We start from the raw sequence: 70,889 nt of genomic DNA on the forward strand, positions 1-70,889 counted from the left end.
GCCTCTCGGGATGCCTCTCCCGTCCATGCTGGGGCCCAAGACATTGTTGGTAGTCATGGCCGGAACCTGAGGATTCCTCTCCAGTGCTGACATTGGTCTTGGGGTACTTCGGGAGTCTCCCCCAGGGAGTCAGTCCTCGTCTCGAGAGGGGGCATGCACGTGCGCTTTCCTCCCGAGTTGTAGCAACAGTGTCACGCTTCCTGTAGGGTGGATCAAGGGATCTGTGGCTTTCCCTAGACTCTTTCCCACGAGGCTTTCCATGAGTCTTACCCACAGCGCTTTCCCACGTGCCACCGTGCTGTGCGTCGATCCTCGGCGTGGAAGTCGATGCAGTGCAGGGAAAACAGGTTCCTCTGGAATGGACTGAGACATCTGGGGGACTCTTGGAATGGAGGCAGGACCCTGGAATTCCTCTCGCCTTTCCTGTGGAGAATGCCTCCTCTTGAGATGCGACGGGAACGCAGGGAATTTTTTCCCTAACAAGCAGGGAAGGGATCCCTCATCTCGAGCTACGAGGCGGAAACGGGGCTCCTCTGGATGTGGGCGGGACCCTCGTGCTTCCTCTCGAGTGGAGACGAGTATGTCGGGAAACTTCTTGAGTTGCAGCAGGGCTTTGAAGGACCTTTAATAAGTTCCAGAGGTTAGGTGTGATTAGCCTCGAGAATCCTCAGTGGAAATGGGCCTCATCTAGCCTGGAGGGGAGAACCTCCTGGATTTTCACGAGTTGCGGCAGGTGCTCTCCACTTACGATGGTGACCTATGGGACCCGCTCTGGTGGCCTCAGGAAAGGCCAGTCCCCATGCGAGTTGCTTGCGGGCCTTTTGGGATTCCTCTCCCTTCGATGCCAGGGCCTTAAACCTTGTGTGGAGGCCGGGCCAGAACCTGAGGATTCCTCTCCAGTGCTGACATGGATCTTGGGGTACTTCTCGAGTCTCCCCAGGGGAGTAAGTCCTCGTCTCGGATGGGGGCATGCACGTGCTCTTTCCTCCAGAGCGGTAGCAGCTGTGTCACGCTTCCCAACGCCTGGATCAAGGGATCTTTGGCTTTCCCTCGAGGCTTTTGCACGACGCTTTCCCACAGGGCTGTCCCACGTGCCCCCGTGGTGGGAGTCAATCCTCGGCGTGAAAGTCGACTCATTGCAGGGAAAACAGGTTCCTCTGGTATGGACTGAGACATCTGGGGGACTCTTGGAATGGTAGCACGACCCTGGAGTTCCTCTCGCCTTTCCTGTGGAGAGCGCCTCCTCTTGAGGTGAGAGGGGAATGCCGGGAACTCTTTCCCGACAAAGAGGCGAAATGTCCCTCATCTCGAGCTACGAGGCGGAAACGGGGCTCCTCTGCATATGCCCGGGACCCTCGTGCTTCCTCTAGAGTGGAGACGGGTATGTCAGGCAACTTCTTGAGTAGCAGTAAGGGTGTGAAGGACCTTTTGGAAGTTCCAGAGGTTAGGTGTGATTAGCTTTGAGAAGCCTCAGCGGAAATGGGTCTCATCTCGCCGGGAGGTTAAAACCTCCTTGATTTTCTCGAGTTGCGGCAGGTGCTCTCGATTTACAACGGGGACCTCAGGGACCCGCTCTGGTGGCCTCAGGAAAGGCCAGTCCACATGCGAGTTGCTCGGGGGCCTCTCGGGATTCCTCTCCCTTTGATGACGGGGCCTTTGACCTTGAGTGGTGTCAGGTCCGGAACCTGAGGATTCCTCTCCAGTGCTCACATGGTTCTTGGGTACTTCTGGAGTCTCCCCAGGGGAGTAACTCCTCGTCTCGAATGGGGGCATGCACGTGCGCTTTCCTCCAGAGCTGTAGCAGTAGTGTCACGCTTCCCATCGCCTGGATCAAGGGATCTGTGGCTTTCCCTCGAGGCTTTCCCACGAGGCTTTCCCACGAGGCTTTCCCACAGGGCTGTCCCTCTTGCCACCGTGGTGTGATTCGATCCTCGGCGTGAAAGTCGACGCAGTGCAGGGAAAACAGGTTCCTCTGGAATGGACTGAGAATTCTGGGGGACTCTTGGATTGGTGGCACGACACTGGAGTTCCTCTCGCCTTTCCTGTGGAGAGGGCCTCCTGTTGAGATGGGACGGGAACGCCGGGAATTCTTTCCCGACCAAGCAGCGAAAGGATCCCTCATCTCGAGCTACGAGGCGGAAACGGGGCTCCTCTGGATGTTTGCAGGACACTCGTGCTTCCTCTAGAGTGGAGCCGGGTATGTCAGGGAACTTCTTGAGTTGCAGCAAGGTTGTGAAGCACCCTTTGGAAGTTCCAGAGGTTAGATGTGATTAGCCTAGAGATGCCTCATCAGAAATGGGCCTCATCAAGCCTGGAGGGGAGAACCTCCTGGATTTTCTCGAGTTGCAGCAGGTTCTCCCGTCTTACGACGGTTACCTTAGGGACCCGCTCTGGTGGCCTCAGGTTTGGCCAGTCCCCAATCGATGCTCATGGGCCTCCTGGATTCCTTTCTCGTCAATGCCTGGGCCTAAGACCTTTTGTGGAGTCGGGCCCAGAACCTGAGGATTCCTCTCCAGTGCTGACATGGATCTTGGGGTACTTCTGGAGTCTCCCCAGGGGAGTCAGTCCTCATCTTGAATGGGGGCATGCACGAGCGCTTTCCTCCAGAGCGGTAGCAGCAGTGTCACGCTTCCCATCGCGTGGATCAAGAGATCTGTGGCTTTCCCTCGATGCTTTCCCACGAGGCTTTCCCACAGGGCTGTCCCAGGTGCCATCGTGGTGGGAGTCGATCCTCGCCATGATAGTCGAGGAAGTCAGGGAAAACAGGTTCCTCTGGAATGGACTGAGACACCTGGGGGACTCTGGGATGGTGGCACGACCCTTGAGTTCCTCTCGCCTTCCTGTGGAGAACGCCTCCTCTTGAGATGTGACGGGAACGTCCAGAATTCTTTCCCGACAAAGCAGCGAAAGGATCCCTCATCTCCAGCTAAGAGGCGGAAACGGGGCTCCTCTGGATGTGGGCGGGACCCTCGTGCTTCCTCTCGAGTGGAGACGGGTATGTCGGGGAACTTCTTGAGCTGCAGCAAGGGTGTGAAGGACCTTTTGGAAGTTCCAGAGGTTAGGTGTGATTAGCCTCGTGAAGCCTCAGTGGAAATGGGCCTCATCTCGCCTGGAGGGCAAAACCTCCTGGATTTTCTCGAGTTGTGGCAGGTGCTCTCGACTTAAGACAGGGACCTCAGGGACCCGCTCTGGTGGCCTCGGGACTGGCCAGTCCCCCAGTGAGTTGCTCGCGGGCCTCTGGGATTCTTCTCCCTTCGATGCCAGGGCCTAAGACATTGTGTGGAGTCGGGGCGGGAACCTGAGGATTCCTCTCCAGTGCTGACTTGGTTCTTGGGGTACTTCTGGAGTCTCCTCAGGGGAGTAAGTCCTCGTCTCGAATGGGGGCATGCACCTGCGGTTTCCTCCAGAGCGGTAGCAGCAGTGTCGCGCTTCCCGGCGCGTGGATCAAGGGATCTGTGGCTTTCCCTCCAGGCTTTCCCACGAGGCTTTCCCACGAGGCTTTCCCACAGGGCTGTCCCACGTGCCACCTTGGTGGGAGTCGATCCTCGGCATGAAAGTCGAGGCAGTGCAGGTAACACAGGTTCCTCTGGAATGGACTGAGACATCTGGGGTCTCTGGGAATGGTGACAAGACCCTGGAGTTCCTCTCGCCTTTCCTGTGGAGAGTGCCTCCTTTTGAGATTCGACAGGTACGCCGGGAATTCTTTCCAGACCAAGCAGAGAAAGAATCCCTCATCTCGAGCTACGAGGCGGAAACGGGGCTCCTCTGGATGTGGGCGGGACCGTCGTGCTTCCTTGAGAGTTAGGCCGGGTATGTCGGGGAACTTCTTGAGTTGCAGCAAGGGTGTGAAGGACCTTTGGAAGTTCCACAGGTTAAGTGTGATTAGCCTCGTGACGCCTCAGCGGAAATGGGCCTCATCTAGCCTGAAGGGCAAAACCTCCTGGATTTTCTCGTGTTGCCGCAGGTACTTTCGTCTTACGACGGTGACCTAAGTGACCCACTCTGGTGGCCTCAGGAAAGGCCAGTCCCCATGCGAGTTGCTCGGGCGCCTCTCGGGGTTCCTCTCCCTTCGATGCCGGGGCCTAAGTCCTTGTGTGGAGTCGGGGCCAGAACCTGAGGATTCCTCTGCAGTGCTGACATGGATCTTGGGTTATTTCTGCAGTCTCCCCATGGGAGTAAGTCCTCATCTCGAATGGGGGCATGCACGTGCGCTTTCCTCCAGTGCCGTAGCAGCAGTGTCACGCTTCCCGTCGCGTCAATCAAGGGATCTGTGGCTTTCCCTCGAGGCTTTCCCACAGGGCTGTCCCACGTGCCACCGTGGTGGGAGTCGATCCTCGGCATGAAAGTTGAGGCAGTGAAGGGAAAACAGGTTCCTCTGGAATGGACTGAAAGATATGTGGGACTCTGGGAATGGAGACAAGACCCTGGAGTTCCTCTCGCCTTTCCTCTGGAGAGCGCCTCCTCTTGAGATGCGCCAGGAATGCCCAGAATTCTTTCCCGACCAAGCAGCGAAAGGATCCCTCATCTCGAGCTAAGAGGTGAAAACTGGGCTCCTCTGGATGTGGGCGTGACCCTCGTGCTTCCTCTAGAATGGAGACGGGTTGTCGGGGAACTTCTTGAGTTGCAGCAAGGTTGTGAAGCACCCTTTGGAAGTTCCAGATGTTAGATGTGATTAGCCTCGAGACGCCTCATCGGAAATGGTCCTCATCTAGCCTGGAGGGCAAAATATCCTGGATTTTCTCGAGTTCCGGCAGATGCTGTCATCTTACGACGGTGACGATAGGGCCCGCTCTGGTGGCCTCAGGACTGCTCAGTCCCCATTCGAGTTGCTCGGGGGTCTCCTGGGATTCCTCTCCCTTTGATGCCGGGGACTAAGACCTTCTGTGGAGTAGAGCCCGGAACATGAGGATTCCTCTCCAGTGCTGACATGGAACTTGGGCTACTTCTGGAGCCTCCCCAGGGCAGTAAGTCCTCTTCTCAAGAGGGGGCATGCACTTTCGCTTTCCTCCAAAGCGGGTGCAGCAGTGTCACGCTTCCCATAGCGTCGATCAAGGGATCTGCGCCTTTCTGTCTAGGCTTTCCCACGAGGCTTTCCCACGAGGCTTTCCCACAGGGCTGTCCCACGTGCCGCCTTGGTGGGAGTCGATCCTTGGCATGAAAGTCGAGGCAGTGCAGGGAACACAGGTTCCTCTGGAATGGACTGAGACATCTGGGGGACTCTGGGAATGGTGACAAGACCCTGGAGTTCCTCTCGCCTTTCCTGTGGAGAGCTCCTCCTTTTGAGATTGGACACGGGAATTCTTTCCAGACCAAGCAGAGAAAGGATCCCTCATCTCGAGCTACGAGGCGGAAACGGGGCTCCTCTGGATGTGAGCGGGACCCTCGTGCTTCCTTTAGGGTTAGGGCGGGTATGTCGGGGAACTTCTTGAGTTGCAGCAAGGGTGTGAAGGACCTTTGGAAGTTCCAGAGGTTAGGTGTGATTAGCCTCGTGAGGCCTCAGCGGAAATGGGCCTCATCTAGCCTGAAGGGCAAAACCTCCTGGATTTTCTCGAGTTGCCGCAGGTCCTTTCGTCTTAGGACGGTGACCTAAGGGACCCGCTCTGGTGGCCTCAGGAAAGGACAGTCCCCATGCGAGTTGCTCGGGGGCCTCTCGTGGTCCTCTCCCTTCGATGCCGGGTCCTAAGACCTTGTGTGGAGTCGGGGTCGGAACCTGAGGATTCCTCTCCAGTGCTGACATGGATCTTAGGGTACTTCTGGAGTCTCCCCAGGGGAGTAAGTCCTCGTCTCGAATGGGGGCATGCACGTTCGCTTTCCACCAGAGCGGTAGCAGCAATGTCATGCACCCGTCGCATGGATCAAGGGATCTGTGGCTTTCCCTCGAGGCTTTCCCCCGAGGTTTTGCAACGAGGCTTTCCCACAGGGCTGTCCCACGTGCCACCGTGGTGGGAGTCGAGCCTTGGCGTGAAAGTCGAGGCAGTGCAGGAAAACAGGTTCCTCTGGAATGGACTGAGACATCTGGGGGTCTCTGGGAATGGTGGCACGACGCTGGAGTTCTCGCCTTTTCTGTGGAGAGCACCTCCTCTTGAGATGCGACAGGAATGCCCAGAATTCTTTCCCGAACAAGCAGCCAAAGGATCCCTCATCACGAGCTACGAGGCGGAAACGGGGCTCCTCTGGATGTGGGCGGGGCCCTCTTGCTTCCTCTCGAGTGGAGACGGGTATGTCGGGGAACTTCTTGAGTTGCAGAAAGGGTGTGAAGGACCCTTTGGACTTTCTAGAGGTTAGATGTGATTAACCTCAACGCCTCAGCGGAAATGGGCCTCATCTAGCCTGGAGGGCAGAACCTCCTGGATTTTCTCGAGATGCAGCAGGTGCTCTCGTCTTACCACGGTGACGAAAGGGACCTGCTCTTATCGCCTTAGGACTGGCCAGTCCCCATGCGAGTTACTCGGGAGCCTCTCGGGATTCCTTTCCCGTCGATGCCGGGCCTAAGACCTTGTGTGGAGTAGTGGCCGGAACCTGAGGATTCCTCTAAAGTGCTGACATGGATCATGGGGTGCTTCTGGAGTCTCCCCAGGGGAGTAAGTCCTCATCTCGAAAGGAGGCATGCACGTGCGCTTCCCTGCAGAGCGGTAGCAGCAGTGTCACGATTCCCGTCACGTGCATCAAGGGAACTGTGGCTTTCCCTCGAGGCTTTCCACAGGGCTGTCCCACGTGCCACCGTGGTGGGAGACGATCCTCGGCGTGAAAGTCGAGGCAGTGCAGGGAAAACAGGTTCCTCTGTAATGGACTGAGACATCTGGGGTACTCTGGGAATGGTGGCACGACCCTGGAGTTCCTCTCGCCTTTCCTGTGGAGAGCGCCTCCCCTTGAGATGCGACGGGGACTCACAGAATTCTTTCCGGACCAAGTAGCAAAAGGATCCCTCATCTCCAGCTATGAGGCGAAACGGGGCTCCTCTGGATGTGGGCGGGACCCTCGTGCTTCCTCTAGAGTGGAGACGGGGATGTCCGGGAACTTCTTGAGTTGCAGCAAAGGTGTGAAGGACCTTTTGGAAGTTCCAGAGTTTAGATGTGATTAGCCTTGAGAAGCCTCAGCGGAAATGGGCCTCATCTCGCCTGGAGGGCAAAACCTCCTGGATTTTCTCGAGTTGCGGCAGGTGCTCTCGACTTACGACGGGGACCTCAGGGACTCGCTCTGGTGGCCTCAGGAAAGGCCAGTCTCCATGCGAGTTGCTCGCGGGCCTCTCGGTATTCCTCTCTCGTCGATGCCGGGGCCCAAGACCTTGTGTGGAGTCGGGGCCGGAACCTGAGGATTCCTCTCCAGTGCTGACATGGATCTTGGGGTACTTCTGGAGTCTCCTCAGGGTAGTGAGTCCTCGTCTCGAGAGGGAGCATTCACGTGGGCTTTCCTCCCGAGCTGTAGCAGCAGTGTCACACTTCCCTTCTCGTCGATCATGGGATCTGTGGCTTTCCCTCGAGGATTTCCCATAAGGCTTTCCCACGAGGCTTTCCCACAGGGCTGTCCCACGTGCCACCGTGGTGGGAGTCGATCCTCAGCGTGAAAGTCGAGGCAGTGCAGGGAAAACAGGTTCCTCTGGAATGGATTGAGACATCTGGGGGACTCTCCGAATGGTGGCACGACCCTGGAGTTCCTCTCGCCTTTCCTGTGGAGAGGACCTCCTCTTGAGATGCGACGGGAATGCCAGGAATTCTTTCCCGACCAAGCAGGGAAAGGATCTCTCATCTCGAGGTACGAGGCGGAAACGGGGCTCCTCTGGATGTGGGCGGGACCCTCGTGCTTCCTCTGTAGTGGAGACGGGTATGTCAGGGAACTTCCTGAGTCGCAGCAATGGTTGAAGGACCTTTTGGAAGTTCCAGAGAGTAGGTGTGATTAACCTCGAGAAGCCTCAGCGGAAATGGGCATCATCTCGCCTGGAGGGCAAAACATCCTGGATTGTCTCGAATTGTGGCAGGTGCTCTGGACTTACGACGGGTACTTCAGGGACCCACTCTGGTGGCCTCACGAAAGGCCAGTCCCCATGCCAGTTGATCGGGGGCCTCTCGGGATTCCTCTCCCGTCGATGTCGAGGCCTAAGAATTGTGTGGAGTCGGGGCCGGAAACTTGAGAATTCCTCTCCAGTGCTGACATGGATCTTGGGGTACTTCTGGAGTCTCCCCAGAGGAGTAAGTACTCGTCTCCAATGGGGGCATGCACGTGCGCTTTACTCCAGAGCGGTAGCAGCAGTGTGACGCTTCCCATCGCCTGGATCAAGGGATCTGTGGCTTTCCCTCGAGGCTTTTCCAGGAGGCTTTCCCACAAGGCTTTCCCACAGGGCTGTCCCACGTGCGACCGTGGTGGTAGTCGATCCTCATCCTGAAAGTCGAGGCAGTGCAGGGAAAACAGGTTCCTCTGGAATGGACTGAGACATCAGGGGAACTCTGGGAATGGTGACACGACCCTGGAGTTCCTCTCGCCTTTCCTGTGGAGAGCGCCTCCTCTTGAGATGCGACGGGAACACCGGCAATTCTTTCCAGACCAAGCAGGGAAAGGATCCCTCATCTCAAGCTTCGAGGCGGAAACGGGGCTCTTCTGGATGTGGGCGGGAACCGCTTGCTTCCTCTAGAGTGGAGACGGGGATGTCAGGGAACTTCTTGAGTTGCAGCAGGGGTGTGAAGGACCTTTTGGAAGTTCCAGAGGTTAGGTGTGATTAGCCTCGAGAAGCCTCAGCGGAAATGGGCCTCATCTCGCCTGGAGGCAGAACCTCCTGGATTTTCTCGAGTTGAGGCAGGTGGTTTCGTGATTTCCGGGTGGGGCCCACGTGATTTCCGGGTGGGGCCCACGTGATTTCCGGGTGGGGCCCACGTGATTTCCGGGTGGGGCCCACGTGATTTCCGGGTGGGGCCCACGTGATTTCCCCGTGGGGCCCACGTGATTTCCGGGTGGGGACCACGTGATTTCCGGGTGGGGCCCACGTGATTTCAACGTGGGGCCCACGTGATTTCCCCTGGGGGCCCACGTGTTTTCCGGGTGGGGCCCACGTGATTTCCGGGTTGCGCCCACGTGATTTCTGGGTGGGGCCCACGTGATTTCCGGGTGGGGCCCACGTGATTTCCGGGTGGGTCCCACGTGATTTCCCCGTGGGGCCCACGTGATTTCCGGGTGGGGCCCACGTGATTTCCGGGTGGGGCCCACGTGATTTCCGGGTGGGGCCCACGTGATTTCCCTTGGGGGCCCACGTGATTTCCGGGTGGGGCCCACGTGATTTCCGGGTGGGGCCCACGTGATTTCCGGGTGGGGCCCACGTGATTTCCCCGTGGGGCCCACGTAATTTCCCCGTGGGGCCCACGTGATTTCCGGGTGGGGCCCACGTGATTTCCGGGTGGGGCCCACGTGATTTCCCCGTGGGGCCCACGTGATTTCCCCGTGGGGCCCACGTGATTTCCGGGTGGGGCCCACGTGATTTCAGGGTGGGGCCCACGTGATTTCCCCGTGGGGCCCACGTGATTTCCCCGTTGGGCCCACGTGATTTCCCCGTGGGGCCCACGTAATTTCCGGGTGGGGCCCACGTGATTTCCGGGTGGGGCCCACGTGATTTCCCCGTGGGGCCCACGTGATTTCCGGGTGGGCCCCACGTGATTACCGGGTGGGGCCCACGTGATTTCCGGGTGGGGCCCACATGATTTCCGGGTGGGGCCCACGTGATTTCCGGGTGGGGCCCACGTGATTTCCGGGTGGGGCCCACGTGATTTCCGGGTGGGGCCCACGTGATTTCCGGGTGGGGCCCACATGATTTCCCCGTGGGGCCCACGTGTTTTCCGGGTGAGGCCCACGTGATTTCCGGGTGGGGCCCACGTGATTTCCGGGTGGGGCCCACGTGATTTCCCCGTGGGGCCCACGTGATTTCCGGGTGGGCCCCACGTGATTTCCGGGTGTGGCCCACGTGATTTCCGGGTGGGGCCCACGTGATTTCCGGGTGGGGCCCACGTGATTTCCGGGTGGGGCCCACGTGATTTCCGGGTGGGGCCCACGTGATTTCCCCGTGGGGCCCACGTGATTTCCGGGTGGGGCCCACGTGATTTCCGGGTGGGGCCCACGTGATTTCCGGGTGGGGCCCACGTGATTTCCGGGTGGGTTCCACGTGATTTCCGGGTGGGGCCCACGTGATTTCCGGGTGGGGCCCACGTGATTTCCGGGTGGGGCCCACGTGATTTCCGGGTGGGGCCCACGTGATTTCCGGGTGGGGCCCACGTGATTTCCGGGTGGGGCCCACGTGATTTCCGGGTGGGGCCCACGTGATTTCCGGGTGGGGCCCACGTGATTTCCCCGTGGGGCCCACGTGATTTCCCCGTGGGGCCCACGTGATTTCCCCGTGGGGCCCACGTGATTTCCGGGTGGGGCCCACGTGATTTCCGGGTGGGGCCCACGTGATTTCCGGGTGGGGCCCACGTGATTTCCCCGTGGGGCCCACGTGATTTCCGGGTGGGGCCCACGTGATTTCCCCGTGGGGCCCACGTGATTTCCGGGTGGGGCCCACGTGATTTCCCCGTGGGGCCCACGTGATTTCCGGGTGGGGCCCATGGGATTTCCCCGTGGGGCCCACGTGATTTCCGGGTGGGGCCCACGTGATTTCCCCGTGAGGCCCACGTGATTTCCCCGTGGGGCCCACGTGATTTCCGGGTGGGGCCCACGTGATTTCCGGGTGGGGCCCACGTGATTTCCGGGTGGGGCCCACGTGATTTCCGGGTGGGGCCCACGTGATTTCCGGCTGTGGCCCACGTGATTTCCGGGTGGGGCCCACGTGATTTCCGGGTGGGGCCCACGTGATTTCCGGGTGGGGCCCACGTGATTTCCGGGTGGGTCCCACGGGATTTCCGGGTGGGGCCCACGTGATTTCCGGGTGGGCCCCACTTGATTTCCGGGTGGGGCCCACGTGATTTCCGGGTGGGGCCCACGTGATTTCCGGGTGGGGCCCACGTGATTTCCGGGTGGGGCCCACGTGATTTCCGGGTGGGGCCCACGTGATTTCCCCGTGGGGCCCACGTGATTTCCGGGTGGGGCCCACGTGATTTCCGGGTGGGGCCCACGTGATTTCCGGGTGGGGCCCACGTGATTTCCGGGTGGGGCCCACGTGATTTCCGGGTGGGGCCCACGTGATTTCCCCGTGGGGCCCACGTGATTTCCGGGTGGGGCCCACGTGATTTCCGGGTGGGGCCCACGTGATTTCCGGGTGGGGCCCACGTGATTTCCCCGTGGGGCCAACGTGATTTCCCCGTGGGGCCCCCGTGATTTCCGGGTGGGGCCCACGTGATTTCCGGGTGGGGCCCACGTGATTTACGGGTGGGGCCCACGTGATTTCCGGGTGGGGCCCACGTGATTTCCGGGTTGGCCCCACGTGATTTCCGGGTGGGGCCCACGTGATTTCCGGGTGGGGCCCACGTGATTTCCGGGTGGGGCCCACGTGATTTCCGGGTGGGGCCCACGTGATTTCCGGGTGGGGCCCACGTGATTTCCCCGTGGGGCCCACGTGATTTCCCCGTGGGGCCCACGTGATTTCCGGGTGGGGCCCACGTGATTTCCGGGTGGGGCCCACGTGATTTCCGGGTGGGGCCCACGTGATTTCCGGGTGGGGCCCACGTGATTTCCGGGTGGGGCCCACGTGATTTCCGGGTGGGCCCCACGTGATTTCCGTGTGGGGCCCACGTGATTTCCGGGTGGGGACCACGTGATTTCCCCGTGGGGCCCACGTGATTTCCCCGTGGGGCCCACGTGATTTCCGGGTGGGGCCCACGTGATTTCAGGGTGGGGCCCACGTGATTTCCCCGTGGGGCCCACGTGATTTCCCCGTTGGGCCCACGTGATTTCCCCCTGGGGCCCACGTGATTTCCGGGTGGGGCCCACGTGATTTCCCCGTGGGGCCCACGTGATTTCCGGGTGGGCCCCACGTGATTACCGGGTGGGGCCCACGTGATTTCCGGGTGGGGCCCACGTGATTTCCGGGTGGGGCCCACGTGATTTCCGGGTGGGGCCCACGTGATTTCCGGGTGGGGCCCACGTGATTTCCGGGTGGGGCCCACGTGATTTCCGGGTGGGCCCCACGTGATTTCCGTGTGGGGCCCACGTGATTTCCGGGTGGGGCCCACGTGATTTCCGGGTGGGGCCCACGTGATTTCCGGGTGGGCCCCACGTGATTTCCGGGTGGGGCCCACGTGATTTCCGGGTGGGGCCCACGTGATGTCCGGGTGGGGCCCACGTGATTTCCGGGTGGGGCCCCCGTGATTTCCCCGTGGGGCCCACGTGATTTCCGGCTGAGGCCCACGTGATTTCCGGGTGGGGACCACGTGATTTCCCCGTGGGGCCCACGTAATTTCCCCGTGGGGCCCACGTGATTTCCGGGTGGGGCCCACGTGATTTCCGGGTGGGGCCCACGAGATTTCCCCGTGGGGCCCACGTGATTTCCCCGTGGGGCCCACGTGATTTCCGGGTGGGGCCCACGTGATTTCAGGGTGGGGCCCACGTGATTTCCCCGTGGGGCCCACGTGATTTCCCCGTTGGGCCCACGTGATTTCCCCCTGGGGCCCACGTGATTTCCGGGTGGGGCCCACGTGATTTCCCCGTGGGGCCCACGTGATTTCCGGGTGGGCCCCACGTGATTACCGGGTGGGGCCCACGTGATTTCCGGGTGGGGCCCGCGTGATTTCCGGGTGGGGCCCACGTGATTTCCGGGTGGGGCCCAGGTGATTTCCGGGTGGGGCCCAGGGGATTTCCGGGTGGGGCCCACGTGATTTCCGGGTGGGGCCCACATGATTTCCCCGTGGGGCCCACGTGTTTTCCGGGTGGGGCCCACGTGATTTCCGGGTGGGGCCCACGTGATTTCCGGGTGGGGCCCACGTGATTTCCCCGTGGGGCCCACGTGATTTCCGGGTGGGGCCCACGTGATTTCCGGGTGTGGCCCACGTGATTTCCGGGTGGGTTCCACGTGATTTCCGGGTGGGGCCCACGTGATTTCCGGGTGGGGCCCACGTGATTTCCGGGTGGGGCCCACGTGATTTTCGGGTGGGGCCCACGTGATTTCCGGGTGGGGCCCACGTGATTTCCGGGTGGGGCCCACGTGATTTCCGGGTGGGGCCCACGTGATTTCCGGGTGGGGCCCACGTGATTTCCCCGTGGGGCCCACGTGATTTCCGGGTGGGGCCCACGTGATTTCCGGGTGGGGCCCACGTGATTTCCGGGTGGGGCCCACGTGATTTCCCCGTGGGGCCAACGTGATTTCCCCGTGGGGCCCACGTGATTTCCGGGTGGGGCCCACGTGATTTCCGGGTGGGGCCCACGTGATTTCCGGGTGGGGCCCACGTGATTTCCGGGTGGGGCCCACGTGATTTCCGGGTTGGCCCCACGTGATTTCCGGGTGGGGCCCACGTGATTTCCGGGTGGGGCCCACGTGATTTCCGGGTGGGGCCCACGTGATTTCCGGGTGGGGCCCACGTGATTTCCGGGTGGGGCCCACGTGATTTCCCCGTGGGGCCCACGTGATTTCCCGGTGGGGCCCACGTGATTTCCGGGTGGGGCCCACGTGATTTCCGAGTGGGGCCCACGTGATTTCCGGGTGGGGCCCACGTGATTTCCGGGTGGGGCCCACGTGATTTCCGGGTGGGGCCCACGTGATTTCCGGGTGGGGCCCACGTGATTTCCGGGTGGGGCCCACGTGATTTCCGGGTGGGGCCCACGTGATTTCCCCGTGGGGCCCACGTGATTTCCGGGTGGGGCCCACGTGATTTCCCCGTGAGGCCCACGTGATTTCCCCGTGGGGCCCACGTGATTTCCGGGTGGGGCCCACGTGATTTCCGGGTGGGGCCCACGTGATTTCCGGGTGGGGCCCACGTGATTTCCGGTTGGGGCCCACGTGATTTCCGGGTGGGGCCCACGTGATTTCCGGGTTGGGCCCACGTGATTTCCGGGTGGGGCCCACGTGATTTCCCCGTGGGGCCCACGTGATTTCCGGGTGGGGCCCACGTGATTTCCGGGTGGGGCCCACGTGATTTCCGGGTGGGGCCCACGTGATTTCCGGGTGGGGCCCACGTGATTTCCGGGTGGGGCCCACGTGATTTCCCCGTGGGGCCCACGTGATTTCCGGGTGGGGCCCACGTGATTTCCGGGTGGGGCCCACGTGATTTCCGGGTTGGCCCCACGTGATTTCCGGGTGGGGCCCACGTGATTTCCGGGGGGGCCCACGTGATTTCCGGGTGGGGCCCACGTGATTTCCGGGTGGGGCCCACGTGATTTCCGGGTGGGGCCCACGTGATTTCCGCGTGGGGCCCACGTGATTTCCCCGTGGGGCCCACGTGATTTCCCCGTGGGGCCCACGTGATTTCCGGGTGGGGCCCACGTGATTTCCGGGTGGGGCCCACGTGATTTCCGGGTGGGGCCCACGTGATTTCCGGGTGGGGCCCACGTGATTTCCGGGTGGGGCCCACGTGATTTCCGGGTGGGCCCCACGTGATTTCCGTGTGGGGCCCACGTGATTTCCGGGTGGGGCCCACGTGATTTCCGGGTGGGGCCCACGTGATTTCCGGGTGGGCCCCACGTGATTTCCGGGTGGGGCCCACGTGATTTCCGGGTGGGGCCCACGTGATTTCCGGGTGGGGCCCACGTGATTTCCCCGTGGGGCCCACGTGATTTCCGGCTGGGGCCCACGTGATTTCCGGGTGGGGACCACGTGATTTCCCCGTGGGGCCCACGTAATTTCCCCGTGGGGCCCACGTGATTTCCGGGTGGGGCCCACGTGATTTCCGGGTGGGGCCCACGTGATTTCCCCGTGGGGCCCACGTGATTTCCCCGTGGGGCCCACGTGATTTCCGGGTGGGGCCCACGTGATTTCAGGGTGGGGCCCACGTGATTTCCCCGTGGGGCCCACGTGATTTCCCCGTTGGGCCCACGTGATTTCCCCCTGGGGCCCACGTGATTTCCGGGTGGAGCCCACGTGATTTCCCCGTGGGGCCCACGTGATTTCCGGGTGGGGCCCACGTGATTACCGGGTGGGGCCCACGTGATTTCCGGGTGGGGCCCACGTGATTTCCGGGTGGGGCCCACGTGATTTCCGGGTGGGGCCCACGTGATTTCCGGGTGGGGCCCACGTGATTTCCGGGTGGGGCCCACGTGATTTCCGGGTGGGGCCCACATGATTTCCCCGTGGGGCCCACGTGTTTTCCGGGTGGGGCCCACGTGATTTCCGGGTGGGGCCCACGTGATTTCCGGGTGGGGCCCACGTGATTTCCCCGTGGGGCCCACGTGATTTCCGGGTGGGCCCCACGTGATTTCCGGGTGTGGCCCACGTGATTTCCGGGTGGGGCCCACGTGATTTCCGGGTGGGGCCCACGTGATTTCCGGGTGGGGCCCACGTGATTTCCGGGTGGGGCCCACGTGATTTCCCCGTGGGGCCCACGTGATTTCCGGGTGGGGCCCACGTGATTTCCGGGTGGGGCCCACGTGATTTCCGGGTGGGGCCCACGTGATTTCCGGGTGGGTTCCACGTGATTTCCGGGTGGGGCCCACGTGATTTCCGGGTGGGGCCCACGTGATTTCCGGGTGGGGCCCACGTGATTTCCGGGTGGGGCCCACGTGATTTCCGGGTGGGGCCCACGTGATTTCCCCGTGGGGCCCACGTGATTTCCGGGTGGGGCCCACGTGATTTCCCCGTGGGGCCCACGTGATTTCCCCGTGGGGCCCACGTGATTTCCGGGTGGGGCCCACGTGATTTCCGGGTGGGGCCCACGTGATTTCCGGGTGGGGCCCACGTGATTTCCGGGTGGGGCCCACGTGATTTCCCCGTGGGGCCCACGTGATTTCCGGGTGGGGCCCACGTGATTTCCGGGTGGGGCCCACGTGATTTCCGGGTGGGGCCCACGTGATTTCCGGGTGGGGCCCATGTGATTTCCGGGTGGGGCCCACGTGATTTCCGGGTGGGGCCCACGTGATTTCCGGGTGGGGCCCACGTGATTTCCGGGTGGGGCCCACATGATTTCCCCGTGGGGCCCACGTGTTTTCCGGGTGGGGCCCACGTGATTTCCGGGTGGGGCCCACGTGATTTCCGGGTGGGGCCCACGTGATTTCCGGGTGGGGCCCACGTGATTTCCGGGTGTGCCCCACGTGATTTCCGGGTGTGGCCCACGTGATTTCCGGGTGGGGCCCACGTGATTTCCGGGTGGGGCCCACGTGATTTCCGGGTGGGGCCCACGTGATTTCCGGGTGGGGCCCACGTGATTTCCGGGTGGGGCCCACGTGATTTCCGGGTGGGGCCCACGTGATTTCCGGGTGGGGCCCACGTGATTTCCGGGTGGGGCCCACGTGATTTCCGGGTGGGTTCCACGTGATTTCCGGGTGGGGCCCACGTGAATTCCGGGTGGGGCCCACGTGATTTCCGGGTGGGGCCCACGTGATTTCCGGGTGGGGCCCACGTGATTTCCGGGTGGGGCCCACGTGATTTCCGGGTGGGGCCCACGTGATTTCCGGGTGGGGCCCACGTGATTTCCGGGTGGGGCCCACGTGATTTCCGGGTGGGGCCCACGTGATTTCCCCGTGGGGCCCACGTGATTTCCCCGTGGGGCCCACGTGATTTCCGGGTGGGGCCCACGTGATTTCCGGGTGGGGCCCACGTGATTTCCGGGTGGGGCCCACGTGATTTCCGGGTGGGGCCCACGTGATTTCCCCGTGGGGCCCACGTGATTTCCGGGTGGGGCCCACGTGATTTCCGGGTGGGGCCCACGTGATTTCCGGGTGGGGCCCACGTGATTTCCGGGTGGGGCCCACGTGATTTCCGGGTGGGGCCCACGTGATTTCCCCGTGGGGCCCACGTGATTTCCGGGTGGGGCCCACGTGATTTCCGGGTGGGGCCCACGTGATTTCCGGGTGGGGCCCACGTGATTTCCCCGTGGGGCCAACGTGATTTCCCCGTGGGGCCCACGTGATTTCCGGGTGGGGCCCACGTGATTTCCGGGTGGGGCCCACGTGATTTCCGGGTGGGGCCCATGTGATTTCCGGGTGGGGCCCACGTGATTTCCGGGTTGGCCCCACGTGATTTCCGGGTGGGGCCCACGTGATTTCCGGGTGGGGCCCACGTGATTTCCGGGTGGGGCCCACGTGATTTCCGGGTGGGGCCCACGTGATTTCCGGGTGGGGCCCACGTGATTTCCCCGTGGGGCCCACGTGATTTCCCGGTGGGGCCCACGTGATTTCCGGGTGGGGCCCACGTGATTTCCGGGTGGGGCCCACGTGATTTCCGGGTGGGGCCCACGTGATTTCCGGGTGGGGCCCACGTGATTTCCGGGTGGGGCCCACGTGATTTCCGGGTGGGGCCCACGTGATTTCCGGGTGGGGCCCACGTGATTTCCGGGTGGGGCCCACGTGATTTCCCCGTGGGGCCCACGTGATTTCCGGGTGGGGCCCACGTGATTTCCCCGTGAGGCCCACGTGATTTCCCCGTGGGGCCCACGTGATTTCCGGGTGGGGCCCACGTGATTTCCGGGTGGGGCCCACGTGATTTCCGGGTGGGGCCCACGTGATTTCCGGTTGGGGCCCACGTGATTTCCGGCTGTGGCCCACGTGATTTCCGGGTGGGGTCCACGTGATTTCCGGGTGGGGCCCACGTGATTTCCCCGTGGGGCCCACGTGATTTCCGGGTGGGGCCCACGTGATTTCCGGGTGGGGCCCACGTGATTTCCGGGTGGGGCCCACGTGATTTCCGGGTGGGGCCCACGTGATTTCCCCGTGGGGCCCACGTGATTTCCGGGTGGGGCCCACGTGATTTCCGGGTGGGGCCCACGTGATTTCCGGGTGGGGCCCACGTGATTTCCGGGTGGGGCCCACGTGATTTCCGGGTGGGGCCCACGTGATTTCCGGGTGGGGCCCACGTGATTTCCCCGTGGGGCCCACGTGATTTCCCCGTGGGGCCCACGTGATTTCCGGGTGGGGCCCACGTGATTTCCGGGTGGGGCCCACGTGATTTCCCCGTGGGGCCCACGTGATTTCCCCGTGGGGCCCACGTGATTTCCGGGTGGGGCCCACGTGATTTCAGGGTGGGGCCCACGTGATTTCCCCGTGGGGCCCACGTGATTTCCCCGTTGGGCCCACGTGATTTCCCCGTGGGGCCCACGTAATTTCCGGGTGGGGCCCACGTGATTTCCGGGTGGGGCCCACGTGATTTCCCCGTGGGGCCCACGTGATTTCCGGGTGGGCCCCACGTGATTACCGGGTGGGGCCCACGTGATTTCCGGGTGGGGCCCACATGATTTCCGGGTGGGGCCCACGTGATTTCCGGGTGGGGCCCACGTGATTTCCGGGTGGGGCCCACGTGATTTCCGGGTGGGGCCCACGTGATTTCCGGGTGGGGCCCACATGATTTCCCCGTGGGGCCCACGTGTTTTCCGGGTGGGGCCCACGTGATTTCCGGGTGGGGCCCACGTGATTTCCGGGTGGGGCCCACGTGATTTCCCCGTGGGGCCCACGTGATTTCCGGGTGGGCCCCACGTGATTTCCGGGTGTGGCCCACGTGATTTCCGGGTGGGGCCCACGTGATTTCCGGGTGGGGCCCACGTGATTTCCGGGTGGGGCCCACGTGATTTCCGGGTGGGGCCCACGTGATTTCCCCGTGGGGCCCACGTGATTTCCGGGTGGGGCCCACGTGATTTCCGGGTGGGGCCCACGTGATTTCCGGGTGGGGCCCACGTGATTTCCGGGTGGGTTCCACGTGATTTCCGGGTGGGGCCCACGTGATTTCCGGGTGGGGCCCACGTGATTTCCGGGTGGGGCCCACGTGATTTTCGGGTGGGGCCCACGTGATTTCCGGGTGGGGCCCACGTGATTTCCGGGTGGGGCCCACGTGATTTCCGGGTGGGGCCCACGTGATTTCCGGGTGGGGCCCACGTGATTTCCGGGTGGGGCCCACGTGATTTCCCCGTGGGGCCCACGTGATTTCCCCGTGGGGCCCACGTGATTTCCCCATGGGGCCCACGTGATTTCCGGGTGGGGCCCACGTGATTTCCGGGTGGGGCCCACGTGATTTCCGGGTGGGGCCCACGTGATTTCCGGGTGGGGCCCACGTGATTTCCCCGAGGGGCCCACGTGATTTCCGGGTGGGGCCCACGTGATTTCCGGGTGGGGCCCACGTGATTTCCGGGTGGGGCCCACGTGATTTCCGGGTGGGGCCCACGTGATTTCCGGGTGGGGCCCACGTGATTTCCGGGTGGGGCCCACGTGATTTCCGGGTGGGGCCCACGTGATTTCCCCGTGGGGCCCACGTGATTTCCCCATGGGGCCCACGTGATTTCCGGCTGGGGCCCACGTGATTTCCGGGTGGGGTCCACGTGATTTCCAGGTGGGGCCCACGTGATTTCCCCGTGGGGCCCACGTGATTTCCGGGTGGGGCCCACGTGATTTCCGGGTGGGGCCCACGTGATTTCCGGGTGGGGCCCACGTGATTTCCGGGTGGGGCCCACGTGATTTCCGGATGTGGCCCACGTGTTTTCCGGGTGGGGCCCACGTGATTTCCGGGTGGGGCCCACGTGATTTCCGGGTGGGGCCCACGTGATTTCCGGGTGGGCCCCACGTGATTTCCGGGTGGGGCCCACGTGATTTCCGGGTGGGGCCCACGTGATTTCGGGGTGGGGCCCACGTGATTTCCGGGTGGGGCCCACGTGATTTCCGGCTGGGGCCCACGTGATTTCCGGGTGGGGCCCACGTGATTTCCGGGTGGGGCCCACGTGATTTCCGGGTGGGGCCCACGTGATTTCCGGGTGGGGCCCACGTGATTTCCCCGTGGGGCCCACGTGATTTCCGGGTGGGGCCCACGTGATTTCCGGGTGGGGCCCACGTGATTTCCCCGTGGGGCCCACGTGATTTCCGGGTGGGGCCCACGTGATTTCCGGGTGGGGCCCACGTGATTTCCGGGTGGGGCCCACGTGATTTCCGGGTGGGGCCCACGTGATTTCCCCGTGGGGCCCACGTGATTTCCCCGTGGGGCCCACGTGATTTCCGGGTGGGGCCCACGTGATTTCCGGGTGGGGCCCACGTGATTTCCCGGTGGGGCCCACGTGATTTCCGGGTGGGGCCCACGTGATTTCCGGGTGGGGCCCACGTGATTTCCTGGTGGGCCCCACGTGATTTCCGTGTGGGGCCCACGTGATTTCCGGGTGGGGCCCACGTGATTTCCCCGTGGGGCCCACGTGATTTCCGGGTGGGCCCCACGTGATTTCCGGGTGGGGCCCACGTGATTTCCCCGTGGGGCCCACGTGATTTCCCCATGGGGCCCACGTGATTTCCGGGTGGGGCCCACGTGATTTCCGGGTGGGGCCCACGTGATTTCCGGGTGGGGCCCACGTGATTTCCGGTTGGGCCCCACGTGATTTCCGTGTGGGGCCCACGTGATTTCCGGGTGGGGCCCACGTGATTTCCGGGTGGGGCCCACGTGATTTCCGGGTGGGGCCCACGTGATTTCCGGGTGGGGCCCACGTGATTTCCGGGTGGGGCCCACGTGATTTCCGGGTGGGGCCCACGTGATTTCCGGGTGGGGCCCACGTGATTTCCGGGTGGGGCCCACGTGATTTCCGGGTGGGGCCCACGTGATTTCCGGGTGGGGCCCACGTGATTTCCGGGTGGGCCCCACGTGATTTCCGGGTGGGGCCCACGTGATTTCCGGGTGGGGCCCACGTGATTTCCGGGTGGGGCCCACGTGATTTCCGGGTGGGGCCCACGTGATTTCCGGGTGGGCCCCACGTGATTTCCGGGTGGGGCCCACGTGATTTCCGGGTGGGGCCCACGTGATTTCCCCGTGGGGCCCACGTGATTTCCAGGTGGGGCCCACGTGATTTCCGGGTGGGGCCCACGTGATTTCCCCGTGGGGCCCACGTGATTTCCCCGTGGGGCCCACGTGATTTCCCCGTGGGGCCCACGTGATTTCCGGCTGGGGCCCACGTGATTTCCGGGTGGGGCCCACGTGATTTCCGGGTGGGGCCCACGTGATTTCCGTGTGGGGCCCACGTGATTTCCGGGTGGGGCCCACGTGATTTCCGGGTGGGGCCCACGTGATTTCCGGGTGGGCCCCACGTGATTTCCGGGTGGGGCCCACGTGATTTCCGGGTGGGGCCCACGTGATTTCCGGGTGGGGCCCACGTGATTTCCGGGTGGGGCCCACGTGATTTCCGGGTGGGGCCCACGTGATTTCCCCGTGGGGCCCACGTGATTTCCGGCTGGGGCCCACGTGATTTCCGGGTGGGGACCACGTGATTTCCCCGTGGGGCCCACGTAATTTCCCCGTGGGGCCCACGTGATTTCCGGGTGGGGCCCACGTGATTTCCGGGTGGGGCCCACGTGATTTCCCCGTGGGGCCCACGTGATTTCCCCGTGGGGCCCACGTGATTTCCGGGTGGGGCCCACGTGATTTCAGGGTGGGGCCCACGTGATTTCCCCGTGGGGCCCACGTGATTTCCCCGTTGGGCCCACGTGATTTCCCCCTGGGGCCCACGTGATTTCCGGGTGGGGCCCACGTGATTTCCCCGTGGGGCCCACGTGATTTCCGGGTGGGCCCCACGTGATTACCGGGTGGGGCCCACGTGATTTCCGGGTGGGGCCCACGTGATTTCCGGGTGGGGCCCACGTGATTTCCGGGTGGGGCCCACGTGATTTCCGGGTGGGGCCCACGTGATTTCCGGGTGGGGCCCACGTGATTTCCGGGTGGGGCCCACATGATTTCCCCGTGGGGCCCACGTGTTTTCCGGGTGGGGCCCACGTGATTTCCGGGTGGGGCCCACGTGATTTCCGGGTGGGGCCCACGTGATTTCCCCGTGGGGCCCACGTGATTTCCGGGTGGGCCCCACGTGATTTCCGGGTGTGGCCCACGTGATTTCCGGGTGGGGCCCACGTGATTTCCGGGTGGGGCCCACGTGATTTCCGGGTGGGGCCCACGTGATTTCCGGGTGGGGCCCACGTGATTTCCCCGTGGGGCCCACGTGATTTCCGGGTGGGGCCCACGTGATTTCCGGGTGGGGCCCACGTGATTTCCGGGTGGGGCCCACGTGATTTCCGGGTGGGTTCCACGTGATTTCCGGGTGGGGCCCACGTGATTTCCGGGTGGGGCCCACGTGATTTCCGGGTGGGGCCCACGTGATTTCCGGGTGGGGCCCACGTGATTTCCGGGTGGGGCCCACGTGATTTCCGGGTGGGGCCCACGTGATTTCCGGGTGGGGCCCACGTGATTTCCGGGTGGGGCCCACGTGATTTCCGGGTGGGGCCCACGTGATTTCCCCGTGGGGCCCACGTGATTTCCCCGTGGGGCCCACGTGATTTCCGGGTGGGGCCCACGTGATTTCCGGGTGGGGCCCACGTGATTTCCGGGTGGGGCCCACGTGATTTCCGGGTGGGGCCCACGTGATTTCCGGGTGGGGCCCACGTGATTTCCCCGTGGGGCCCACGTGATTTCCGGGTGGGGCCCACGTGATTTCCGGGTGGGGCCCACGTGATTTCCGGGTGGGGCCCACGTGATTTCCGGGTGGGGCCCACGTGATTTCCGGGTGGGGCCCACGTGATTTCCCCGTGGGGCCCACGTGATTTCCGGGTGGGGCCCACGTGATTTCCGGGTGGGGCCCACGTGATTTCCGGGTGGGGCCCACGTGATTTCCCCGTGGGGCCAACGTGATTTCCCCGTGGGGCCCACGTGATTTCCGGGTGGGGCCCACGTGATTTCCGGGTGGGGCCCACGTGATTTCCGGGTGGGGCCCATGTGATTTCCGGGTGGGGCCCACGTGATTTCCGGGTTGGCCCCACGTGATTTCCGGGTGGGGCCCACGTGATTTCCGGGTGGGGCCCACGTGATTTCCGGGTGGGGCCCACGTGATTTCCGGGTGGGGCCCACGTGATTTCCCCGTGGGGCCCACGTGATTTCCGGGTGGGGCCCACGTGATTTCCCCGTGGGGCCCACGTGATTTCCCCGTGGGGCCCTCGTGATTTCCGGGTGGGGCCCACGTGATTTCCGGGTGGGGCCCACTTGATTTCCGGGTGGGGCCCACGTGATTTCCGGTTGGGGCCCACGTGATTTCCGGCTGTGGCCCACGTGATTTCCGGGTGGGGTCCACGTGATTTCCGGGTGGGGCCCACGTGATTTCCCCGTGGGGCCCACGTGATTTCCGGGTGGGGCCCACGTGATTTCCGGGTGGGGCCCACGTGATTTCCCCGTGGGGCCCACGTGATTTCCGGGTGGGGCCCACGTGATTTCCCCGTGGGGCCCACGTGATTTCCCCGTGGGGCCCACGTGATTTCCGGGTGGGGCCCACGTGATTTCCGGGTGGGGCCCACGTGATTTCCCCGTGGGGCCCACGTGATTTCCGGGTGGGGCCCACGTGATTTCCGGGTGGGGCCCACGTGATTTCCGGGTGGGGCCCACGTGATTTCCGGGTGGGGCCCACGTGATTTCCGGGTGGGGCCCATGTGATTTCCGGGTGGGGCCCACGTGATTTCCGGGTTGGCCCCACGTGATTTCCGGGTGGGGCCCACGTGATTTCCCCGTGGGGCCCACATGATTTCCTGGTGGGGCCCACGTGATTTCCGGGTGGGGCCCACGTGATTTCCGGGTGGGGCCCTCGTGATTTCCCCGTGGGGCCCACGTGATTTCCAGGTGGGGCCCACGTGATTTCCGCGTGGGGCCCACGTGATTTCCCCGTGGGGCCCACGTGATTTCCCCGTGGGGCCCACGTGATTTCCGGGTGGGGCCCACGTGATTTCCGGGTGGGGCCCACGTGATTTCCGGGTGGGGCCCACGTGATTTCCGGGTGGGGCCCACGTGATTTCCGGGTGGGCCCCACGTGATTTCCGTGTGGGGCCCACGTGATTTCCGGGTGGGGCCCACGTGATTTCCGGGTGGGGCCCACGTGATTTCCGGGTGGGCCCCACGTGATTTCCGGGTGGGGCCCACGTGATTTCCGGGTGGGGCCCACGTGATTTCCGGGTGGGGCCCACGTGATTTCCGGGTGGGGCCCACGTGATTTCCCCGTGGGGCCCACGTGATTTCCCCGTGGGGCCCACTTGATTTCCGGCTGGGGCCCACGTGATTTCCGGGTGGAGACCACGTGATTTCCCCGTGGGGCCCACGTGATTTCCCCGTGGGGCCCACGTGATTTCCGGGTGGGGCCCACGTGATTTCCGGGTGGGGCCCACGTGATTTCCCCGTGGGGCCCACGTGATTTCCCCGTGGGGCCCACGTGATTTCCGGGTGGGGCCCACGTGATTTCAGGGTGGGGCCCACGTGATTTCCCCGTGGGGCCCACGTGATTTCCCCGTTGGGCCCACGTAATTTCCCCGTGGGGCCCACGTGATTTCCCCGTGGGGCCCACGTGATTTCCGGGTGGGGCCCACGTGATTTCCCCGTGGGGCCCACGTGATTTCCCCGTGGGGCCCACGTGATTTCCCCGTGGGGCCCACGTGATTTCCGGCTGGGGCCCACGTGATTTCCGGCTGGGGCCCACGTGATTTCCGGGTGGGGCCCACGTGATTTCCGGGTGGGGCCCACGTGATTTCCGGGTGGGCCCCACGTGATTTCCCCGTGGGGCCCACGTGATTTCCGGGTGGGGCCCACGTGATTTCCGGGTGGGCCCCACGTGATTTCCGGGTGGGGCCCACGTGATTTCCGGGTGGGGCCCACGTGATTTCCGGGTGGGGCCCACGTGATTTCCGGGTGGGCCCCACGTGATTTCCGGGTGGGGCCCACGTGATTTCCGGGTGGGGCCCACGTGATTTCCGGGTGGGCCCCACGTGATTTCCGGGTGGGGCCCACGTGATTTCCGGGTGGGGCCCACGTGATTTCCGGGTGGGGCCCACGTGATTTCCGGGTGGGCCCCACGTGATTTCCGGGTGGGGCCCACGTGATTTCCGGGTGGGGCCCACGTGATTTCCGGGTGGGCCCCACGTGATTTCCGGGTGGGGCCCACGTGATTTCCGGGTGGGGCCCACGTGATTTCCCCGTGGGGCCCACGTGATTTCCAGGTGGGGCCCACGTGATTTCCGGGTGGGGCCCACGTGATTTCCCCGTGGGGCCCACGTGATTTCCCCGTGGGGCCCACGTGATTTCCCCGTGGGGCCCACGTGATTTCCGGCTGGGGCCCACGTGATTTCCGGGTGGGGCCCACGTGATTTCCGGGTGGGGCCCACGTGATTTCCGTGTGGGGCCCACGTGATTTCCGGGTGGGGCCCACGTGATTTCCGGGTGGGGCCCACGTGATTTCCGGGTGGGCCCCACGTGATTTCCGGGTGGGGCCCACGTGATTTCCGGGTGGGGCCCACGTGATTTCCGGGTGGGGCCCACGTGATTTCCGGGTGGGGCCCACGTGATTTCCGGGTGGGGCCCACGTGATTTCCCCGTGGGGCCCACGTGATTTCCGGCTGGGGCCCACGTGATTTCCGGGTGGGGACCACGTGATTTCCCCGTGGGGCCCACGTAATATCCCCGTGGGGCCCACGTGATTTCCGGGTGGGGCCCACGTGATTTCCGGGTGGGGCCCACGTGATTTCCCCGTGGGGCCCACGTGATTTCCCCGTGGGGCCCACGTGATTTCCGGGTGGGGCCCACGTGATTTCAGGGTGGGGCCCACGTGATTTCCCCGTGGGGCCCACGTGATTTCCCCGTTGGGCCCACGTGATTTCCCCCTGGGGCCCACGTGATTTCCGGGTGGGGCCCACGTGATTTCCCCGTGGGGCCCACGTGATTTCCGGGTGGGCCCCACGTGATTACCGGGTGGGGCCCACGTGATTTCCGGGTGGGGCCCACGTGATTTCCGGGTGGGGCCCACGTGATTTCCGGGTGGGGCCCACGTGATTTCCGGGTGGGGCCCACGTGATTTCCGGGTGGGGCCCACGTGATTTCCGGGTGGGGCCCACATGATTTCCCCGTGGGGCCCACGTGTTTTCCGGGTGGGGCCCACGTGATTTCCGGGTGGGGCCCACGTGATTTCCGGGTGGGGCCCACGTGATTTCCCCGTGGGGCCCACGTGATTTCCGGGTGGGCCCCACGTGATTTCCGGGTGTGGCCCACGTGATTTCCGGGTGGGGCCCACGTGATTTCCGGGTGGGGCCCACGTGATTTCCGGGTGGGGCCCACGTGATTTCCGGGTGGGGCCCACGTGATTTCCCCGTGGGGCCCACGTGATTTCCGGGTGGGGCCCACGTGATTTCCGGGTGGGGCCCACGTGATTTCCGGGTGGGGCCCACGTGATTTCCGGGTGGGTTCCACGTGATTTCCGGGTGGGGCCCACGTGATTTCCGGGTGGGGCCCACGTGATTTCCGGGTGGGGCCCACGTGATTTCCGGGTGGGGCCCACGTGATTTCCGGGTGGGGCCCACGTGATTTCCGGGTGGGGCCCACGTGATTTCCGGGTGGGGCCCACGTGATTTCCGGGTGGGGCCCACGTGATTTCCGGGTGGGGCCCACGTGATTTCCCCGTGGGGCCCACGTGATTTCCCCGTGGGGCCCACGTGATTTCCGGGTGGGGCCCACGTGATTTCCGGGTGGGGCCCACGTGATTTCCGGGTGGGGCCCACGTGATTTCCGGGTGGGGCCCACGTGATTTCCGGGTGGGGCCCACGTGATTTCCCCGTGGGGCCCACGTGATTTCCGGGTGGGGCCCACGTGATTTCCGGGTGGGGCCCACGTGATTTCCGGGTGGGGCCCACGTGATTTCCGGGTGGGGCCCACGTGATTTCCGGGTGGGGCCCACGTGATTTCCCCGTGGGGCCCACGTGATTTCCGGGTGGGGCCCACGTGATTTCCGGGTGGGGCCCACGTGATTTCCGGGTGGGGCCCACGTGATTTCCCCGTGGGGCCAACGTGATTTCCCCGTGGGGCCCACGTGATTTCCGGGTGGGGCCCACGTGATTTCCGGGTGGGGCCCACGTGATTTCCGGGTGGGGCCCATGTGATTTCCGGGTGGGGCCCACGTGATTTCCGGGTTGGCCCCACGTGATTTCCGGGTGGGGCCCACGTGATTTCCGGGTGGGGCCCACGTGATTTCCAGGTGGGGCCCACGTGATTTCCGGGTGGGGCCCACGTGATTTCCCCGTGGGGCCCACGTGATTTCCGGGTGGGGCCCACGTGATTTCCCCGTGGGGCCCACGTGATTTCCCCGTGGGGCCCACGTGATTTCCGGGTGGGGCCCACGTGATTTCCGGGTGGGGCCCACTTGATTTCCGGGTGGGGCCCACGTGATTTCCGGTTGGGGCCCACGTGATTTCCCCGTGGGGCCCACGTGATTTCCGGGTGGGGCCCACGTGATTTCCGGGTGGGGCCCACGTGATTTCCCCGTGGGGCCCACGTGATTTCCGGGTGGGGCCCACGTGATTTCCCCGTGGGGCCCACGTGATTTCCCCGTGGGGCCCACGTGATTTCCGGGTGGGGCCCACGTGATTTCCGGGTGGGGCCCACGTGATTTCCGGGTGGGGCCCACGTGATTTCCCCGTGGGGCCCACGTGATTTCCGGGTGGGGCCCACGTGATTTCCGGGTGGGGCCCACGTGATTTCCGGGTGGGGCCCACGTGATTTCCCCGTGGGGCCAACGTGATTTCCCCGTGGGGCCCACGTGATTTCCGGGTGGGGCCCACGTGATTTCCGGGTGGGGCCCACGTGATTTCCGGGTGGGGCCCATGTGATTTCCGGGTGGGGCCCACGTGATTTCCGGGTTGGCCCCACGTGATTTCCGGGTGGGGCCCACGTGATTTCCGGGTGGGGCCCACGTGATTTCCGGGTGGGGCCCACGTGATTTCCGGGTGGGGCCCACGTGATTTCCGGGTGGGGCCCACGTGATTTCCCCGTGGGGCCCACGTGATTTCCCGGTGGGGCCCACGTGATTTCCGGGTGGGGCCCACGTGATTTCCGGGTGGGGCCCACGTGATTTCCGGGTGGGGCCCACGTGATTTCCGGGTGGGGCCCACGTGATTTCCGGGTGGGGCCCACGTGATTTCCGGGTGGGGCCCACGTGATTTCCGGGTGGGGCCCACGTGATTTCCGGGTGGGGCCCACGTGATTTCCCCGTGGGGCCCACGTGATTTCCGGGTGGGGCCCACGTGATTTCCCCGTGAGGCCCACGTGATTTCCCCGTGGGGCCCACGTGATTTCCGGGTGGGGCCCACGTGATTTCCGGGTGGGGCCCACGTGATTTCCGGGTGGGGCCCACGTGATTTCCGGTTGGGGCCCACGTGATTTCCGGCTGTGGCCCACGTGATTTCCGGGTGGGGTCCACGTGATTTCCGGGTGGGGCCCACGTGATTTCCCCGTGGGGCCCACGTGATTTCCGGGTGGGGCCCACGTGATTTCCGGGTGGGGCCCACGTGATTTCCGGGTGGGGCCCACGTGATTTCCGGGTGGGGCCCACGTGATTTCCCCGTGGGGCCCACGTGATTTCCGGGTGGGGCCCACGTGATTTCCGGGTGGGGCCCACGTGATTTCCGGGTGGGGCCCACGTGATTTCCGGGTGGGGCCCACGTGATTTCCGGGTGGGGCCCACGTGATTTCCGGGTGGGGCCCACGTGATTTCCCCGTGGGGCCCACGTGATTTCCCCGTGGGGCCCACGTGATTTCCGGGTGGGGCCCACGTGATTTCCGGGTGGGGCCCACGTGATTTCCCCGTGGGGCCCACGTGATTTCCCCGTGGGGCCCACGTGATTTCCGGGTGGGGCCCACGTGATTTCCGGGTGGGGCCCACTTGATTTCCGGGTGGGGCCCACGTGATTTCCGGTTGGGGCCCACGTGATTTCCGGCTGTGGCCCACGTGATTTCCGGGTGGGGTCCACGTGATTTCCGGGTGGGGCCCACGTGATTTCCCCGTGGGGCCCACGTGATTTCCGGGTGGGGCCCACGTGATTTCCGGGTGGGGCCCACGTGATTTCCCCGTGGGGCCCACGTGATTTCCGGGTGGGGCCCACGTGATTTCCCCGTGGGGCCCACGTGATTTCCCCGTGGGGCCCACGTGATTTCCGGGTGGGGCCCACGTGATTTCCGGGTGGGGCCCATGTGATTTCCCCGTGGGGCCCACGTGATTTCCGGGTGGGGCCCACGTGATTTCCGGGTGGGGCCCACGTGATTTCCGGGTGGGGCCCACGTGATTTCCGGGTGGGGCCCACGTGATTTCCGGGTGGGGCCCATGTGATTTCCGGGTGGGGCCCACGTGATTTCCGGGTTGGCCCCACGTGATTTCCGGGTGGGGCCCACGTGATTTCCGGGTGGGGCCCACGTGATTTCCGGGTGGGGCCCACGTGATTTCCCCGTGGGGCCCACATGATTTCCGGGTGGGGCCCACGTGATTTCCGGGTGGGGCCCACGTGATTTCCGGGTGGGGCCCACGTGATTTCCCCGTGGGGCCCACGTGATTTCCAGGTGGGGCCCACGTGATTTCCGCGTGGGGCCCACGTGATTTCCCCGTGGGGCCCACGTGATTTCCCCGTGGGGCCCACGTGATTTCCGGGTGGGGCCCACGTGATTTCCGGGTGGGGCCCACGTGATTTCCGGGTGGGGCCCACGTGATTTCCGGGTGGGGCCCACGTGATTTCCGGGTGGGCCCCACGTGATTTCCGTGTGGGGCCCACGTGATTTCCGGGTGGGGCCCACGTGATTTCCGGGTGGGGCCCACGTGATTTCCGGGTGGGCCCCACGTGATTTCCGGGTGGGGCCCACGTGATTTCCGGGTGGGGCCCACGTGATTTCCGGGTGGGGCCCACGTGATTTCCGGGTGGGGCCCACGTGATTTCCCCGTGGGGCCCACGTGATTTCCCCGTGGGGCCCACTTGATTTCCGGCTGGGGCCCACGTGATTTCCGGGTGGTGACCACGTGATTTCCCCGTGGGGCCCACGTGATTTCCCCGTGGGGCCCACGTGATTTCCGGGTGGGGCCCACGTGATTTCCGGGTGGGGCCCACGTGATTTCCCCGTGGGGCCCACGTGATTTCCCCGTGGGGCCCACGTGATTTCCGGGTGGGGCCCACGTGATTTCAGGGTGGGGCCCACGTGATTTCCCCGTGGGGCCCACGTGATTTCCCCGTTGGGCCCAGGTGATTTCCCCGTGGGGCCCACGTGATTTCCCCGTGGGGCCCACGTGATTTCCGGGTGGGGCCCACGTGATTTCCCCGTGGGGCCCACGTGATTTCCCCGTGGGGCCCACGTGATTTCCCCGTGGGGCCCACGTGATTTCCGGCTGGGGCCCACGTGATTTCCGGCTGGGGCCCACGTGATTTCCGGGTGGGGCCCACGTGATTTCCGGGTGGGGCCCACGTGATTTCCGGGTGGGCCCCACGTGATTTCCCCGTGGGGCCCACGTGATTTCCGGGTGGGGCCCACGTGATTTCCGGGTGGGGCCCACGTGATTTCCGGGTGGGGCCCACGAGATTTCCCCGTGGGGCCCACGTGATTTCCGGGTGGGGCCCACGTGATTTCCGGGTGGGGCCCACGTGATTTCCGGGTGGGGCCCACGTGATTTCCGGGTGGGGCCCACGTGATTTCCGGGTGGGGCCCACGTGATTTCCGGGTGGGGCCCACGTGATTTCCGGGTGGGGCCCACGTGATTTCCGGGTGGGGCCCACGTGATTTCCGGGTGGGCCCCACGTGATTTCCGGGTGGGGCCCACGTGATTTCCGGGTGGGGCCCACGTGATTTCCGGGTGGGGCCCACGTGATTTCCGGGTGGGCCCCACGTGATTTCCGGGTGGGGCCCACGTGATTTCCGGGTGGGGCCCACGTGATTTCCGGGTGGGCCCCACGTGATTTCCGGGTGGGGCCCACGTGATTTCCGGGTGGGGCCCACGTGATTTCCGGGTGGGGCCCACGTGATTTCCGGGTGGGCCCCACGTGATTTCCGGGTGGGGCCCACGTGATTTCCGGGTGGGGCCCACGTGATTTCCGGGTGGGCCCCACGTGATTTCCGGGTGGGGCCCACGTGATTTCCGGGTGGGGCCCACGTGATTTCCGGGTGGGGCCCACGTGATTTCCGGGTGGGGCCCACGTGATTTCCGGGTGGGGCCCACGTGATTTCCCCGTGGGGCCCACGTGATTTCCGGGTGGGGCCCACGTGATTTCCGGGTGGGGCCCACGTGATTTCCGGGTGGGGCCCACGTGATTTCCGGGTGGGGCCCACGTGATTTCCGGGTGGGGCCCACGTGATTTCCCCGTGGGGCCCACGTGATTTCCGGGTGGGGCCCACGTGATTTCCGGGTGGGGCCCACGTGATTTCCGGGTGGGGCCCACGTGATTTCCCCGTGGGGCCAACGTGATTTCCCCGTGGGGCCCACGTGATTTCCGGGTGGGGCCCACGTGATTTCCGGGTGCGGCCCACGTGATTTCCGGGTGGGGCCCATGTGATTTCCGGGTGGGGCCCACGTGATTTCCGGGTTGGCCCCACGTGATTTCCGGGTGGGGCCCACGTGATTTCCGGGTGGGGCCCACGTGATTTCCGGGTGGGGCCCACGTGATTTCCGGGTGGGGCCCACGTGATTTCCGGGTGGGGCCCACGTGATTTCCCCGTGGGGCCCACGTGATTTCCGGGTGGGGCCCACGTGATTTCCGGGTGGGGCCCACGTGATTTCCGGGTGGGGCCCACGTGATTTCCGGGTGGGGCCCACGTGATTTCCGGGTGGGGCCCACGTGATTTCCGGGTGGGGCCCACGTGATTTCCGGGTGGGGCCCACGTGATTTCCGGGTGGGGCCCACGTGATTTCCCCGTGGGGCCCACGTGATTTCCGGGTGGGGCCCACGTGATTTCCCCGTGAGGCCCACGTGATTTCCCCGTGGGGCCCACGTGATTTCCGGGTGGGGCCCACGTGATTTCCGGGTGGGGCCCACGTGATTTCCGGGTGGGGCCCACGTGATTTCCGGTTGGGGCCCACGTGATTTCCGGCTGTGGCCCACGTGATTTCCGGGTGGGGTCCACGTGATTTCCGGGTGGGGCCCACGTGATTTCCCCGTGGGGCCCACGTGATTTCCGGGTGGGGCCCACGTGATTTCCGGGTGGGGCCCACGTGATTTCCGGGTGGGGCCCACGTGATTTCCGGGTGGGGCCCACGTGAATTCCCCATGGGGCCCACGTGATTTCCGGGTGGGGCCCACGTGATTTCCGGGTGGGGCCCACGTGATTTCCGGGTGGGGCCCACGTGATTTTCGGGTGGGGCCCACGTGATTTCCGGGTGGGGCCCACGTGATTTCCGGCTGTGGCCCACGTGATTTCCGGGTGGGGCCCACGTGATTTCCGGGTGGGGCCCACGTGATTTCCCCGTGGGGCCCACGTGATTTCCGGGTGGGGCCCACGTGATTTCCGGGTGGGGCCCACGTGATTTCCGGGTGGGGCCCACGTGATTTCCGGGTGGGGCCCACGTGATTTCCCCGTGGGGCCCACGTGATTTCCGGGTGGGGCCCACGTGATTTCCGGGTGGGGCCCACGTGATTTCCGGGTGGGGCCCACGTGATTTCCGGGTGGGGCCCACGTGATTTCCGGGTGGGGCCCACGTGATTTCCGGGTGGGGCCCACGTGATTTCCGGGTGGGGCCCACGTGATTTCCGGGTGGGGCCCACGTGATTTCCCCGAGGGGCCCACGTGATTTCCGGGTGGGGCCCACGTGATTTCCGGGTGGGGCCCACGTGATTTCCGGGTGGGGCCCACGTGATTTCCGGGTGGGGCCCACGTGATTTCCGGGTGGGGCCCACGTGATTTCCGGGTGGGGCCCACGTGATTTTCGGGTGGGGCCCACGTGATTTCCCCGTGGGGCCCACGTGATTTCCCCATGGGGCCCACGTGATTTCCGGCTGGGGCCCACGTGATTTCCGGGTGGGGTCCACGTGATTTCCAGGTGGGGCCCACGTGATTTCCCCGTGGGGCCCACGTGATTTCCGGGTGGGGCCCACGTGATTTCCGGGTGGGGCCCACGTGATTTCCGGGTGGGGCCCACGTGATTTCCGGGTGGGGCCCACGTGATTTCCGGATGTGGCCCACGTGTTTTCCGGGTGGGGCCCACGTGATTTCCGGGTGGGGCCCACGTGATTTCCGGGTGGGGCCCACGTGATTTCCGGGTGGGCCCCACGTGATTTCCGGGTGGGGCCCACGTGATTTCCGGGTGGGGCCCACGTGATTTCGGGGTGGGGCCCACGTGATTTCCGGGTGGGGCCCACGTGATTTCCGGCTGGGGCCCACGTGATTTCCGGGTGGGGCCCACGTGATTTCCGGGTGGGGCCCACGTGATTTCCGGGTGGGGCCCACGTGATTTCCCCGTGGGGCCCACGTGATTTCCGGGTGGGGCCCACGTGTTTTCCGGGTGGGGCCCACGTGATTTCCCCGTGGGGCCCACGTGATTTCCGGGTGGGGCCCACGTGATTTCCGGGTGGGGCCCACGTGATTTCCGGGTGGGGCCCACGTGATTTCCGGGTGGGGCCCACGTGATTTCCCCGTGGGGCCCACGTGATTTCCCCGTGGGGCCCACGTGATTTCCGGGTGGGGCCCACGTGATTTCCGGGTGGGGCCCACGTGATTTCCCGGTGGGGCCCACGTGATTTCCGGGTGGGGCCCACATGATTTCCGGGTGTGGCCCACGTGATTTCCTGGTGGGCCCCACGTGATTTCCGTGTGGGGCCCACGTGATTTCCGGGTGGGGCCCACGTGATTTCCCCGTGGGGCCCACGTGATTTCCGGGTGGGCCCCACGTGATTTCCGGGTGGGGCCCACGTGATTTCCCCGTGGGGCCCACGTGATTTCCCCATGGGGCCCACGTGATTTCCGGGTGGGGCCCACGTGATTTCCGGGTGGGGCCCACGTGATTTCCGGGTGGGGCCCACGTGATTTCCGGTTGGGCCCCACGTGATTTCCGGGTGGGGCCCACGTGATTTCCGGGTGGGGCCCACGTGATATCCGGGTGGGGCCCACGTGATTTCCGGGTGGGGCCCACGTGATTTCCGGGTGGGGCCCACGTGATTTCCGGGTGGGGCCCACGTGATTTCCGGGTGGGGCCCACGTGATTTCCGGGTGGGGCCCACGTGATTTCCGGGTGGGGCCCACGTGATTTCCGGGTGGGGCCCACGTGATTTCCGGGTGGGGCCCACGTGATTTCCGGGTGGGGCCCACGTGATTTCCGGGTGGGGCCCACGTGATTTCCGGGTGGGGCCCACGTGATTTCCGGGTGGGGCCCACGTGATTTCCGGGTGGGGCCCACGTGATTTCCGGGTGGGGCCCACGTGATTTCCGGGTGGGGCCCACGTGATTTCCGGGTGGGGCCCACGTGATTTCCGGGTGGGGCCCACGTGATTTCCCCGTGGGGCCCACGTGATTTCCCCGTGGGGCCCACGTGATTTCCGGGTGGGGCCCACGTGATTTCCGGGTGGGGCCCACGTGATTTCCGGGTGGGGCCCACGTGATTTCCGGGTGGGGCCCACGTGATTTCCCCGTGGGGCCCACGTGATTTCCGGGTGGGGCCCACGTGATTTCCGGGTGGGGCCCACGTGATTTCCGGGTGGGGCCCACGTGATTTCCGCGTGGGGCCCACGTGATTTCCGGGTGGGGCCCACGTGATTTCCGGGTGGGGCCCACGTGATTTCCGGGTGGGGCCCACGTGATTTCCGGGTGGGGCCCACGTGATTTCCGGGTGGGGCCCACGTGATTTCCTCGTGGGGCCCACGTGATTTCCGGCTGGGGCCCACGTGATTTCCGGGTGGGGACCACGTGATTTCCCCGTGGGGCCCACGTGATTTCCCCGTGGGGCCCACGTGATTTCCGGGTGGGGCCCACGTGATTTCCGGGTGGGGCCCACGTGATTTCCCCGTGGGGCCCACGTGATTTCCCTGTGGGTCCCACGTGATTTCCGGGTGGGGCCCACGTGATTTCAGGGTGGGGCCCACGTGATTTCCCCGTGGGGCCCACGTGATTTCCCCGTTGGGCCCACGTGATTTCCCCGTGGGGCCCACGTGATTTCCGGGTGGGGCCCACGTGATTTCCGGGTGGGGCCCACGTGATTTCCCCGTGGGGCCCACGTGATTTCCGGGTGGGCCCCACGTGATTACCGGGTGGGGCCCACGTGATTTCCGGGTGGGGCCCACGTGATTTCTGGGTGGGGCCCACGTGAATTCCCCTTGGGGCCCACGTGATTTCCGGGTGGGCCCCACGTGATTTCCGGGTGTGGCCCACGTGATTTCCGGGTGGGGCCCACGTGATTTCCGGGTGGGGCCCACGTGATTTCCCCGTGGGGCCCACGTGATTTCCGGGTGGGGCCCACGTGATTTCCGGGTGGGGCCCACGTGATTTCCGGGTGGGGCCCACGTGATTTCCGGTTGGGGCCCACGTGATTTCCGGCTGTGGCCCACGTGATTTCCGGGTGGGGTCCACGTGATTTCCGGGTGGGGCCCACGTGATTTCCCCGTGGGGCCCACGTGATTTCCGGGTGGGGCCCACGTGATTTCCGGGTGGGGCCCACGTGATTTCCGGGTGGGGCCCACGTGATTTCCGGGTGGGGCCCACGTGATTTCCGGGTGGGGCCCACGTGATTTCCGGGTGGGGCCCACGTGATTTCCGGGTGGGGCCCACGTGATTTCCGGGTGGGGCCCACGTGATTTCCGGGTGGGGCCCACGTGATTTCCGGGTGGGGCCCACGTGATTTCCGGGTGGGGCCCACGTGATTTCCCCGAGGGGCCCACGTGATTTCCGGGTGGGGCCCACGTGATTTCCGGGTGGGGCCCACGTGATTTCCGGGTGGGGCCCACGTGATTTCCGGGTGGGGCCCACGTGATTTCCGGGTGGGGCCCACGTGATTTCCGGGTGGGGCCCACGTGATTTCCGGGTGGGGCCCACGTGATTTCCGGGTGGGGCCCACGTGATTTCCGGGTGGGGCCCAAGTGATTTCCGGGTGGGGCCCACGTGATTTCCGGGTGGGGCCCACGTGATTTCCCCGTGGGGCCCACGTGATTTCCCCATGGGGCCCACGTGATTTCCGGCTGGGGCCCACGTGATTTCCGGGTGGGGTCCACGTGATTTCCAGGTGGGGCCCACGTGATTTCCCCGTGGGGCCCACGTGATTTCCGGGTGGGGCCCACGTGATTTCCGGGTGGGGCCCACGTGATTTCCGGGTGGGGCCCACGTGATTTCCGGGTGGGGCCCACGTGATTTCCGGATGTGGCCCACGTGTTTTCCGGGTGGGGCCCACGTGATTTCCGGGTGGGGCCCACGTGATTTCCGGGTGGGGCCCACGTGATTTCCGGGTGGGCCCCACGTGATTTCCGGGTGGGGCCCACGTGATTTCCGGGTGGGGCCCACGTGATTTCCGGGTGGGGCCCACGTGATTTCCGGCTGGGGCCCACGTGATTTCCGGGTGGGGCCCACGTGATTTCCGGGTGGGGCCCACGTGATTTCCGGGTGGGGCCCACGTGATTTCCGGGTGGGTCCCACGTGATTTCCCGGTGGGGCCCACGTGATTTCCGGGTGGGGCCCACGTGATTTCCGGGTGGGGCCCACGTGATTTCCGGGTGGGGCCCACGTGATTTCCGGGTGGGGCCCACGTGATTTCCGGCTGGGGCCCACGTGATTTCCGGGTGGGGCCCACGTGATTTCCGGGTGGGGCCCACGTGATTTCCGGGTGGGGCCCACGTGATTTCCGGGTGGGGCCCACGTGATTTCCGGGTGGGGCCCACGTGATTTCCGGGTGGGGCCCACGTGATTTCCGGGTGGGGCCCACGTGATTTCCCCGTGGGGCCCACGTGATTTCCGGGTGGGGCCCACGTGATTTCCGGGTGGGGCCCACGTGATTTCCGGCTGGGGCCCACGTGATTTCCGGGTGGTGCCCACGTGATTTCCCCGTGGGGCCCACGTGATTTCCCCGTGGGGCCCACGTGATTTCCGGGTGGGCCCCACGTGATTTCCGGGTGGGGCCCACGTGATTTCCCCATGGGGCCCACGTGATTTCCCCATGGGGCCCACTTGATTTCCGGGTGGGGCCCACGTGATTTCCGGGTGGGGCCCACGTGATTTCCGGGTGGGGCCCACGTGATTTCCGGTTGGGCCCCACGTGATTTCCGTGTGGGGCCCACGTGATTTCCGGGTGGGGCCCACGTGATTTCCGGGTGGGGCCCACGTGATTTCCGGGTGGGGCCCACGTGATTTCCGGGTGGGGCCCACGTGATTTCCGGGTGGGGCCCACGTGATTTCCGGGTGGGGCCCACGTGATTTCCGGGTGGGGCCCACGTGATTTCCCCGTGGGGCCCACGTGATTTCCCCGTGGGGCCCACGTGATTTCCGGCTGGGGCCCACGTGATTTCCGGGTGGGGCCCACGTGATTTCCGGGTGGGGCCCACGTGATTTCCGGGTGGGGCCCACGTGATTTCCGGGTGGGGCCCACGTGATTTCCGGGTGGGGCCCACGTGATTTCCGGGTGGGGCCCACGTGATTTCCGGGTGGGGCCCACGTGATTTCCGGGTGGGCCCCACGTGATTTCCGTGTGGGGCCCACGTGATTTCCGGGTGGGGCCCACGTGATTTCCGGGTGGGGCCCACGTGATTTCCGGGTGGGGCCCACGTGATTTCCGGGTGGGGCCCACGTGATTTCCGGGTGGGGCCCACGTGATTTCCCCGTGGGGCCCACGTGATTTCCCCGTGGGGCCCACGTGATTTCCCCGTGGGGCCCACGTGATTTCCGGATGGGGCCCACGTGATTTCCGGGTGGGGCCCACGTGATTTCCGGGTGGGGCCCACGTGATTTCCGGGTGGGCCCCACGTGATTTCCGGGTGGGGCCCACGTGATTTCCGGGTGGGGCCCACGTGATTTCCGGGTGGGGCCCACGTGATTTCCGGGTGGGGCCCACGTGATTTCCGGGTGGGGCCCACGTGATTTCCCCGTGGGGCCCACGTGATTTCCGGCTGGGGCCCACGTGATTTCCGGGTGGGGACCACGTGATTTCCCCGTGGGGCCCACGTAATTTCCCCGTGGGGCCCACGTGATTTCCGGGTGGGGCCCACGTGATTTCCGGGTGGGGCCCACGTGATTTCCCCGTGGGGCCCACGTGATTTCCCCGTGGGGCCCACGTGATTTCCGGGTGGGGCCCACGTGATTTCAGGGTGGGGCCCACGTGATTTCCCCGTGGGGCCCACGTGATTTCCCCGTTGGGCCCACGTGATTCCCCCGTGGGGCCCACGTGATTTCCGGGTGGGGCCCACGTGATTTCCGGGTGGGGCCCACGTGATTTCCCCGTGGGGCCCACGTGATTTCCGGGTGGGCCCCACGTGATTACCGGGTGGGGCCCACGTGATTTCCGGGTGGGGCCCACGTGATTTCCGGGTGGGGCCCACGTGATTTCCGGGTGGGGCCCACGTGATTTCCGGGTGGGGCCCACGTGATTTCCGGGTGGGGCCCACGTGATTTCCGGGTGGGGCCCACGTGATTTCCGGGTGGGGCCCACGTGATTTCCCCGTGGGGCCCACGTGATTTCCCCGTGGGGCCCACGTGATTTCCGGGTGGGGCCCACGTGATTTCCGGGTGGGGCCCACGTGATTTCCGGGTGGGGCCCACGTGATTTCCGGGTGGGGCCCACGTGATTTCCGGGTGGGGCCCACGTGATTTCCGGGTGGGCCCCACGTGATTTCCGTGTGGGGCCCACGTGATTTCCGGGTGGGGCCCACGTGATTTCCGGGTGGGGCCCACGTGATTTCCGGGTGGGGCCCACGTGATTTCCGGGTGGGGCCCACGTGATTTCCGGGTGGGGCCCACGTGATTTCCCCGTGGGGCCCACGTGATTTCCCCGTGGGGCCCACGTGATTTCCGGCTGGGGCCCACGTGATTTCCGGGTGGGGCCCACGTGATTTCCGGGTGGGGCCCACGTGATTTCCGGGTGGGGCCCACGTGATTTCCGGGTGGGGCCCACGTGATTTCCGGGTGGGGCCCACGTGATTTCCGGGTGGGGCCCACGTGATTTCCGGGTGGGGCCCACGTGATTTCCGGGTGGGGCCCACGTGATTTCCGGGTGGGGCCCACGTGATTTCCCCGTGGGGCCCACGTGATTTCCCCGTGGGGCCCACGTGATTTCCGGGTGGGGCCCACGTGATTTCCGGGTGGGGCCCACGTGATTTCCGGGTGGGGCCCACGTGATTTCCGGGTGGGGCCCACGTGATTTCCGGGTGGGGCCCACGTGATTTCCGGGTGGGCCCCACGTGATTTCCGTGTGGGGCCCACGTGATTTCCGGGTGGGGCCCACGTGATTTCCGGGTGGGCCCCACGTGATTTCCGGGTGGGGCCCACGTGATTTCCGGGTGGGGCCCACGTGATTTCCGGGTGGGGCCCACGTGATTTCCGGGTGGGGCCAACGTGATTTCCGGGTGGGGCCCACGTGATTTCCCCGTGGGGCCCACGTGATTTCCGGCTGGGGCCCACGTGATTTCCGGGTGGGGCCCACGTGATTTCCGGGTGGGGCCCACGTGATTTCCGGGTGGGGCCCACGTGATTTCCGGGTGGGGCCCACGTGATTTCCGGGTGGGGCCCACGTGATTTCCCCGTGGGGCCCACGTGATTTCCGGGTGGGGCCCACGTGATTTCCCCGTGGGGCCCACGTGATTTCCGGGTGGGGCCCACGTGATTTCCGGGTGGGGCCCACGTGATTTCCGGGTGGGGCCCACGTGATTTCCGGGTGGGTTCCACGTGATTTCCGGGTGGGGCCCACGTGATTTCCGGGTGGGGCCCACGTGATTTCCGGGTGGGGCCCACGTGATTTTCGGGTGGGGCCCACGTGTTTTCCGGGTGGGGCCCACGTGATTTCCGGGTGGGGCCCACGTGATTTCCGATTGGGGCCCACGTGATTTCCCCGTGGGGCCCACGTGATTTCCGGGTGGGCCCACGTGATTTCCGGGTGTGGCCCACGTGATTTCCGGGTGGGGCCCACGTGATTTCCGGGTGGGGCCCACGTGATTTCCGGGTGGGGCCCACGTGATTTCCGGGTGGGGCCCACGTGATTTCCCCGTGGGGCCCACGTGATTTCCGGGTGGGGCCCACGTGATTTCCGGGTGGGGCCCACGTGATTTCCGGGTGGGGCCCACGTGATTTCCGGGTGGGTTCCACGTGATTTCCGGGTGGGGCCCACGTGATTTCCGGGTGGGGCCCACGTGATTTCCGGGTGGGGCCCACGTGATTTTCGGGTGGGGCCCACGTGATTTCCGGGTGGGGCCCACGTGATTTCCGGGTGGGGCCCACGTGATTTCCGGGTGGGGCCCACGTGATTTCCGGGTGGGGCCCACGTGATTTCCGGGTGGGGCCCACGTGATTTCCCCGTGGGGCCCACGTGATTTCCCCGTGGGGCCCACGTGATTTCCGGGTGGGGCCCACGTGATTTCCCCGTGGGGCCCACGTGATTTCCGGGTGGGGCCCACGTGATTTCCCCGTGGGGCCCACGTGATTTCCGGGTGGGGCCCATGGGATTTCCCCGTGGGGCCCACGTGATTTCCGGGTGGGGCCCACGTGATTTCCCCGTGAGGCCCACGTGATTTCCCCGTGGGGCCCACGTGATTTCCGGGTGGGGCCCACGTGATTTCCGGGTGGGGCCCACGTGATTTCCGGGTGGGGCCCACGTGATTTCCGGGTGGGGCCCACGTGATTTCCGGCTGTGGCCCACGTGATTTCCGGGTGGGGCCCACGTGATTTCCGGGTGGGGCCCACGTGATTTCCGGGTGGGGCCCACGTGATTTCCGGGTGGGTCCCCCGGGATTTCCGGGTGGGGCCCACGTGATTTCCGGGTGGGCCCCACTTGATTTCCGGGTGGGGCCCACGTGATTTCCGGGTGGGGCCCACGTGATTTCCGGGTGGGGCCCACGTGATTTCCGGGTGGGGCCCACGTGATTTCCGGGTGGGGCCCACGTGATTTCCGCGTGGGGCCCACGTGATTTCCGGGTGGGGCCCACGTGATTTCCGGGTGGGGCCCACGTGATTTCCGGGTGGGGCCCACGTGATTTCCGGGTGGGGCCCACGTGATTTCCGGGTGGGGCCCACGTGATTTCCCCGTGGGGCCCACGTGATTTCCGGGTGGGGCCCACGTGATTTCCGGGTGGGGCCCACGTGATTTCCGGGTGGGGCCCAGGTGATTTCCCCGTGGGGCCAACGTGATTTCCCCGTGGGGCCCACGTGATTTCCGGGTGGGGCCCACGTGATTTCCGGGTGGGGCCCACGTGATTTCCGGGTGGGGCCCACGTGATTTCCCCGTGGGGCCCACGTGATTTCCGGGTGGGGCCCACGTGATTTCCGGGTGGGGCCCACGTGATTTCCGGGTGGGGCCCACGTGATTTCCGGGTGGGTTCCACGTGATTTCCGGGTGGGGCCCACGTGATTTCCGGGTGGGGCCCACGTGATTTCCGGGTGGGGCCCACGTGATTTTCGGGTGGGGCCCACGTGATTTCCGGGTGGGGCCCACGTGATTTCCGGGTGGGGCCCACGTGATTTCCGGGTGGGGCCCACGTGATTTCCGGGTGGGGCCCACGTGATTTCCGGGTGGGGCCCACGTGATTTCCCCGTGGGGCCCACGTGATTTCCGGGTGGGGCCCACGTGATTTCCCCGTGGGGCCCACGTGATTTCCGGGTGGGGCCCACGTGATTTCCCCGTGGGGCCCACGTGATTTCCGGGTGGGGCCCATGGGATTTCCCCGTGGGGCCCACGTGATTTCCGGGTGGGGCCCACGTGATTTCCCCGTGAGGCCCACGTGATTTCCCCGTGGGGCCCACGTGATTTCCGGGTGGGGCCCACGTGATTTCCGGGTGGGGCCCACGTGATTTCCGGGTGGGGCCCACGTGATTTCCGGGTGGGGCCCACGTGATTTCCGGCTGTGGCCCACGTGATTTCCGGGTGGGGCCCCCGTGATTTCCGGGTGGGGCCCACGTGATTTCCGGGTGGGGCCCACGTGATTTCCGGGTGGGTCCCACGGGATTTCCGGGTGGGGCCCACGTGATTTCCGGGTGGGGCCCACTTGATTTCCGGGTGGGGCCCACGTGATTTCCGGGTGGGGCCCACGTGATTTCCGGGTGGGGCCCACGGGATTTCCGGGTGGGGCCCACGTGATTTCCGGGTGGGGCCCACGTGATTTCCGCGTGGGGCCCACGTGATTTCCGGGTTGGGCCCACGTGATTTCCGGGTGGGGCCCACGTGATTTCCGGGTGGGGCCCACGTGATTTCCGGGTGGGGCCCACGTGATTTCCGGGTGGGGCCCACGTGATTTCCCCGTGGGGCCCACGTGATTTCCGGGTGGGGCCCACGTGATTTCCGGGTGGGGCCCACGTGATTTCCGGGTGGGGCCCAGGTGATTTCCCCGTGGGGCCAACGTGATTTCCCCGTGGGGCCCACGTGATTTCCGGGTGGGGCCCACGTGATTTCCGGGTGGGGCCCACGTGATTTACGGGTGGGGCCCACGTGATTTCCGGGTGGGGCCCACGTGATTTCCGGGTTGGCCCCACGTGATTTCCGGGTGGGGCCCACGTGATTTCCGGGTGGGGCCCACGTGATTTCCGGGTGGGGCCCACGTGATTTCCGGGTGGGGCCCACGTGATTTCCGGGTGGGGCCCACGTGATTTCCGCGTGGGGCCCACGTGATTTCCCCGTGGGGCCCACGTGATTTCCCCGTGGGGCCCACGTGATTTCCCCGTGGGGCCCACGTGATTTCCGGGTGGGGCCCACGTGATTTCCGGGTGGGGCCCACGTGATTTCCCCGTGGGGCCCACGTGATTTCCCCGTGGGGCCCACGTGATTTCCGGGTGGGGCCCACGTGATTTCAGGGTGGGGCCCACGTGATTTCCCCGTGGGGCCCACGTGATTTCCCCGTTGGGCCCACGTGATTTCCCCCTGGGGCCCACGTGATTTCCGGGTGGGGCCCACGTGATTTCCCCGTGGGGCCCACGTGATTTCCCCGTGGGGCCCACGTAATTTCCCCGTGGGGCCCACGTGATTTCCGGGTGGGGCCCACGTGATTTCCGGGTGGGGCCCACGTGATTTCCCCGTGGGGCCCACGTGATTTCCCCGTGGGGCCCACGTGATTTCCGGGTGGGGCCCACGTGATTTCAGGGTGGGGCCCACGTGATTTCCCCGTGGGGCCCACGTGATTTCCCCGTTGGGCCCACGTGATTTCCCCCTGGGGCCCACGTGATTTCCGGGTGGGGCCCACGTGATTTCCCCGTGGGGCCCACGTGATTTCCGGGTGGGCCCCACGTGATTACCGGGTGGGGCCCACGTGATTTCCGGGTGGGGCCCACGTGAGGTCCGGGTGGGGCCCACGTGATTTCCGGGTGGGGCCCACGTGATTTCCGGGTGGGGCCCACGTGATTTCCGGGTGGGGCCCACGTGATTTCCGGGTGGGGCCCACATGATTTCCCCGTGGGGCCCACGTGTTTTCCGGGTGGGGCCCACGTGATTTCCGGGTGGGGCCCACGTGATTTCCGGGTGGGGCCCACGTGATTTCCCCGTGGGGCCCACGTGATTTCCGGGTGGGCCCCACGTGATTTCCGGGTGTGGCCCACGTGACTTCCGGGTGGGGCCCACGTGATTTCCGGGTGGGGCCCACGTGATTTCCGGGTGGGGCCCACGTGATTTCCGGGTGGGGCCCACGTGATTTCCGGGTGGGGCCCACGTGATTTCCGGGTGGGGCCCACGTGATTTCCGGGTGGGTTCCACGTGATTTCCGGGTGGGGCCCACGTGATTTCCGGGTGGGGCCCACGTGATTTCCGGGTGGGGCCCACGTGATTTTCGGGTGGGGCCCACGTGATTTCCGGGTGGGGCCCACGTGATTTCCGGGTGGGGCCCACGTGATTTCCGGGTGGGGCCCACGTGATTTCCGGGTGGGGCCCACGTGATTTCCGGGTGGGGCCCACGTGATTTCCCCGTGGGGCCCACGTGATTTCCCCGTGGGGCCCACGTGATTTCCCCGTGGGGCCCACGTGATTTCCGGGTGGGGCCCACGTGATTTCCGGGTGGGGCCCACGTGATTTCCGGGTGGGGCCCACGTGATTTCCGGGTGGGGCCCACGTGATTTCCGGGTGGGGCCCACGTGATTTCCGGGTTGGCCCCACGTGATTTCCGGGTGGGGCCCACGTGATTTCCGGGTGGGGCCCACGTGATTTCCGGGTGGGGCCCACGTGATTTCCGGGTGGGGCCCACGTGATTTCCGGGTGGGGCCCACGTGATTTCCGCGTGGGGCCCACGTGATTTCCCCGTGGGGCCCACGTGATTTCCCCGTGGGGCCCACGTGATTTCCGGGTGGGGCCCACGTGATTTCCGGGTGGGGCCCACGTGATTTCCCCGTTGGGCCCACGTGATTTCCCCCTGGGGCCCACGTGATTTCCGGGTGGGGCCCACGTGATTTCCGGGTGGGCCCCACGTGATTTCCGTGTGGGGCCCACGTGATTTCCGGGTGGGGCCCACGTGATTTCCGGGTGGGGCCCACGTGATTTCCGGGTGGGCCCCACGTGATTTCCGGGTGGGGCCCACGTGATTTCCGGGTGGGGCCCACGTGATTTCCGGGTGGGGCCCACGTGATTTCCGGGTGGGGCCCACGTGATTTCCGGGTGGGGCCCACGTGATTTCCCCGTGGGGCCCACGTGATTTCCGGCTGGGGCCCACGTGATTTCCGGGTGGGGACCACGTGATTTCCCCGTGGGGCCCACGTAATTTCCCCGTGGGGCCCACGTGATTTCCGGGTGGGGCCCACGTGATTTCCGGGTGGGGCCCACGTGATTTCCCCGTGGGGCCCACGTGATTTCCCCGTGGGGCCCACGTGATTTCCGGGTGGGGCCCACGTGATTTCAGGGTGGGGCCCACGTGATTTCCCCATGGGGCCCACGTGATTTCCCCGTTGGGCCCACGTGATTTCCCCCTGGGGCCCACGTGATTTCCGGGTGGGGCCCACGTGATTTCCCCGTGGGGCCCACGTGATTTCCGGGTGGGCCCCACGTGATTACCGGGTGGGGCCCACGTGATTTCCGGGTGGGGCCCACGTGATTTCCGGGTGGGGCCCACGTGATTTCCGGGTGGGGCCCACGTGATATCCGGGTGGGGCCCACGGGATTTCCGGGTGGGGCCCACGTGATTTCCGGGTGGGGCCCACATGATTTCCCCGTGGGGCCCACGTGTTTTCCGGGTGGGGCCCACGTGATTTCCGGGTGGGGCCCACGTGATTTCCGGGTGGGGCCCACGTGATTTCCCCGTGGGGCCCACGTGATTTCCGGGTGGGGCCCACGTGATTTCCGGGTGGGGCCCACGTGATTTCCCCGTGGGGCCAAGGTGATTTCCCCGTGGGGCCCACGTGATTTCCGGGTGGGGCCCACGTGATTTCCGGGTGGGGCCCACGTGATTTCCGGGTGGGGCCCACGTGATTTCCGGGTGGGGCCCACGTGATTTCCGGGTTGGCCCCACGTGATTTCCGGGTGGGGCCCACGTGATTTCCGGGTGGGGCCCACGTGATTTCCGGGTGGGGCCCACGTGATTTCCGGATGGGGCCCACGTGATTTCCGGGTGGGGCCCACGTGATTTCCCCGTGGGGCCCACGTGATTTCCCGGTGGGGCCCACGTGATTTCCGGGTGGGGCCCACGTGATTTCCGAGTGGGGCCCACGTGATTTCCGGGTGGGGCCCACGTGATTTCCGGGTGGGGCCCACGTGATTTCCGGGTGGGGCCCACGTGATTTCCGGGTGGGGCCCACGTGATTTCCGGGTGGGGCCCACGTGATTTCCGGGTGGGGCCCACGTGATTTCCCCGTGGGGCCCACGTGATTTCCGGGTGGGGCCCACGTGATTTCCCCGTGAGGCCCACGTGATTTCCCCGTGGGGCCCACGTGATTTCCGGGTGGGGCCCACGTGATTTCCGGGTGGGGCCCACGTGATTTCCGGGTGGGGCCCACGTGATTTCCGGTTGGGGCCCACGTGATTTCCGGGTGGGGCCCACGTGATTTCCGGGTGGGGCCCACGTGATTTCCGGGTGGGGCCCACGTGATTTCCCCGTGGGGCCCGCGTGATTTCCGGGTGGGGCCCACGTGATTTCCGGGTGGGGCCCACGTGATTTCCGGGTGGGGCCCACGTGATTTCCGGGTGGGGCCCACGTGATTTCCGGGTGGGGCCCACGTGATTTCCCCGTGGGGCCCACGTGATTTCCGGGTGGGGCCCACGTGATTTCCGGGTGGGGCCCACGTGATTTCCGGGTGGGGCCCACGTGATTTCCCCGTGGGGCCAACGTGATTTCCCCGTGGGGCCCACGTGATTTCCGGGTGGGGCCCACGTGATTTCCGGGTGGGGCCCACGTGATTTACGGGTGGGGCCCACGTGATTTCCGGGTGGGGCCCACGTGATTTCCGGGTTGGCCCCACGTGATTTCCGGGTGGGGCCCACGTGATTTCCGGGGGGGCCCACGTGATTTCCGGGTGGGGCCCACGTGCTTTCCGGGTGGGGCCCACGTGATTTCCGGGTGGGGCCCACGTGATTTCCGCGTGGGGCCCACGTGATTTCCCCGTGGGGCCCACGTGATTTCCCCGTGGGGCCCACGTGATTTCTGGGTGGGGCCCACGTGATTTCCGGGTGGGGCCCACGTGATTTCCGGGTGGGGCCCACGTGATTTCCGGGTGGGGCCCACGTGATTTCCGGGTGGGCCCCACGTGATTTCCGTGTGGGGCCCACGTGATTTCCGGGTGGGGCCCACGTGATTTCCGGGTGGGGCCCACGTGATTTCCGGGTGGGCCCCACGTGATTTCCGGGTTTGGCCCACGTGATTTCCGGGTGGGGCCCACGTGATTTCCGGGTGGGGCCCACGTGATTTCCCCGTGGGGCCCACGTGATTTCCGGCTGGGGCCCACGTGATTTCCGGGTGGGGACCACGTGATTTCCCCGTGGGGCCCACGTAATTTCCCCGTGGGGCCCACGTGATTTCCGGGTGGGGCCCACGTGATTTCCGGGTGGGGCCCACGTGATTTCCCCGTGGGGCCCACGTGATTTCCGGGTGGGGCCCACGTGATTTCCCCGTGAGGCCCACGTGATTTCCCCGTGGGGCCCACGTGATTTCCGGGTGGGGCCCACGTGATTTCCGGGTGGGCCCCACGTGATTTCCGTGTGGGGCCCACGTGATTTCCGGGTGGGGCCCACGTGATTTCCGGGTGGGGCCCACGTAATTTCCCCGTGGGGCCCACGTGATTTCCGGGTGGGGCCCACGTGATTTCCGGGTGGGGCCCACGTGATTTCCCCGTGGGGCCCACGTGATTTCCGGGTGGGGCCCACGTGATTTCCGGGTGGGGCCCACGTGATTTCCGGGTGGGGCCCACGTGATTTCCCCGTGGGGCCCACGTGATTTCCGGGTGGGCCCCACGTGATTACCGGGTGGGGCCCACGTGATTTCCGGGTGGGGCCCACATGATTTCCGGGTGGGGCCCACGTGATTTCCGGGTGGGGCCCACGTGATTTCCGGGTGGGGCCCACGTGATTTCCGGGTGGGGCCCACGTGATTTCCGGGTGGGGCCCACATGATTTCCCCGTGGGGCCCACGTGTTTTCCGGGTGGGGCCCACGTGATTTCCGGGTGGGGCCCACGTGATTTCCGATTGGGGCCCACGTGATTTCCCCGTGGGGCCCACGTGATTTCCGGGTGGGCCCCACGTGATTTCCGGGTGTGGCCCACGTGATTTCCGGGTGGGGCCCACGTGATTTCCGGGTGGGGCCCACGTGATTTCCGGGTGGGGCCCACGTGATTTCCGGGTGGGGCCCACGTGATTTCCCCGTGGGGCCCACGTGATTTCCGGGTGGGGCCCACGTGATTTCCGGGTGGGGCCCACGTGATTTCCGGGTGGGGCCCACGTGATTTCCGGGTGGGTTCCACGTGATTTCCGGGTGGGGCCCACGTGATTTCCGGGTGGGGCCCACGTGATTTCCGGGTGGGGCCCACGTGATTTCCGGGTGGGGCCCACGTGATTTCCGGGTGGGGCCCACGTGATTTCCGGGTGGGGCCCACGTGATTTCCGGGTGGGGCCCACGTGATTTCCGGGTGGGGCCCACGTGATTTCCGGGTGGGGCCCACGTGATTTCCCCGTGGGGCCCACGTGATTTCCCGTGGGGCCCACGTGATTTCCGGGTGGGGCCCACGTGATTTCCGGGTGGGGCCCACGTGATTTCCGGGTGGGGCCCACGTGATTTCCGGGTGGGGCCCACGTGATTTCCCCGTGGGGCCCACGTGATTTCCGGGTGGGGCCCACGTGATTTCCCCGTGGGGCCCACGTGATTTCCGGGTGGGGCCCACGTGATTTCCCCGTGGGGCCCACGTGATTTCCGGGTGGGGCCCATGGGATTTCCCCGTGGGGCCCACGTGATTTCCGGGTGGGGCCCACGTGATTTCCCCGTGAGGCCCACGTGATTTCCCCGTGGGGCCCACGTGATTTCCGGGTGGGGCCCACGTGATTTCCGGGTGGGGCCCACGTGATTTCCGGGTGGGGCCCACGTGATTTCCGGGTGGGGCCCACGTGATTTCCGGCTGTGGCCCACGTGATTTCCGGGTGGGGCCCACGTGATTTCCTGGTGGGGCCCACGTGATTTCCGGGTGGGTCCCACGGGATTTCCGGGTGGGGCCCACGTGATTTCCGGGTGGGGCCCACTTGATTTCCGGGTGGGGCCCACGTGATTTCCGGGTGGGGCCCACGTGATTTCCGGGTGGGGCCCACGTGATTTCCGGGTGGGGCCCACGTGATTTCCGGGTGGGGCCCACGTGATTTCCCCGTGGGGCCCACGTGATTTCCGGGTGGGGCCCACGTGATTTCCGGGTGGGGCCCACGTGATTTCCGGGTGGGGCCCACGTGATTTCCGGGTGGGGCCCACGTGATTTCCGGGTGGGGCCCACGTGATTTCCCCGTGGGGCCCACGTGATTTCCGGGTGGGGCCCACGTGATTTCCGGGTGGGGCCCACGTGATTTCCGGGTGGGGCCCAGGTGATTTCCCCGTGGGGCCAACGTGATTTCCCCGTGGGGCCCACGTGATTTCCGGGTGGGGCCCACGTGATTTCCGGGTGGGGCCCACGTGATTTACGGGTGGGGCCCACGTGATTTCCGGGTGGGGCCCACGTGATTTCCGGGTTGGCCCCACGTGATTTCCGGGTGGGGCCCACGTGATTTCCGGGTGGGGACCACGTGATTTCCGGGTGGTGCCCACGTGATTTGGGGGTGGGGCCCACGTGATTTCCGGGTGGGGCCCACGTGATTTCCGCGTGGGGCCCACGTGATTTCCCCGTGGGGCCCACGTGATTTCCCCGTGGGGCCCACGTGATTTCCGGGTGGGGCCCACGTGATTTCCGGGTGGGGCCCACGTGATTTCCGGGTGGGGCCCACGTGATTTCCGGGTGGGGCCCACGTGATTTCCGGGTGGGGCCCACGTGATTTCCGGGTGGGCCCCACGTGATTTCCGTGTGGGGCCCACGTGATTTCCGGGTGGGGACCACGTGATTTCCCCGTGGGGCCCACGTAATTTCCCCGTGGGGCCCACGTGATTTCCGGGTGGGGCCCACGTGATTTCCGGGTGGGGCCCACGTGATTTCCCCGTGGGGCCCACGTGATTTCCCCGTGGGGCCCACGTGATTTCCGGGTGGGGCCCACGTGATTTCAGGGTGGGGCCCACGTGATTTCCCCGTGGGGCCCACGTGATTTCCCCGTTGGGCCCACGTGATTTCCCCCTGGGGCCCACGTGATTTCCGGGTGGGGCCCACGTGATTTCCCCGTGGGGCCCACGTGATTTCCGGGTGGGCCCCACGTGATTACCGGGTGGGGCCCACGTGATTTCCGGGTGGGGCCCACGTGATTTCCGGGTGGGGCCCACGTGATTTCCGGGTGGGGCCCACGTGATTTCCGGGTGGGGCCCACGTGATTTCCGGGTGGGGCCCACGTGATTTCCGGGTGGGGCCCACGTGATTTCCGGGTGGGGCCCACGTGATTTCCGGGTGGGGCCCACGTGATTTCCGGGTGGGGCCCACGTGATTTCCCCGTGGGGCCCACGTGATTTCCGGCTGGGGCCCACGTGATTTCCGGGTGGGGACCACGTGATTTCCCCGTGGGGCCCACGTAATTTCCCCGTGGGGCCCACGTGATTTCCGGGTGGGGCCCACGTGATTTCCGGGTGGGGCCCACGTGATTTCCCCGTGGGGCCCACGTGATTTCCCCGTGGGGCCCACGTGATTTCCGGGTGGGGCCCACGTGATTTCAGGGTGGGGCCCACGTGATTTCCCCGTGGGGCCCACGTGATTTCCCCGTTGGGCCCACGTGATTTCCCCCTGGGGCCCACGTGATTTCCGGGTGGGGCCCACGTGATTTCCCCGTGGGGCCCACGTGATTTCCGGGTGGGCCCCACGTGATTACCGGGTGGGGCCCACGTGATTTCCGGGTGGGGCCCACGTGATTTCCGGGTGGGGCCCACGTGATTTCCGGGTGGGGCCCACGTGATTTCCGGGTGGGGCCCACGGGATTTCCGGGTGGGGCCCACGTGATTTCCGGGTGGGGCCCACATGATTTCCCCGTGGGGCCCACGTGTTTTCCGGGTGGGGCCCACGTGATTTCCGGGTGGGGCCCACGTGATTTCCGGGTGGGGCCCACGTGATTTCCCCGTGGGGCCCACGTGATTTCCGGGTGGGGCCCACGTGATTTCCGGGTGTGGCCCACGTGATTTCCGGGTGGGTTCCACGTGATTTCCGGGTGGGGCCCACGTGATTTCCGGGTGGGGCCCACGTGATTTCCGGGTGGGGCCCACGTGATTTTCGGGTGGGGCCCACGTGATTTCCGGGTGGGGCCCACGTGATTTCCGGGTGGGGCCCACGTGATTTCCGGGTGGGGCCCACGTGATTTCCGGGTGGGGCCCTCGTGATTTCCGGGTGGGGCCCACGTGATTTCCGGGTGGGGCCCACGTGATTTCCTGGTGGGGCCCACGTGATTTCCCCGTGGGGCCAACGTGATTTCCGGGTGGGGCCCACGTGATTTCCGGGTGGGGCCCACGTGATTTCCGGGTGGGGCCCACGTGATTTCCGGGTGGGGCCCATGTGATTTCCGGGTGGGGCCCACGTGATTTCCGGGTTGGCCCCACGTGATTTCCGGGTGGGGCCCACGTGATTTCCGGGTGGGGCCCACGTGATTTCCGGGTGGGGCCCACGTGATTTCCGGGTGGGGCCCACGTGATTTCCGGGTGGGGCCCACGTGATTTCCCCGTGGGGCCCACGTGATTTCCCGGTGGGGCCCACGTGATTTCCGGGTGGGGCCCACGTGATTTCCGAGTGGGGCCCACGTGATTTCCGGGTGGGGCCCACGTGATTTCCGGGTGGGGCCCACGTGATTTCCGGGTGGGGCCCACGTGATTTCCGGGTGGGGCCCACGTGATTTCCGGGTGGGGCCCACGTGATTTCCGGGTGGGGCCCACGTGATTTCCCCGTGGGGCCCACGTGATTTCCGGGTGGGGCCCACGTGATTTCCCCGTGAGGCCCACGTGATTTCCCCGTGGGGCCCACGTGATTTCCGGGTGGGGCCCACGTGATTTCCGGGTGGGGCCCACGTGATTTCCGGGTGGGGCCCACGTGATTTCCGGTTGGGGCCCACGTGATTTCCGGGTGGGGCCCACGTGATTTCCGGGTGGGGCCCACGTGATTTCCGGGTGGGGCCCACGTGATTTCCCCGTGGGGCCCACGTGATTTCCGGGTGGGGCCCACGTGATTTCCGGGTGGGGCCCACGTGATTTCCGGGTGGGGTCCACGTGATTTCCGGGTGGGGCCCACGTGATTTCCGGGTGGGGCCCACGTGATTTCCCCGTGGGGCCCACGTGATTTCCGGGTGGGGCCCACGTGATTTCCGGGTGGGGCCCACGTGATTTCCGGGTGGGGCCCACGTGATTTCCCCGTGGGGCCAACGTGATTTCCCCGTGGGGCCCACGTGATTTCCGGGTGGGGCCCACGTGATTTCCGGGTGGGGCCCACGTGATTTACGGGTGGGGCCCACGTGATTTCCGGGTGGGGCCCACGTGATTTCCGGGTTGGCCCCACGTGATTTCCGGGTGGGGCCCACGTGATTTCCGGGGGGGCCCACGTGATTTCCGGGTGGGGCCCACGTGCTTTCCGGGTGGGGCCCACGTGATTTCCGGGTGGGGCCCACGTGATTTCCGCGTGGGGCCCACGTGATTTCCCCGTGGGGCCCACGTGATTTCCCCGTGGGGCCCACGTGATTTCCGGGTGGGGCCCACGTGATTTCCGGGTGGGGCCCACGTGATTTCCGGGTGGGGCCCACGTGATTTCCGGGTGGGGCCCACGTGATTTCCGGGTGGGGCCCACGTGATTTCCGGGTGGGCCCCACGTGATTTCCGTGTGGGGCCCACGTGATTTCCGGGTGGGGCCCACGTGATTTCCGGGTGGGGCCCACGTGATTTCCGGGTGGGCCCCACGTGATTTCCGGGTGGGGCCCACGTGATTTCCGGGTGGGGCCCACGTGATTTCCGGGTGGGGCCCAAGTGATTTCCCCGTGGGGCCCACGTGATTTCCGGCTGGGGCCCACGTGATTTCCGGGTGGGGACCACGTGATTTCCCCGTGGGGCCCACGTAATTTCCCCGTGGGGCCCACGTGATTTCCGGGTGGGGCCCACGTGATTTCCGGGTGGGGCCCACGTGATTTCCCCGTGGGGCCCACGTGATTTCCCCGTGGGGCCCACGTGATTTCCGGGTGGGGCCCACGTGATTTCAGGGTGGGGCCCACGTGATTTCCCCGTGGGGCCCACGTGATTTCCCCGTTGGGCCCACGTGATTTCCCCCTGGGGCCCACGTGATTTCCGGGTGGGGCCCACGTGATTTCCCCGTGGGGCCCACGTGATTTCCGGGTGGGCCCCACGTGATTACCGGGTGGGGCCCACGTGATTTCCGGGTGGGGCCCACGTGATTTCCGGGTGGGGCCCACGTGATTTCCGGGTGGGGCCCACGTGATTTCCGGGTGGGGCCCACGTGATTTCCGGGTGGGGCCCACATGATTTCCCCGTGGGGCCCACGTGTTTTCCGGGTGGGGCCCACGTGATTTCCGGGTGGGGCCCACGTGATTTCCGGGTGGGGCCCACGTGATTTCCCCGTGGGGCCCACGTGATTTCCGGGTGGGCCCCACGTGATTTCCGGGTGTGGCCCACGTGATTTCCGGGTGGGGCCCACGTGATTTCCGGGTGGGGCCCACGTGATTTCCGGGTGGGGCCCACGTGATTTCCGGGTGGGGCCCACGTGATTTCCCCGTGGGGCCCACGTGATTTCCGGGTGGGGCCCACGTGATTTCCGGGTGGGGCCCACGTGATTTCCGGGTGGGGCCCACGTGATTTCCGGGTGGGGCCCACGTGATTTCCGGGTGGGTTCCACGTGATTTCCGGGTGGGGCCCACGTGATTTCCGGGTGGGGCCCACGTGATTTCCGGGTGGGGCCCACGTGATTTCCGGGTGGGGCCCACGTGATTTCCGGGTGGGGCCCACGTGATTTCCGGGTGGGGCCCACGTGATTTCCCCGTGGGGCCCACGTGATTTCCCCGTGGGGCCCACGTGATTTCCGGGTGGGGCCCACGTGATTTCCGGGTGGGGCCCACGTGATTTCCGGGTGGGGCCCACGTGATTTCCGGGTGGGGCCCACGTGATTTCCCCGTGGGGCCCACGTGATTTCCGGGTGGGGCCCACGTGATTTCCGGGTGGGGCCCACGTGATTTCCGGGTGGGGCCCACGTGATTTCCGGGTGGGGCCCACGTGATTTCCGGGTGGGGCCCACGTGATTTCCGGGTGGGGCCCACGTGATTTCCGGGTGGGGCCCACGTGATTTCCGGGTGGGGCCCACGTGATTTCCCCGTGGGGCCCACGTGTTTTCCGGGTGGGGCCCACGTGATTTCCGGGTGGGGCCCACGTGATTTCCGGGTGGGGCCCACGTGATTTCCGGGTGGGGCCCACGTGATTTCCGGGTGGGCCCCACGTGATTTCCGGGTGTGGCCCACGTGATTTCCGGGTGGGGCCCACGTGATTTCCGGGTGGGGCCCACGTGATTTCCGGGTGGGGCCCACGTGATTTCCGGGTGGGGCCCACGTGATTTCCGGGTGGGGCCCACGTGATTTCCGGGTGGGGCCCACGTGATTTCCGGGTGGGGCCCACGTGATTTCCGGGTGGGGCCCACGTGATTTCCGGGTGGGTTCCACGTGATTTCCGGGTGGGGCCCACGTGATTTCCGGGTGGGGCCCACGTGATTTCCGGGTGGGGCCCACGTGATTTCCGGGTGGGGCCCACGTGATTTCCGGGTGGGGCCCACGTGATTTCCGGGTGGGGCCCACGTGATTTCCGGGTGGGGCCCACGTGATTTCCGGGTGGGGCCCACGTGATTTCCCCGTGGGGCCCACGTGATTTCCCCGTGGGGCCCACGTGATTTCCGGGTGGGGCCCACGTGATTTCCGGGTGGGGCCCACGTGATTTCCGGGTGGGGCCCACGTGATTTCCGGGTGGGGCCCACGTGATTTCCCCGTGGGGCCCACGTGATTTCCGGGTGGGGCCCACGTGATTTCCGGGTGGGGCCCACGTGATTTCCGGGTGGGGCCCACGTGATTTCCGGGTGGGGCCCACGTGATTTCCGGGTGGGGCCCACGTGATTTCCCCGTGGGGCCCACGTGATTTCCGGGTGGGGCCCACGTGATTTCCGGGTGGGGCCCACGTGATTTCCGGGTGGGGCCCACGTGATTTCCCCGTGGGGCCAACGTGATTTCCCCGTGGGGCCCACGTGATTTCCGGGTGGGGCCCACGTGATTTCCGGGTGGGGCCCACGTGATTTCCGGGTGGGGCCCATGTGATTTCCGGGTGGGGCCCACGTGATTTCCGGGTTGGCCCCACGTGATTTCCGGGTGGGGCCCACGTGATTTCCGGGTGGGGCCCACGTGATTTCCGGGTGGGGCCCACGTGATTTCCGGGTGGGGCCCACGTGATTTCCGGGTGGGGCCCACGTGATTTCCCCGTGGGGCCCACGTGATTTCCCGGTGGGGCCCACGTGATTTCCGGGTGGGGCCCACGTGATTTCCGGGTGGGGCCCACGTGATTTCCGGGTGGGGCCCACGTGATTTCCGGGTGGGGCCCACGTGATTTCCGGGTGGGGCCCACGTGATTTCCGGGTGGGGCCCACGTGATTTCCGGGTGGGGCCCACGTGATTTCCGGGTGGGGCCCACGTGATTTCCCCGTGGGGCCCACGTGATTTCCGGGTGGGGCCCACGTGATTTCCCCGTGAGGCCCACGTGATTTCCCCGTGGGGCCCACGTGATTTCCGGGTGGGGCCCACGTGATTTCCGGGTGGGGCCCACGTGATTTCCGGGTGGGGCCCACGTGATTTCCGGTTGGGGCCCACGTGATTTCCGGCTGTGGCCCACGTGATTTCCGGGTGGGGTCCACGTGATTTCCGGGTGGGGCCCACGTGATTTCCCCGTGGGGCCCACGTGATTTCCGGGTGGGGCCCACGTGATTTCCGGGTGGGGCCCACGTGATTTCCGGGTGGGGCCCACGTGATTTCCGGGTGGGGCCCACGTGATTTCCCCGTGGGGCCCACGTGATTTCCGGGTGGGGCCCACGTGATTTCCGGGTGGGGCCCACGTGATTTCCGGGTGGGGCCCACGTGATTTCCGGGTGGGGCCCACGTGATTTCCGGGTGGGGCCCACGTGATTTCCGGGTGGGGCCCACGTGATTTCCCCGTGGGGCCCACGTGATTTCCCCGTGGGGCCCACGTGATTTCCGGGTGGGGCCCACGTGATTTCCGGGTGGGGCCCACGTGATTTCCCCGTGGGGCCCACGTGATTTCCCCGTGGGGCCCACGTGATTTCCGGGTGGGGCCCACGTGATTTCAGGGTGGGGCCCACGTGATTTCCCCGTGGGGCCCACGTGATTTCCCCGTTGGGCCCACGTGATTTCCCCGTGGGGCCCACGTAATTTCCGGGTGGGGCCCACGTGATTTCCGGGTGGGGCCCACGTGATTTCCCCGTGGGGCCCACGTGATTTCCGGGTGGGCCCCACGTGATTACCGGGTGGGGCCCACGTGATTTCCGGGTGGGGCCCACATGATTTCCGGGTGGGGCCCACGTGATTTCCGGGTGGGGCCCACGTGATTTCCGGGTGGGGCCCACGTGATTTCCGGGTGGGGCCCACGTGATTTCCGGGTGGGGCCCACATGATTTCCCCGTGGGGCCCACGTGTTTTCCGGGTGGGGCCCACGTGATTTCCGGGTGGGGCCCACGTGATTTCCGGGTGGGGCCCACGTGATTTCCCCGTGGGGCCCACGTGATTTCCGGGTGGGCCCCACGTGATTTCCGGGTGTGGCCCACGTGATTTCCGGGTGGGGCCCACGTGATTTCCGGGTGGGGCCCACGTGATTTCCGGGTGGGGCCCACGTGATTTCCGGGTGGGGCCCACGTGATTTCCCCGTGGGGCCCACGTGATTTCCGGGTGGGGCCCACGTGATTTCCGGGTGGGGCCCACGTGATTTCCGGGTGGGGCCCACGTGATTTCCGGGTGGGGCCCACGTGATTTCCGGGTGGGGCCCACGTGATTTCCGGGTGGGTTCCACGTGATATCCGGGTGGGGCCCACGTGATTTCCGGGTGGGGCCCACGTGATTTCCGGGTGGGGCCCACGTGATTTCCGGGTGGGGCCCACGTGATTTCCGGGTGGGGCCCACGTGATTTCCGGGTGGGGCCCACGTGATTTCCGGGTGGGGCCCACGTGATTTCCGGGTGGGGCCCACGTGATTTCCGGGTGGGGCCCACGTGATTTCCGGGTGGGGCCCACGTGATTTCCCCTTGGGGCCCACGTGATTTCCCCATGGGGCCCACGTGATTTCCGGGTGGGGCCCACGTGATTTCCGGGTGGGGCCCACGTGATTTCCGGGTGGGGCCCACGTGATTTCCGGGTGGGGCCCACGTGATTTCCCCGAGGGGCCCACGTGATTTCCGGGTGGGGCCCACGTGATTTCCGGGTGGGGCCCACGTGATTTCCGGGTGGGGCCCACGTGATTTCCGGGTGGGGCCCACGTGATTTCCGGGTGGGGCCCACGTGATTTCCGGGTGGGGCCCACGTGATTTCCGGGTGGGGCCCACGTGATTTCCCCGTGGGGCCCACGTGATTTCCCCATGGGGCCCACGTGATTTCCGGCTGGGGCCCACGTGATTTCCGGGTGGGGTCCACGTGATTTCCAGGTGGGGCCCACGTGATTTCCCCGTGGGGCCCACGTGATTTCCGGGTGGGGCCCACGTGATTTCCGGGTGGGGCCCACGTGATTTCCGGGTGGGGCCCACGTGATTTCCGGGTGGGGCCCACGTGATTTCCGGATGTGGCCCACGTGTTTTCCGGGTGGGGCCCACGTGATTTCCGGGTGGGGCCCACGTGATTTCCGGGTGGGGCCCACGTGATTTCCGGGTGGGCCCCACGTGATTTCCGGGTGGGGCCCACGTGATTTCCGGGTGGGGCCCACGTGATTTCGGGGTGGGGCCCACGTGATTTCCGGGTGGGGCCCACGTGATTTCCGGCTGGGGCCCACGTGATTTCCGGGTGGGGCCCACGTGATTTCCGGGTGGGGCCCACGTGATTTCCGGGTGGGGCCCACGTGATTTCCGGGTGGGGCCCACGTGATTTCCCCGTGGGGCCCACGTGATTTCCGGGTGGGGCCCACGTGATTTCCGGGTGGGGCCCACGTGATTTCCCCGTGGGGCCCACGTGATTTCCGGGTGGGGCCCACGTGATTTCCGGGTGGGGCCCACGTGATTTCCGGGTGGGGCCCACGTGATTTCCGGGTGGGGCCCACGTGATTTCCGGGTGGGGCCCACGTGATTTCCGGGTGGGGCCCACGTGATTTCCCGGTGGGGCCCACGTGATTTCCGGGTGGGGCCCACGTGATTTCCGGGTGGGGCCCACGTGATTTGCTGGTGGGCCCCACGTGATTTCCGTGTGGGGCCCACGTGATTTCCGGGTGGGGCCCACGTGATTTCCCCGTGGGGCCCACGTGATTTCCGGGTGGGCCCCACGTGATTTCCGGGTGGGGCCCACGTGATTTCCCCGTGGGGCCCACGTGATTTCCCCATGGGGCCCACGTGATTTCCGGGTGGGGCCCACGTGATTTCCGGGTGGGGCCCACGTGATTTCCGGGTGGGGCCCACGTGATTTCCGGTTGGGCCCCACGTGATTTCCGTGTGGGGCCCACGTGATTTCCGGGTGGGGCCCACGTGATTTCCGGGTGGGGCCCACGTGATTTCCGGGTGGGGCCCACGTGATTTCCGGGTGGGGCCCACGTGATTTCCGGGTGGGGCCCACGTGATTTCCGGGTGGGGCCCACGTGATTTCCGGGTGGGGCCCACGTGATTTCCGGGTGGGGCCCACGTGATTTCCGGGTGGGGCCCACGTGATTTCCGGGTGGGGCCCACGTGATTTCCGGGTGGGCCCCACGTGATTTCCGGGTGGGGCCCACGTGATTTCCGGGTGGGGCCCACGTGATTTCCGGGTGGGGCCCACGTGATTTCCGGGTGGGGCCCACGTGATTTCCGGGTGGGCCCCACGTGATTTCCGGGTGGGGCCCACGTGATTTCCGGGTGGGGCCCACGTGATTTCCCCGTGGGGCCCACGTGATTTCCAGGTGGGGCCCACGTGATTTCCGGGTGGGGCCCACGTGATTTCCCCGTGGGGCCCACGTGATTTCCCCGTGGGGCCCACGTGATTTCCCCGTGGGGCCCACGTGATTTCCGGCTGGGGCCCACGTGATTTCCGGGTGGGGCCCACGTGATTTCCGGGTGGGGCCCACGTGATTTCCGTGTGGGGCCCACGTGATTTCCGGGTGGGGCCCACGTGATTTCCGGGTGGGGCCCACGTGATTTCCGGGTGGGCCCCACGTGATTTCCGGGTGGGGCCCACGTGATTTCCGGGTGGGGCCCACGTGATTTCCGGGTGGGGCCCACGTGATTTCCGGGTGGGGCCCACGTGATTTCCGGGTGGGGCCCACGTGATTTCCCCGTGGGGCCCACGTGATTTCCGGCTGGGGCCCACGTGATTTCCGGGTGGGGACCACGTGATTTCCCCGTGGGGCCCACGTAATTTCCCCGTGGGGCCCACGTGATTTCCGGGTGGGGCCCACGTGATTTCCGGGTGGGGCCCACGTGATTTCCCCGTGGGGCCCACGTGATTTCCCCGTGGGGCCCACGTGATTTCCGGGTGGGGCCCACGTGATTTCAGGGTGGGGCCCACGTGATTTCCCCGTGGGGCCCACGTGATTTCCCCGTTGGGCCCACGTGATTTCCCCCTGGGGCCCACGTGATTTCCGGGTGGGGCCCACGTGATTTCCCCGTGGGGCCCACGTGATTTCCGGGTGGGCCCCACGTGATTACCGGGTGGGGCCCACGTGATTTCCGGGTGGGGCCCACGTGATTTCCGGGTGGGGCCCACGTGATTTCCGGGTGGGGCCCACGTGATTTCCGGGTGGGGCCCACGTGATTTCCGGGTGGGGCCCACGTGATTTCCGGGTGGGGCCCACATGATTTCCCCGTGGGGCCCACGTGTTTTCCGGGTGGGGCCCACGTGATTTCCGGGTGGGGCCCACGTGATTTCCGGGTGGGGCCCACGTGATTTCCCCGTGGGGCCCACGTGATTTCCGGGTGGGCCCCACGTGATTTCCGGGTGTGGCCCACGTGATTTCCGGGTGGGGCCCACGTGATTTCCGGGTGGGGCCCACGTGATTTCCGGGTGGGGCCCACGTGATTTCCGGGTGGGGCCCACGTGATTTCCCCGTGGGGCCCACGTGATTTCCGGGTGGGGCCCACGTGATTTCCGGGTGGGGCCCACGTGATTTCCGGGTGGGGCCCACGTGATTTCCGGGTGGGTTCCACGTGATTTCCGGGTGGGGCCCACGTGATTTCCCCGTGGGGCCCACGTGATTTCCGGGTGGGCCCCACGTGATTACCGGGTGGGGCCCACGTGATTTCCGGGTGGGGCCCACGTGATTTCCGGGTGGGGCCCACGTGATTTCCGGGTGGGGCCCACGTGATTTCCCCGTGGGGCCCACGTGATTTCCCCGTGGGGCCCACGTGATTTCAGGGTGGGGCCCACGTGATTTCCCCGTGGGGCCCACGTGATTTCCCCGTTGGGCCCACGTGATTTCCCCCTGGGGCCCACGTGATTTCCGCGTGGGGCCCACGTGATTTCCCCGTGGGGCCCACGTGATTTCCGCGTGGGGCCCACGTGATTTCCGGGTGGGGCCCACGTGATTTCCGGGTGGGGCCCACGTGATTTCCCCGTTGGGCCCACGTGATTTCCCCCTGGGGCCCACGTGATTTCCGCGTGGGGCCCACGTGATTTCCGGGTGGGCCCCACGTGATTTCCGTGTGGGGCCCACGTGATTTCCGGGTGGGGCCCACGTGATTTCCGGGTGGGGCCCACGTGATTTCCGGGTGGGCCCCACGTGATTTCCGGGTGGGGCCCACGTGATTTCCGGGTGGGGCCCACGTGATTTCCGGGTGGGGCCCACGTGATTTCCGGGTGGGGCCCACGTGATTTCCGGGTGGGGCCCACGTGATTTCCCCGTGGGGCCCACGTGATTTCCGGCTGGGGCCCACGTGATTTCCGGGTGGGGACCACGTGATTTCCCCGTGGGGCCCACGTAATTTCCCCGTGGGGCCCACGTGATTTCCGGGTGGGGCCCACGTGATTTCCGGGTGGGGCCCACGTGATTTCCCCGTGGGGCCCACGTGATTTCCCCGTGGGGCCCACGTGATTTCCGGGTGGGGCCCACGTGATTTCAGGGTGGGGCCCACGTGATTTCCCCATGGGGCCCACGTGATTTCCCCGTTGGGCCCACGTGATTTCCCCCTGGGGCCCACGTGATTTCCGGGTGGGGCCCACGTGATTTCCCCGTGGGGCCCACGTGATTTCCGGGTGGGCCCCACGTGATTACCGGGTGGGGCCCACGGGATTTCCGGGTGGGGGCCACGTGATTTCCGGGTGGTGCCCACGTGATTTCCGGGTGGGGCCCACGTGATATCCGGGTGGGGCCCACGGGATTTCCGGGTGGGGCCCACGTGATTTCCGGGTGGGGCCCACATGATTTCCCCGTGGGGCCCACGTGTTTTCCGGGTGGGGCCCACGTGATTTCCGGGTGGGGCCCACGTGATTTCCGGGTGGGGCCCACGTGATTTCCGGGTGGGGCCCACGTGATTTCCGGGTGGGGCCCACGTGATTTCCGGGTGGGGCCCACGTGATTTCCCCGTGGGGCCAACGTGATTTCCCCGTGGGGCCCACGTGATTTCCGGGTGGGGCCCACGTGATTTCCGGGTGGGGCCCACGTGATTTCCGGGTGGGGCCCACGTGATTTCCGGGTGGGGCCCACGTGATTTCCGGGTTGGCCCCACGTGATTTCCGGGTGGGGCCCACGTGATTTCCGGGTGGGGCCCACGTGATTTCCGGGTGGGGCCCACGTGATTTCCGGGTGGGGCCCACGTGATTTCCGGGTGGGGCCCACGTGATTTCCCCGTGGGGCCCACGTGATTTCCCGGTGGGGCCCACGTGATTTCCGGGTGGGGCCCACGTGATTTCCGAGTGGGGCCCACGTGATTTCCGGGTGGGGCCCACGTGATTTCCGGGTGGGGCCCACGTGATTTCCGGGTGGGGCCCACGTGATTTCCGGGTGGGGCCCACGTGATTTCCGGGTGGGGCCCACGTGATTTCCGGGTGGGGCCCACGTGATTTCCCCGTGGGGCCCACGTGATTTCCGGGTGGGGCCCACGTGATTTCCCCGTGAGGCCCACGTGATTTCCCCGTGGGGCCCACGTGATTTCCGGGTGGGGCCCACGTGATTTCCGGGTGGGGCCCACGTGATTTCCGGGTGGGGCCCACGTGATTTCCGGTTGGGGCCCACGTGATTTCCGGGTGGGGCCCACGTGATTTCCGGGTGGGGCCCACGTGATTTCCGGGTGGGGCCCACGTGATTTCCCCGTGGGGCCCACGTGATTTCCGGGTGGGGCCCACGTGATTTCCGGGTGGGGCCCACGTGATTTCCGGGTGGGGCCCACGTGATTTCCGGGTGGGGCCCACGTGATTTCCGGGTGGGGCCCACGTGATTTCCCCGTGGGGCCCACGTGATTTCCGGGTGGGGCCCACGTGATTTCCGGGTGGGGCCCACGTGATTTCCGGGTGGGGCCCACGTGATTTCCCCGTGGGGCCAACGTGATTTCCCCGTGGGGCCCACGTGATTTCCGGGTGGGGCCCACGTGATTTCCGGGTGGGGCCCACGTGATTTACGGGTGGGGCCCACGTGATTTCCGGGTGGGGCCCACGTGATTTCCGGGTTGGCCCCACGTGATTTCCGGGTGGGGCCCACGTGATTTCCGGGGGGGCCCACGTGATTTCCGGGTGGGGCCCACGTGATTTCCGGGTGGGGCCCACGTGATTTCCGGGTGGGGCCCACGTGATTTCCGCGTGGGGCCCACGTGATTTCCCCGTGGGGCCCACGTGATTTCCCCGTGGGGCCCACGTGATTTCCGGGTGGGGCCCACGTGATTTCCGGGTGGGGCCCACGTGATTTCCGGGTGGGGCCCACGTGATTTCCGGGTGGGGCCCACGTGATTTCCGGGTGGGGCCCACGTGATTTCCGGGTGGGCCCCACGTGATTTCCGTGTGGGGCCCACGTGATTTCCGGGTGGGGCCCACGTGATTTCCGGGTGGGGCCCACGTGATTTCCGGGTGGGCCCCACGTGATTTCCGGGTTTGGCCCACGTGATTTCCGGGTGGGGCCCACGTGATTTCCGGGTGGGGCCCACGTGATTTCCCCGTGGGGCCCACGTGATTTCCGGCTGGGGCCCACGTGATTTCCGGGTGGGGACCACGTGATTTCCCCGTGGGGCCCACGTAATTTCCCCGTGGGGCCCACGTGATTTCCGGGTGGGGCCCACGTGATTTCCGGGTGGGGCCCACGTGATTTCCCCGTGGGGCCCACGTGATTTCCGGGTGGGGCCCACGTGATTTCCCCGTGAGGCCCACGTGATTTCCCCGTGGGGCCCACGTGATTTCCGGGTGGGGCCCACGTGATTTCCGGGTGGGCCCCACGTGATTTCCGTGTGGGGCCCACGTGATTTCCGGGTGGGGCCCACGTGATTTCCGGGTGGGGCCCACGTAATTTCCCCGTGGGGCCCACGTGATTTCCGGGTGGGGCCCACGTGATTTCCGGGTGGGGCCCACGTGATTTCCCCGTGGGGCCCACGTGATTTCCGGGTGGGGCCCACGTGATTTCCGGGTGGTGCCAACGTGATTTCCGGGTGGGGCCCACGTGATTTCCCCGTGGGGCCCACGTGATTTCCGGCTGGGGCCCACGTGATTTCCGGGTGGGGACCACGTGATTTCCCCGTGGGGCCCACGTAATTTCCCCGTGGGGCCCACGTGATTTCCGGGTGGGGCCCACGTGATTTCCGGGTGGGGCCCACGTGATTTCCCCGTGGGGCCCACGTGATTTCCCCGTGGGGCCCACGTGATTTCCGGGTGGGGCCCACGTGATTTCAGGGTGGGGCCCACGTGATTTCCCCGTGGGGCCCACGTGATTTCCCCGTTGGGCCCACGTGATTTCCCCGTGGGGCCCACGTAATTTCCGGGTGGGGCCCACGTGATTTCCGGGTGGGGCCCACGTGATTTCCCCGTGGGGCCCACGTGATTTCCGGGTGGGCCCCACGTGATTACCGGGTGGGGCCCACGTGATTTCCGGGTGGGGCCCACATGATTTCCGGGTGGGGCCCACGTGATTTCCGGGTGGGGCCCACGTGATTTCCGGGTGGGGCCCACGTGATTTCCGGGTGGGGCCCACGTGATTTCCGGGTGGGGCCCACATGATTTCCCCGTGGGGCCCACGTGTTTTCCGGGTGGGGCCCACGTGATTTCCGGGTGGGGCCCACGTGATTTCCGATTGGGGCCCACGTGATTTCCCCGTGGGGCCCACGTGATTTCCGGGTGGGCCCCACGTGATTTCCGGGTGTGGCCCACGTGATTTCCGGGTGGGGCCCACGTGATTTCCGGGTGGGGCCCACGTGATTTCCGGGTGGGGCCCACGTGATTTCCGGGTGGGGCCCACGTGATTTCCCCGTGGGGCCCACGTGATTTCCGGGTGGGGCCCACGTGATTTCCCCGTGGGGCCCACGTGATTTCCGGGTGGGGCCCACGTGATTTCCGGGTGGGTTCCACGTGATTTCCGGGTGGGGCCCACGTGATTTCCGGGTGGGGCCCACGTGATTTCCGGGTGGGGCCCACGTGATTTTCGGGTGGGGCCCACGTGATTTCCGGGTGGGGCCCACGTGATTTCCGGGTGGGGCCCACGTGATTTCCGGGTGGGGCCCACGTGATTTCCGGGTGGGGCCCACGTGATTTCCGGGTGGGGCCCACGTGATTTCCCCGTGGGGCCCACGTGATTTCCCGTGGGGCCCACGTGATTTCCGGGTGGGGCCCACGTGATTTCCGGGTGGGGCCCACGTGATTTCCGGGTGGGGCCCACGTGATTTCCGGGTGGGGCCCACGTGATTTCCCCGTGGGGCCCACGTGATTTCCGGGTGGGGCCCACGTGATTTCCCCGTGGGGCCCACGTGATTTCCGGGTGGGGCCCACGTGATTTCCCCGTGGGGCCCACGTGATTTCCGGGTGGGGCCCATGGGATTTCCCCGTGGGGCCCACGTGATTTCCGGGTGGGGCCCACGTGATTTCCCCGTGAGGCCCACGTGATTTCCCCGTGGGGCCCACGTGATTTCCGGGTGGGGCCCACGTGATTTCCGGGTGGGGCCCACGTGATTTCCGGGTGGGGCCCACGTGATTTCCGGGTGGGGCCCACGTGATTTCCGGCTGTGGCCCACGTGATTTCCGGGTGGGGCCCACGTGATTTCCTGGTGGGGCCCACGTGATTTCCGGGTGGGGCCCACGTGATTTCCGGGTGGGTCCCACGGGATTTCCGGGTGGGGCCCACGTGATTTCCGGGTGGGCCCCACTTGATTTCCGGGTGGGGCCCACGTGATTTCCGGGTGGGGCCCACGTGATTTCCGGGTGGGGCCCACGTGATTTCCGGGTGGGGCCCACGTGATTTCCGGGTGGGGCCCACGTGATTTCCCCGTGGGGCCCACGTGATTTCCGGGTGGGGCCCACGTGATTTCCGGGTGGGGCCCACGTGATTTCCGGGTGGGGCCCACGTGATTTCCGGGTGGGGCCCACGTGATTTCCGGGTGGGGCCCACGTGATTTCCCCGTGGGGCCCACGTGATTTCCGGGTGGGGCCCACGTGATTTCCGGGTGGGGCCCACGTGATTTCCGGGTGGGGCCCAGGTGATTTCCCCGTGGGGCCAACGTGATTTCCCCGTGGGGCCCACGTGATTTCCGGGTGGGGCCCACGTGATTTCCGGGTGGGGCCCACGTGATTTACGGGTGGGGCCCACGTGATTTCCGGGTGGGGCCCACGTGATTTCCGGGTTGGCCCCACGTGATTTCCGGGTGGGGCCCACGTGATTTCCGGGTGGGGCCCACGTGATTTCCGGGTGGGGCCCACGTGATTTCCGGGTGGGGCCCACGTGATTTCCGGGTGGGGCCCACGTGATTTCCGCGTGGGGCCCACGTGATTTCCCCGTGGGGCCCACGTGATTTCCCCGTGGGGCCCACGTGATTTCCGGGTGGGGCCCACGTGATTTCCGGGTGGGGCCCACGTGATTTCCGGGTGGGGCCCACGTGATTTCCGGGTGGGGCCCACGTGATTTCCGGGTGGGGCCCACGTGATTTCCGGGTGGGCCCCACGTGATTTCCGTGTGGGGCCCACGTGATTTCCGGGTGGGGACCACGTGATTTCCCCGTGGGGCCCACGTAATTTCCCCGTGGGGCCCACGTGATTTCCGGGTGGGGCCCACGTGATTTCCGGGTGGGGCCCACGTGATTTCCCCGTGGGGCCCACGTGATTTCCCCGTGGGGCCCACGTGATTTCCGGGTGGGGCCCACGTGATTTCAGGGTGGGGCCCACGTGATTTCCCCGTGGGGCCCACGTGATTTCCCCGTTGGGCCCACGTGATTTCCCCCTGGGGCCCACGTGATTTCCGGGTGGGGCCCACGTGATTTCCCCGTGGGGCCCACGTGATTTCCGGGTGGGCCCCACGTGATTACCGGGTGGGGCCCACGTGATTTCCGGGTGGGGCCCACGTGATTTCCGGGTGGGGCCCACGTGATTTCCGGGTGGGGCCCACGTGATTTCCGGGTGGGGCCCACGTGATTTCCGGGTGGGGCCCACGTGATTTCCGGGTGGGGCCCACATGATTTCCCCGTGCGGCCCACGTGTTTTCCGGGTGGGGCCCACGTGATTTCCGGGTGGGGCCCACGTGATTTCCGGGTGGGGCCCACGTGATTTCCCCGTGGGGCCCACGTGATTTCCGGGTGGGCCCCACGTGATTTCCGGGTGTGGCCCACGTGACTTCCGGGTGGGGCCCACGTGATTTCCGGGTGGGGCCCACGTGATTTCCGGGTGGGGCCCACGTGATTTCCGGGTGGGGCCCACGTGATTTCCGGGTGGGGCCCACGTGATTTCCGGGTGGGGCCCACGTGATTTCCGGGTGGGTTCCACGTGATTTCCGGGTGGGGCCCACGTGATTTCCGGGTGGGGCCCACGTGATTTCCGGGTGGGGCCCACGTGATTTTCGGGTGGGGCCCACGTGATTTCCGGGTGGGGCCCACGTGATTTCCGGGTGGGGCCCACGTGATTTCCGGGTGGGGCCCACGTGATTTCCGGGTGGGGCCCACGTGATTTCCGGGTGGGGCCCACGTGATTTCCCCGTGGGGCCCACGTGATTTCCCCGTGGGGCCCACGTGATTTCCCCGTGGGGCCCACGTGATTTCCGGGTGGGGCCCACGTGATTTCCGGGTGGGGCCCACGTGATTTCCGGGTGGGGCCCACGTGATTTCCGGGTGGGGCCCACGTGATTTCCGGGTGGGGCCCACGTGATTTCCGGGTTGGCCCCACGTGATTTCCGGGTGGGGCCCACGTGATTTCCGGGTGGGGCCCACGTGATTTCCGGGTGGGGCCCACGTGATTTCCGGGTGGGGCCCACGTGATTTCCGGGTGGGGCCCACGTGATTTCCGCGTGGGGCCCACGTGATTTCCCCGTGGGGCCCACGTGATTTCCCCGTGGGGCCCACGTGATTTCCGGGTGGGGCCCACGTGATTTCCGGGTGGGGCCCACGTGATTTCCGGGTGGGGCCCACGTGATTTCCGGGTGGGGCCCACGTGATTTCCGGGTGGGGCCCACGTGATTTCCGGGTGGGCCCCACGTGATTTCCGTGTGGGGCCCACGTGATTTCCGGGTGGGGCCCACGTGATTTCCGGGTGGGGCCCACGTGATTTCCGGGTGGGCCCCACGTGATTTCCGGGTGGGGCCCACGTGATTTCCGGGTGGGGCCCACGTGATTTCCGGGTGGGGCCCACGTGATTTCCGGGTGGGGCCCACGTGATTTCCCCGTGGGGCCCACGTGATTTCCGGCTGGGGCCACGTGATTTCCGGGTGGGGACCACGTGATTTCCCCGTGGGGCCCACGTAATTTCCCCGTGGGGCCCACGTGATTTCCGGGTGGGGCCCACGTGATTTCCGGGTGGGGCCCACGTGATTTCCCCGTGGGGCCCACGTGATTTCCCCGTGGGGCCCACGTGATTTCCGGGTGGGGCCCACGTGATTTCAGGGTGGGGCCCACGTGATTTCCCCGTGGGGCCCACGTGATTTCCCCGTTGGGCCCACGTGATTTCCCCCTGGGGCCCACGTGATTTCCGGGTGGGGCCCACGTGATTTCCCCGTGGGGCCCACGTGATTTCCGGGTGGGCCCCACGTGATTACCGGGTGGGGCCCACGTGATTTCCGGGTGGGGCCCACGTGATTTCCGGGTGGGGCCCACGTGATTTCCGGGTGGGGCCCACGTGATTTCCGGGTGGGGCCCACGGGATTTCCGGGTGGGGCCCACGTGATTTCCGGGTGGGGCCCACATGATTTCCCCGTGGGGCCCACGTGTTTTCCGGGTGGGGCCCACGTGATTTCCGGGTGGGGCCCACGTGATTTCCGGGTGGGGCCCACGTGATTTCCCCGTGGGGCCCACGTGATTTCCGGGTGGGGCCCACGTGATTTCCGGGTGTGGCCCACGTGATTTCCGGGTGGGTTCCACGTGATTTCCGGGTGGGGCCCACGTGATTTCCGGGTGGGGCCCACGTGATTTCCGGGTGGGGCCCACGTGATTTTCGGGTGGGGCCCACGTGATTTCCGGGTGGGGCCCACGTGATTTCCGGGTGGGGCCCACGTGATTTCCGGGTGGGGCCCACGTGATTTCCGGGTGGGGCCCACGTGATTTCCCCGTGGGGCCCACGTGATTTCCGGGTGGGGCCCACGTGATTTCCGGGTGGGGCCCACGTGATTTCCGGGTGGGGCCCACGTGATTTCCCCGTGGGGCCAACGTGATTTCCCCGTGGGGCCCACGTGATTTCCGGGTGGGGCCCACGTGATTTCCGGGTGGGGCCCACGTGATTTCCGGGTGGGGCCCATGTGATTTCCGGGTGGGGCCCACGTGATTTCCGGGTTGGCCCCACGTGATTTCCGGGTGGGGCCCACGTGATTTCCGGGTGGGGCCCACGTGATTTCCGGGTGGGGCCCACGTGATTTCCGGGTGGGGCCCACGTGATTTCCGGGTGGGGCCCACGTGATTTCCCCGTGGGGCCCACGTGATTTCCCGGTGGGGCCCACGTGATTTCCGGGTGGGGCCCACGTGATTTCCGAGTGGGGCCCACGTGATTTCCGGGTGGGGCCCACGTGATTTCCGGGTGGGGCCCACGTGATTTCCGGGTGGGGCCCACGTGATTTCCGGGTGGGGCCCACGTGATTTCCGGGTGGGGCCCACGTGATTTCCGGGTGGGGCCCACGTGATTTCCCCGTGGGGCCCACGTGATTTCCGGGTGGGGCCCACGTGATTTCCCCGTGAGGCCCACGTGATTTCCCCGTGGGGCCCACGTGATTTCCGGGTGGGGCCCACGTGATTTCCGGGTGGGGCCCACGTGATTTCCGGGTGGGGCCCACGTGATTTCCGGTTGGGGCCCACGTGATTTCCGGGTGGGGCCCACGTGATTTCCGGGTGGGGCCCACGTGATTTCCGGGTGGGGCCCACGTGATTTCCCCGTGGGGCCCACGTGATTTCCGGGTGGGGCCCACGTGATTTCCGGGTGGGGCCCACGTGATTTCCGGGTGGGGTCCACGTGATTTCCGGGTGGGGCCCACGTGATTTCCGGGTGGGGCCCACGTGATTTCCCCGTGGGGCCCACGTGATTTCCGGGTGGGGCCCACGTGATTTCCGGGTGGGGCCCACGTGATTTCCGGGTGGGGCCCACGTGATTTCCCCGTGGGGCCAACGTGATTTCCCCGTGGGGCCCACGTGATTTCCGGGTGGGGCCCACGTGATTTCCGGGTGGGGCCCACGTGATTTACGGGTGGGGCCCACGTGATTTCCGGGTGGGGCCCACGTGATTTCCGGGTTGGCCCCACGTGATTTCCGGGTGGGGCCCACGTGATTTCCCGGGGGGGCCCACGTGATTTCCGGGTGGGGCCCACGTGATTTCCGGGTGGGGCCCACGTGATTTCCGGGTGGGGCCCACGTGATTTCCGCGTGGGGCCCACGTGATTTCCCCGTGGGGCCCACGTGATTTCCCCGTGGGGCCCACGTGATTTCCGGGTGGGGCCCACGTGATTTCCGGGTGGGGCCCACGTGATTTCCGGGTGGGGCCCACGTGATTTCCGGGTGGGGCCCACGTGATTTCCCCGTGGGGCCCACGTGATTTCCGGCTGGGGCCCACGTGATTTCCGGGTGGGGACCACGTGATTTCCCCGTGGGGCCCACGTAATTTCCCCGTGGGGCCCACGTGATTTCCGGGTGGGGCCCACGTGATTTCCGGGTGGGGCCCACGTGATTTCCCCGTGGGGCCCACGTGATTTCCCCGTGGGGCCCACGTGATTTCCGGGTGGGGCCCACGTGATTTCAGGGTGGGGCCCACGTGATTTCCCCGTGGGGCCCACGTGATTTCCCCGTTGGGCCCACGTGATTTCCCCCTGGGGCCCACGTGATTTCCGGGTGGGGCCCACGTGATTTCCCCGTGGGGCCCACGTGATTTCCGGGTGGGCCCCACGTGATTACCGGGTGGGGCCCACGTGATTTCCGGGTGGGGCCCACGTGATTTCCGGGTGGGGCCCACGTGATTTCCGGGTGGGGCCCACGTGATTTCCGGGTGGGGCCCACGTGATTTCCGGGTGGGGCCCACGTGATTTCCGGGTGGGGCCCACATGATTTCCCCGTGGGGCCCACGTGTTTTCCGGGTGGGGCCCACGTGATTTCCGGGTGGGGCCCACGTGATTTCCGGGTGGGGCCCACGTGATTTCCCCGTGGGGCCCACGTGATTTCCGGGTGGGCCCCACGTGATTTCCGGGTGTGGCCCACGTGATTTCCGGGTGGGGCCCACGTGATTTCCGGGTGGGGCCCACGTGATTTCCGGGTGGGGCCCACGTGATTTCCGGGTGGGGCCCACGTGATTTCCCCGTGGGGCCCACGTGATTTCCGGGTGGGGCCCACGTGATTTCCGGGTGGGGCCCACGTGATTTCCGGGTGGGGCCCACGTGATTTCCGGGTGGGTTCCACGTGATTTCCGGGTGGGGCCCACGTGATTTCCGGGTGGGGCCCACGTGATTTCCGGGTGGGGCCCACGTGATTTTCGGGTGGGGCCCACGTGATTTCCGGGTGGGGCCCACGTGATTTCCGGGTGGGGCCCACGTGATTTCCGGGTGGGGCCCACGTGATTTCCGGGTGGGGCCCACGTGATTTCCGGGTG

Source organism: Ovis canadensis, chromosome 6 (genome assembly GCF_042477335.2).
Source record: "Ovis canadensis isolate MfBH-ARS-UI-01 breed Bighorn chromosome 6, ARS-UI_OviCan_v2, whole genome shotgun sequence".
In the NCBI taxonomy this organism is placed as follows: domain Eukaryota; kingdom Metazoa; phylum Chordata; class Mammalia; order Artiodactyla; family Bovidae; genus Ovis; species Ovis canadensis.